General features: G+C 48.0%; 3 protein-coding genes and 1 pseudogene across 9 annotated transcripts; 2 read left to right on the forward strand and 2 right to left on the reverse strand.

The window, feature by feature from the left end:
* The first annotated feature begins 3054 nt into the window (after positions 1-3054).
* On the forward strand, positions 3055-3103 carry LOC135965223 (U7 small nuclear RNA; annotated as a pseudogene).
* A 2991-nt stretch (positions 3104-6094) lies between these two features.
* CYP2E1 (cytochrome P450 family 2 subfamily E member 1) lies at positions 6095-17649 on the forward strand. Of its 2 annotated transcripts, XM_045361800.2 has the most exons (9): positions 6095-6307; positions 7202-7361; positions 10288-10437; positions 10822-10982; positions 11390-11566; positions 12454-12595; positions 15636-15823; positions 16318-16459; positions 17331-17649. In XM_045361800.2, exons 1-9 carry the CDS (start codon positions 6131-6133, stop codon positions 17513-17515), a joined length of 1482 nt encoding a protein of 493 aa, XP_045217735.2. In that variant the 5' UTR covers positions 6095-6130; the 3' UTR covers positions 17516-17649. The 2 variants fall into 2 exon arrangements, with proteins under 2 accessions (XP_045217735.2, XP_073859244.1); XM_074003143.1 differs by lacking the exon at positions 7202-7361.
* Positions 17650-32495: 14846 nt separating this feature from the next.
* On the reverse strand, positions 32496-47287 carry SYCE1 (synaptonemal complex central element protein 1). 6 transcript variants are annotated; one of them, XM_065521684.2, is made up of 13 exons: positions 47135-47287; positions 37763-37825; positions 36972-37031; positions 36544-36618; positions 35832-35879; positions 35529-35583; positions 34724-34813; positions 34414-34477; positions 33644-33710; positions 33443-33566; positions 33260-33370; positions 33018-33105; positions 32496-32796 (listed from the first exon to the last, which is right to left on the reverse strand). In XM_065521684.2, the coding sequence occupies exons 2-13, from the start codon at positions 37788-37790 to the stop codon at positions 32719-32721; spliced, it is 888 nt and encodes a 295-aa protein (XP_065377756.1). In that variant the 5' UTR covers positions 37791-37825; positions 47135-47287; the 3' UTR covers positions 32496-32718. The 6 variants fall into 6 exon arrangements, with proteins under 6 accessions (XP_065377756.1, XP_065377753.1, XP_073859246.1 ...); XM_065521681.2 differs by lacking the exon at positions 47135-47287 and adding an exon at positions 43130-43227; XM_074003145.1 differs by lacking the exon at positions 35832-35879.
* Positions 45765-46320, reverse strand: LOC102134292 (shadow of prion protein). The gene is given in 2 exon segments (XM_045361799.3): positions 45765-46064; positions 46066-46320. Coding segments are annotated over 2 exon segments (420 nt in total). The 3' UTR covers positions 45765-45899.
* Positions 47288-70070: the final 22783 nt, after the last annotated feature.

The raw sequence follows: 70070 nt of genomic DNA on the forward strand, positions 1-70070 counted from the left end.
AAAGTAACATTCTTCTGCCTCTTAGCTCTGTGGTGCAAGGATTTATGGCACTGATTGTCCTCCTAGAGCACTTCTGAGATGTTTGATGCTTCCTACTTGTGAGTGTGAAGGGAGGGGAGGGAAGTTGGCTGTCAGTCTGACAACATAATTTTGCCACGTGATTTGCCACTGAGAAGTTGGCTGTGGAGGGAGGTCAAGTAGTCCAGGGAGGTGGGCATTCCTCCAAGTGTACCCCCTCGTGTAGCCCACCCTCTCCCCACAAAATTGGGTCCTGATTTTATGTGGAAGATATGTGTCTAGGAGCAGGAATCCACGGAAGACAAGATATGATATAGAAGTAACAGGCAAAGGGATTGGTACAGCATATATTCGAGTGCAAATAATCACTGGATAGGTGGCTGAAAATGTGAATGCCCTCCATATAAATTAATTTATAAAATAGAAGAAAGTATATTTGAACAAATTTAAAACTAATATTCTAAAACTAAAATTCCCGAGATTTGGGGCAGAGTGTATATTGCAAGAGAAGTAGAGAAGAAAAGCATGCTAAGTTCCCTTCTTGTTCAGATAAGAAGATATTGACAAATTATTCAAGTTAATAAAAAACTATAAGTCTATATGTACTTTCAGATTCAAGGGTAACCACTGGTAGAATAACAACAGGATTCCAAATCATCAAGCGAAAAGAAGAACAAACAGAAAATGATCAATCCAAACACAGCGAAAGGAAACACACGTACACACATGCACACACACATGCACACACATACACACGCACACACACAAACATACACATCATAACAGCCAAATTTAGTGATCATGATAAATATGACTGTTTAATTCTCCTATAAAAAGGAAAAACTTTGTTTATGTCAAAGCTATAGAATGTTTACAGGACACCTATCAAGAACAAAAATGACATAAAGATACTTTAAATATTGTGATGAGCAAAGATAGACCAGGGAAATACTATGAAAAGCAAACACATGTAGTAACAGTTATCAGAGGGGACAAAAAGATGTTTATACAACGGAAAAGGTACAATTAGAAGATTAATTGCTAATTTTTAATACGTATTGAATAAATCTGAGTAGATTTTAAAAATAAAGAATAATTTAATAAAACATGATTCTAGTCGGAGAAATCAAAGCACCTTACCTAGAAATGACCAGATCACATAGATCTTTTCTAAAGGTGACTTTTTTTTTTTTTGAGATGGAGTCTGGCTCTGTCGCCAGGCTGGAGTGAGTGGTGCGATCTCGGCTACTGCAAGCTCCGCCTCCAGGGTTCATGCCATTCTCCTGCCTCAGCCTCCAGAGTAGCTGGGACTACAGGCGCCGCCACCACGCCCGGTTAATTTTTTGTACTTTTAGTAGAGACGGGTTTCACCGTGTTAGCCAGGATGGTCTCGATCTCCCGACCTCATGATCTGCCCGCCTCGGCCTCCCAAAGTGCTGGGATTACAGGTGTGAGCCTCCCCGCCCGGCCATAAAGGTGACTTTTAAATTAAAAATAATCGATGGGGAAGGTCTTTTAGAAAACATTGTCTAAATTCCAAAGGCCGTAAAGGAAAAGTCTGAACATTTTAACTGTATAAAAATCTAACTTACACATGGAAATCAAACAAGAGACTGGAAGGAACTTCCAAACCATAAAACGTAAAAACAACTACTACTTATTTGATAGACAAAGAGTCCTGAAAATCTGAGAGGAAATATGTAAAACCCCAATATGAAAAGGGAAGGAAGTTTCATTAAAAAAGAAATTCAGATAAAAAATCAATAGATGAAAAGATACTCTATTTCTTTATTGACCAGAGAAATGCAAATTAAAGTAATGACATATTTATTTTCAGTTATCAGTGACTGACAGTATCCAGTGTTGGAGAAGATGTGTAGAAATTGGCACTCCCATACTACTATGGGGGGTTTCAAGTGTTTCAACCTTTGCAGGAAGCAGTTTTATATACCTATTAACATCGTAAGTCCACACATCTAGTGACGTAACCGTCCCAGTCCTACAAAACTGACTTACAGAGATACGTGCATGTCTGAACAAAGATACATCTACAGGTACCATTGTGGCACCTTTTGTAACATAAATAGTTGGGGAAACCATTTGAATTGTTCATCAACTCAAAATAGACAAATTGTGAAATACTCACAAAATGTATATGTGTGTGTATGTTTATATAAATTGTTTTTAAAGTCTGGAAAAATACACAGAATACTTTTAACCATAGTATGGTACACGCTATTGATTAGCAATCAATCCCGTTCCTAATTCCTTTAACATTTTGACGCATTTGCTTAGAAAGTCTTTGCACTTTCCAGCCCCTCTTGCACAGAGGAGTGGTGACATTCTAACCAATAATTTAAAAAATCTCAGATTTTCTGGAAGTTTCTTGGAAAGCTCTTATTTTCCTAATGAATAGGATAGACAAGAGAAGCACTTTCAGAATGGCAGGATAAGAAGCTCTGAAAATCTGTTCCTCCAGAATGGCGATGTGAACACCAGCAAAATTGTTGAAAAATGAATGGAGCCTCAGAGACCTTTGGGGCGTCATCAAGAGGATCTACACAGGCACAGTGGGAATCACAGAAAGAGAAAAATAAGGGGACACAAATACTATTTGAAGAAATAATGGGTGTAAATTCCCCAAATTTGATGAAAAAATCCATCTATATCTCCAAAAGCTTAATAAATGAATATTCGTTTATTGTCATTTATTCATTTATTCTCAAAATAGAATAAATGAAAGGAGAGCCATACCTGCACACACTGTAGTCAAACAATCAAAGGGAAAGTGGGAGTCCTGGAAGCAGCAAGAGCAAAATGAGTCATCAGGTAAATCAGCCCTCGTTAAAATAATAGAACCTGTTCACCTGAAACTGAAATGAGTCATCAGGTAAATCAGCCCTTGATAAAATAACAGCACCTGTTGACCAGAAGCCATGGGGCCAGCGGGCAGTGAGATGACACAGTCAGGGCACTGAAGGAAAACACTGCCAACCAAGATTTCTGTATCCAGAAAACATGCTTCCAAAAAGACAGAAGTATTACAACTCTTTAGAATTTGTCTAGAAGGTTTTCTAATACCCTCCCCTATTAATTAATTAATTAAAATTTAAAATATATCTTAGCCTTTTGGCTAAGAACAAATGTCAAAAAGAAAGAGAAATTAAGACATTCTTGGATAAACAACACCAAGAGAATTCATAAGCCTGTCATAAGAAATACTAAAGGAAGTCTCTCGGGTCAAAGTCAAAGAACACTAGTAACTCAAATCCACATTATACACAGAATTAAAGTAAGTGCAAAAAAGTGTTTTAGTAGGTATAAAATTAAAACTACAAATAATAAAAAGAATTATCAGAATTTTTCCGTCTGAATGGGGCTTAAAATATGGAAGCTGCCTTTGTAGGGTGAATTTGGGACTCTAAGTTTTCACTTCACCCACTTCCATGTTGTCTGCATTTGTTAAAAGTAGATATTTTACTTTCCCAATTAAAATTATCTTTCTAATCTTTATAAACAATTATTTAATTCCAATAAATCTTCTCTATATTGCTTTACTAGTGAGTTCTATTAAAATTTTGAAGCACAGACAATTCCCTTACAATATAAAGTATCTCCAGGCACAGAGAAGACAGGGGTTTTTCAGTGGTTTCTGGAATAGTGCAATTTTTATGCAAGAACCTAATATAACACAAAAACTATAGCCCGATTTTATTTGCGGTTATAAATGCAAAATTGCTAAAAATACTATTAACAAGTTGAATCCTTAGAGTGTTAAAAGAGTATCACTCCATGAAGAAGTTGGTTGTGATGTGGAACTATGAGGTACTTTTTTATGATACAATATAAAAGTTCATGGTACTTTTATGGTGCATTGTGAGACAGTGTTATCATGTGGCATCATACTAGCAGGTCTACAGAGAAAAGTCACAGGATTGTCTCAATCAAAAAGACATTTCATTAACCCAAATCTCATCCCTGAAAAACACTCTTAGTTATCTAGAGAAAGAAGAAAATTGTCCCAATACAGTCACCTCTTTGCCAACAGCAGACGTGACGGAAGCCTGAAGAACTCCCTGCTACAGGCACAGGCACAGGCACACTCACTCTGTCATTCTGATTATTTAACCTTGTCCTAGAGTGTCCTGCCAACGGGATAGATGCAAAACAAATAAAAGCACTGACTTCTGAAAAGAAGTACACAGAAATGTCATTATTTTCAAACAACATGTTCCTGTATTTAAAATTTGATGTTGGTTGGGCATCTAACAGTATTATGGCCAGAGGACTCAGACCACAGCTGCATCCCTGTGAGGCACAGATTCTCCAGGGCACGCGGGTCCCACGTGGGATGTGCACACTCATGTAAGCTGCACAGACGAGGCTGTCCTCAGCCCAGGGGAGCCAGAGGCCTGCTCTGAGTCTCCACCATGATGCTTCCTGTTCTCACCCCACCAAAGCCAAGGCTTCAATTTCAGTCTGCGGGGAGCTGACTCTGCCCCTGTCAAGCACTAGGAGAAGGAACCAGTAAGCAAGGAAACTTGTGGACCCCAATGGCTGTCTGTCTCGGCCAGGCCTGGCTGGGCCCACAACAGGAGAACAGGGTGCAGGGGTCTGGACAGCTCAGTTTCTGCCTAGGAAATTGTCCCTGCCACCTCACTCTGGCCACTGGAAAGGAAAGACAGGAGGAGAGGGTATGCTAATTCACCCATGAGCCAGTCTAGTTCTCCATTGTCCGTTCTTACCTTGAGGGGTGCAAAAAACCAGAGGGAGGGAAAGGCTCCTGAAGCTTCTGCCTGAGGCCAATGCTCCTTCTTAGTTCAGGAGAGGTGCAGCGTTAGGTGCAGCACAACCAATGACTTGCTCATGTGGCTAATAAATTGCCAAGAGAAAAACTGGGTTACAATGCAATATATAGTATGGAGTCTCATTTTTGTATAAATACAAGTATAGAATGGCATAACTCAAAATCCACAAGTCATTTGGTTGGATTGTAAATGACTTTTATTTTCTTCATTTCTCATCATATTTTCTATTATACATATTCATTGCTTATATAAAAGTATAAAATTGCAACCTATGAATTAAGAACTTCTATATATTGCCAGTTAGAAGACAGAATGAAAAACATTCTCTTCATTCTAACCACATACACAAAAAGCTCCACAAATTACCTGCAGACTACATTCATAGAAGGTGGAAGAGGGCCTGTATGAAGAAAATAATTAATACATGAAAGAAGAAACTAGTCAATGTGGAGCTCTACTGTGTCCCAGGATCAACAAAGACAAGATATCTTTAAAATCGTCTTCCAAATTTACCCTAATGTAAAACAAATCCAATAAAACCCTACTGTAATTTTTAAGAACTTAAATGTGGAATAATTCCAAAGAATAATTTTTTCTTAGTTTTCTACAGCCAGAATATAAACCCTTTAAAAAAATAAAAACAGAGATTAACTTTCTCAGAATTGGTCGACTCTTTCTTTCCTTTTATTTTTCTTTCATGGAATTTTCCAGTGAATTTGAGAAAGTGGAATAGAATTCCAATGTTGAATTTTCCTTCTGCCCCCACTCATGTGGCAGGTGGTGATTCAGGTACTATTGGGGGCTACTCAGACAAACCTCCTCATCAGACATCAAGAGGCTGTTGCACCAGGAGGGCCGGTACCCTGTCTAGAGGTGGCTGGCATGTGGCTGATGTTGTATTACATTAAACCCTACTCCAAACAAATTCATGGCAATACGGCTGGAGTTCCCCTTTGTCCAAAGGGCAGGACAGTCCCTCACCCCACGTTCTTAACTATGGGTTGGCAACATGTCCCTGGATGTGTTTACTGGCACACTGTCAGGTGCTAGCAACCAGGGTGTTGACATGGCCCAGCTTCGTCCTCACCAGGTCACTGACTGGAAACCCTGGGGGCCACCACTGCGGGAATCAGCCTTCGAAACGATGGCCAACAGCAGCTAATAATAAACTAATAACTTGGGCTACACGAGAGGGAAGAGGGCGTTGGTTGGTGGGTCACCCTCCTGCTCGAAACACATTATAAAAAGCCCTGCGTTTCCACAGGATTGTCCTCCCAGGCTGGCAGCGGGACCCCAGCGGCACCATGTCTGCCCTCGGAGTCAGCGTGGCCCTGTTGGTGTGGGTGGCCGTCCTCCTGCTGGTGTCCATCTGGAGGCAGGTGCACAGCAGCTGGAATCTGCCCCCAGGCCCTTTCCCACTTCCCATCATCGGGAACCTCTTCCAGTTGGAATTGAAGAATATTCCCAAGTCCTTCACCCGGGTAAGAGAAATAGTGTTGATTTGAGGGAGAATAACTCAGGGATTGGATCTGGTATGTGTGTATTCAACTGCTTTGCAGACAAATTGTGGTTGTTCAATACCAGCCTGTTGTGAGTTAACGGAATTGATAGCATCTTGGAGCGACACTCAAAATGTGTCGCTTGCGGTGCAGCTGGAGCCCGGAGCCCGCGTGCCAGGCCCTGGAGGCCCCCGCCGGTGCCTCGTCCTGGGGCTGATGATGGGGAGGCCGGCGAGGCCGGGCTGCTGCGAGGCCGGGATAACCGCGCTGGCGGCCAGATGCGCACCCGCTGGGCGTCAGCCTGTGTTTGCCAAAGCAGGAGATGAAACGTGAAGTGTTGGGCCAGCCCCTGTGACACCAATACCTGCCGCCTACGACTGTTGTGAACACTGAATGGGCCAACAAATCTAAACGTTAAATGAACTGATAAAGAACGCCCTCAGCATGGAGCAGGCGCGGGTGTTCGCGCTCTTGGGCGTGCGCTCTGCGGGGCGCCGGCTGGCGGCGGGCGGGGGGCGCCGGCTCAAGCTCGGGCTCCCGCGCCGGAACCGGGTCCAGAACCTCGACTCCAGAAGCGGGCAACTGGGCGGTTGGTGGGCGCGCCTTAGGGAAGGGAGTTGAGCCGGAGTCCGCGGAGTTGCCCGAATCCAGGCGGGTGGGGTGCGGGGCAGCTGGAGCCCCCCGCGCGCCCTGCAGAGGCAGCAGCGTCTTGTGGGGAGGGTCTCCCCCACCTCGGGCTGGACAAAGGCAGCCTTTCCCCACGTCCCTCTGGGTTCTCTAGAGCAACAGCAATACCCGCCTGGCAGGGGTGTGGCTTAGAGCCCCGCACCTCCTCGCCGGGCCGCGGGCCTGACTTCCAGCCTTGGGTCTCCGCAGCTGGCCCAGCGCTTCGGGCCGGTGTTCACGCTGTATGTGGGCTCGCGGCGCGTGGTGGTTGTGCACGGCTACAAGGCGGTGAGGGAAGTGCTGCTGGACCACAAGGACGAGTTCTCGGGCAGAGGCGACATCCCCGCGTTCCACGCGCACAGGGACAGGGGTGAGTCCGCGTCCGTGGCACGGGGCGGGGGGCGCATACCACGCCCCGGGACAGTTACGGGCGCCAGCCACTTTGGCGATGACCAAATACTAAACTAACAGTAATGTTACAGTAACAGCATCCGAAGGATGATATCGGGATTCGGGCGATGGCCCCCGCGCGTTTCCTGCGGCTGGAGGCGCACTGAGTCGCCCAGGAGTCCGGCCTCTCAGCGACCGGGCGAGTTCACAGGGATGGGCGGGGCTGCTTCTGAGCAGGAGTCGCCTCCCGCACCCCCACCGCTCCGCCTCTGGGCCCGCAGGCTCCTCCTGGGAGCGCTTTCGCCTCGTGTTCAACCGCCTGGGCACAGGTGGCTTCGTCCACCGAGGTCCCCTCACCCACGCTGAGGCGTCGGAAGCTGCGGACACTGCGCGCCTCGGGGCTTTGCTCAGCTGCAGCTGGTGACCTCCAGAGAGGGAGACTCTGATGTCCCGCTGGGGGGATGTCCTGAGACCGGGAAGGGGGAAGAGACCCACTGAAATTCCATCTCCCAGCCTCACCTCTGCTGTCTCCTCCACATTTCCTGTCTCCAGAGCCCCGAGTTCAGCAAATCCAGAAAGCGGCCTGTTGTCTCTCTAGGGAGAGGAAGGTTGGGGTCTGGAGGTCTGGCTCGTCTTTATCTGAGCATTCTCCCAGCCTCCTGGCTTCAGACCCCAGCGAGGCGGGCTGCCGGCCGGCTCCCCTCTTCCTGCTTGCAGACCCGGCCTGCTGCTGCTTTCTCCTTCCTCCCTCCCTGCCCCTCGGTTTCAAAGTAGATTAGAAATAACACGTGTCCCACATGGAAGCCTCTAGTTCCTCCTGAGTCAACTTTGATGGCGAGGCTCCAGAAAACCTTTGGCATGCTGTGTGGGATTTTTACACGGTGAGCTCACGCTCTTGCCCTATTTAGTTGTCCAGTCTACATTCCTGAAAATTGTGAACATTGAATGGGCCAACAAATCTGAAAATTAAACGAACTGATAAAGAAGGCCGTCAGCACAGAGCAGGCGCTGGTGTTCGCGCTCCTGGCGTGCGCTCTGCGGGGCGCGGGATGGCGGAGGGCGGGGTCCGGCTCCAGCTCAGGCTCCTGGGCCAGAACCGCGTCCAGAACCTTGTCTCCGGAAGCGGGCAACGGGCTGGTTATATCACAATTAGTGGCATTTGGTTTTCCTTCTTTTACATTGTGGGTTTGTTTTGCTTCTCTGGGGTTGCCAAAAACAAAATTAACCATCTCAGACCTTGTCGTTAACACAGGAGGAGCATTACTGGAGGAGGCCCTGGGGTTCTGTGGTTGAGGAGCTCAGTTCTGGTTCCGGGGAGCCCTTATCTGCCACCCACGGGTCCAAGGCACAGTCTTAGGCAGCAGGGCGGGGAGCCGAACTCACATCAACACAGATCGGGCCCAAGGGGACTTTGCTGCCTCTGCCTGGGGGCTCTAAAGCTTCATTTTCACATGACGCACAGGGCTCAGACTGGCGGAAAAGTAGCAGAGCCCTGGGCATGGGCTGCACCTGGCCTTTAAGGGACAATGATGGAAATATTCCTCATTAGCACAAAACTGAGCACAGTCTGTGTGACAACGTGTCAAGGGAACTGCACACATCCTTTCAGAAAAAGTTCATAAAACGGAGAAAGCTTCGTTCCCAATCTAGATTTTTAACCTGTTGAATGCTGTCTAAATGGGTCATCTCGGGGTGCCCTCCACTCAACATGACCACGTCTGCCCCCTGCCCCACCTGTCTCCTCAGTCCTTCCTCCACACCTTTCAGGATGAGATGAAGCCCTCAGTCCAGCTGCACCCCTGCCCCACCCACCTTATCTCATGTGGCCCGGCTCCTCTCAGGCCGGACAGCCTTGCTTCTGGAGCACGTGAGCACAGCTTTGCCAGGCACTTTCTGAGTGCCCTGCAGGCGCCTCCTAGGAGTGGTCAGTGGTCAATCAGCTAATGAAGCTGCGTAGGACATGACCCTTGTTTACCGCAGAATGCCCAGAGCTGGCAGAATGTCTTATATGCGGGAGGTACCCAAAATGTATTTATCCAGGAAGTGATGATGGATAAGAGGAAGACAGAGAGCGAGGGAGAGAGGGGGAAGGGGCCCCTGAGGTGTAAATGAGCTGTGGCTGGGAGTGTGCAGGGAAACAGGGATAATTTCAAGGTTCCTATCTGGGGGAAAATAAAAAGGTTTGTAGTTAGTTGAGATAAGGGTGGGAATAAGTGAACAGTTTCAAATAATAAAAAGTTTAGCTTTAGATACGTTGATTCCAAATGTGTTCATACTCCCAGGAGGATCCAGCAGGCAACTCTTGGGAGGAGAGACAGGGCAGGGCCAGGTCTTGGCAGCTCAGAAGGGCGCAGAAGGGACAGTTCTTGGTTCTCCCAGCTCTGATGCTTTGCACAGTCAGGGACTTGTGTGACCTGTCAGATTTTAGTGAAGAAACTTGCTGTGGAGTCGGAAAGCTGCAAGTTGAGGTGTGTGTGGTATGAGGGTTCAAAATCTGTGAGAACAGAATGGCTTTTCAAGGATGTTGTTGATAGACAGGAAAGAGGTGGGCGTTGTTTTGGAGCGGCCATATGTGGTTTTATGTAGCATGGGGAAGACTCAGCAGAAAGGAAAAAGAAAGAAGGCAAATTGACAGCATGAAGAAGAGCACCCAGGAGAGGCTACATGTGGTGAAGGAACCACAGTGCAGACTGAGGGCCCCAGAAAGGCTCCTCCCCAAAACCTGACCAGTGGCTGGTGCTGGCAGCTCCCAGGCTGGGACGTCCCTCTGTCTCTCTGTCCCTCTGTCCCCTCTGTCACTTGTTTACACCCCTGCAAACCCTGCTGTGCTCTCCCAGGCCCTCTCTAGCCCGCTTCTCCCCAGAATGGGTACTTGGAATAACCCTCTCCTGTCCCCTTTGCCTTAGGAATTATTTTCAATAACGGACCTACCTGGAAGGACATCCGGCGGTTTTCCCTGACCACCCTCCGGAACTATGGGATGGGGAAACAGGGCAATGAGAGCCGGATCCAGAGGGAGGCCCACTTCCTGCTGGAAGCGCTCAGGAAGACCCAAGGTGCGTATCTGCTGCAGGGCCCAGTCCTCATGCAGACCAGGGGAGCAGGGAGCCCTGGCTGGGTCTCCTAGACTGCATCTGAACCACAGGGAACTACGGACAAGGAGAGGGTCACGTGAGTCCACAGATACTGTGTTTTAGAACTCTAGTTTCCAGCTACACAGTTCAGGGAGCAAGGGTGGCCATTAAACATGTGACTTGTATCCTAGATACTGTCGAAAAGCAAAGGAAACTCAAACAGGTTCAGACATTCACTATCTTTTGTAAATCACCAGTTATCAGGGCACCTTCTCACAGGCCTTGGTGAACCTCAGCGGGTGACTGAGCCGGTGGAGGAGTCTCCTTGTGCCCATCTTCTGATTGCTCCGACTGCCTCTTTTCTAGGCCAGCCTTTCGATCCCACCTTCCTCATCGGCTGTGCGCCCTGCAACGTCATAGCCGACATCCTCTTCCGCAAGCATTTTGACTACAATGATGAGAAGTTTCTGAGGCTGATGTATTTGTTTAATGAGAACTTCCAGCTGCTCAGCACTCCCTGGCTCCAGGTGAAGCCACTTTCCTCTTTCATCAATCATCAACTGTATAGTTTACATTAGAAAAAGAAGGAAAATTCAGGTTATATGTGATAGACAGGCCTGCAAAAGCCAAATAACATAGCTTCAAGGGGTGTTTGATTAGACAGCCCAAATATTACTCCCAGAGTCATCTCTGGGGCCCTACGCACCCCCTTTCCTAACGTCAGGATGCGTAATGACCTGTGTGTGCACATTTGCCATGCAGTGTGCACTGCTGAGGAGAATGGTGCCCAAGAAGGACACTGTTGACCCAAAATGTTCCAAATAAACAATGATTACAGCCACAAATTCAGGTTTGGAGAATGTGTTGTTGTTCTAACACACAGAATTATGTTGCATCCAGAAGAAAATAGTAAAATATTTTTTTACCTCTCTAGCTTTACAATAATTTCCCCAGCTTACTACACTACTTGCCTGGAAGCCATAGAAAAGTCATGAAAAATGTGGCTGAAATAAAGGAGTATGTGTCTGAAAGGGTGAAGGAGCACCTTCAATCTCTGGACCCCAACTGCCCCCGGGATCTCACCGACTGCCTGCTTGTGGAAATGGAGAAGGTAGGCTCGGCCCTCCCATGATGTGGGCTCTCCGGGGTGGGCAGAGAGTGCACGATTTCAGATTTACAGTGTGACCTGCACTCGCTGGTGTCCAGGCCTTCCAGCGCAGCACGCTCTTAGTTTCACACACACACTCTTGGCTTCAGCATGACCACTGGACGCAAGTCAGCCTGCCTGGCTGCCAAGCTGGCCTGGGGCTTTGGGGTGGTGTGGGTGGGCCCCTTAGCCCTCTCCAGGCCCTGCTGCTCAACCCTTTCTAGTCCACAGACTTTGAGAATTGCATTTTGTCTGAGGAGAAGCCCTCAGCCTTCCTTGTGGGCATGTACTCCCCAAGTGCACAGGTGCAAGACTTCCAGCCCTCCCCAGCTTCATCCACCTGCAGCCGCTCAGGACCCTGATCCCCTGCCTCCTTCCCAGCTTGGAGAAGCTTCTTGTGTCCTTGTCTTGTCCTTTCCTGTGGCTTGTGGCTCAAGAACAACATGTGGAGCCCACCCTGATTTCCCGGAACTGTCTGAGCATCTCCTCCACCAGTTTGGCCCCTCATGGCAGCAGACACTAGCCCTGTAGCAGGAGGGGTCAGCAGGAGCCGTTTAGCTCCTGCCTGAGCTATGACCAAGGTCAGGGGGATGTCGCCTCTCCCAGGGTGGCCCTCATGCTGTTGAGGGAGACAGAGCCCTGTCCTGCCCTCAGCAGGTTTCCAGGGAGCCTCAGTTTCCATGGCTGTGCGGGGGAAACGACCCTGTCTGTCACAGCTCCAAGTCACAGTTCCGCTGGGAGAGCCTCTTGGACACTGTCTCCTGTGTCCCTGTGGAGCTGGGAGGTGGCTGGTTCTGTGCTGAAAGGAGACAAGCAGCCCCTTCTCCTCCTGTCTGTCTCTGGCATCACAGGAAAAGCACAGTGCAGAGCGCTTGTACACAATGGACGGTATCACCGTGACTGTGGCCGACCTGTTCTTTGCGGGGACAGAGACCACCAGCACCACTCTGAGATATGGGCTCCTGATTCTCATGAAATACCCTGAGATCGAAGGTAGGCAAGTGACTGGAGGGACACTGTGCGTGCGGATGAATCCCCCTGGATGGCCAGCCTTGCGCATTTTAGGCTGCAGCTTTCTGTTTGAAGCTCTTTGTTAACCCTCACGGTGATGTGGTGAGATGGCTGGATGCACTGCTTTGAGGGGAGATGTTACTGTCTGTGCTGGACACCTGGTACTCTTGTACACTAGTTGGTCCATACCCCACGAAGAAGCCCCTGGTTGCAGGAAACATCCCAACACCAGAGTGGAGAGAGGTGGCAGGGTCTGCATTCTGCTCCATAAATAACCTGTTTATGACAGAGAAGATAATGTCCCAGTTCCCCCGAGTAAGACCTGGTCTTCTACGCAGAGCAGGTGGGGAGGTTGGAGCTGGAGGGGAGGGTCCTTGCTGGGGCGTCTTCCTCAAATGCAGATGTGAGGAGGGAAGTCCAGGAAGAAGCAGCTACAGCTGCCCCGGACCCTCGTCATTCCTTCCCCAGGTCTCCTCCCAGCGGTACCTGGGGCAGTTGGAACTCTGTGCCTGGAGGAGGTGTGAGGGGTCTGGGCCTAGGTGGGCAGAGGGTCGTGTCCTGAGAAGCACCCATCTGGGCCAAGTAGAGGTGATGTGAGGGCACCCGCATGCAAACAGGCCAGTCAGGACTGGCTCCAAGTAAAGGGCAGGAAAGGGAGCTGCAGCCTGGCTGGAGACTGCCCGGGGGCCCAGAGCCCCTGCCTCTTGCTGGGCTGGACACAGGGCTGGGCAGCCTCTGCCCGAGGCAGTTCACAGCCGGAGTGGTGTGTGCTGCCCTCCTCAGAAAGCTGCTGCTAATGGTCACTTGTGGTCTTAAGGCTCGTCAGTTCCTGAAAGCAGGAATTACAGGCTATGAAGTTATTTCCCCCAAGAAAGTCGACATGTGACGGACCCAGGGTCAGACCCTGGCTTTTCTTGTTATTTTCCTCTTCCTCCTCTTCTTCTTCTTTTTCCTCTTCTTCGGTTCTCACTCTGTTGCCCAGGCTGTGCAGTGATGCAGTCATGGCTCACTGTAGCTTCTTCCTCTTGGGCTCAATTGATCCTCCCACCTCAGCCTCCCAAGTAACTGGGCCACAGGTGTGCACCACCACACCCAGCTGATTAAAATGTAAAAGAAAAATAATTTTGCCTGGGCAAGGTGGCTCATGCCTGTAATCCTGGCACTTTGGGAGGCAAAGGCAGGTAATCACGAGGTCAGGAGTTCGAGACCAGCCTGGCCAACGTGGTGAAACCCTGTCTCTCCTAAAATACAAAAAAGTAGCCGGGTGTGGTTGCATGCGCCTGTAGTCCCAGCTACTTGGGAGGCTGAGGCAGGAGAATCGCTTGAACCCCAGAGGCACTGGGTGCACTGATCGGAGATCATGCCCCACTGCACTCAAGTCTGGCAACAGAGCAAGAATCTGTCTCAAAAAAAAAAAATTTTGTAGAGACAGGTTGTTACTGTTTCGTCGGCTGGTCTTGAACTCCTGGGCTCAAGTGACCCTCCTGCCTTGGCCTCCCAAAGTGCTGGGATTATAGGTGTGGCCACCATGCCCCATCCCTGGCCTTTGCTTTTTCAATCACATGGAAATGTGAAGGGTCAAGGAGCCAAAACTTTAGGGAAGGAATCATTGCATGGATCTGCAGCAATTATAAGAGAACTTTCAACTACTCTGCACTAGGGGAACCATGGACTCAAAAAATGTTTTAAATTATTATTTATGAGGAGGTTCCAATGTAGACAAAAGGAAAATAAATATGATTGACATGCATATATCCATTGCCAAATTTAACATTTATTAACATTTTGCGATACTTACGTCAGAACTCTTCAAAAGAAAACGTGTTACAGAGCCAGCCAAAGTCCACCTCCTCACATCTCCCCACCTCTCTCCCCAGAGATGGCTCCAGAATTGCTGTGTGGCTTTGCACCTTTAACAGTTATTAGTTATCAGCACAATATTCATATTATTGCTGTATGTGTTTAATATTTCACCTGGGTACTGTACATAACATTTTGCAGCTTGTTTTTTTTTTCACTCAACATATGATGACATTCCATGGGAAACTCCAAATACGGGAAGGCTAGGCAACTTGCCCAAGGCAGCTGTGACCTCTGTCAGAAAGACAGAGACTGTCCAACTTCAGGAAGTAGACCCTGCATGTCTGATTCTGTTCTGTAAATTCCCTTCATACTTAGAAGCATGCAGTAAACAAACCTGGAGTAATTATCAATGCAAAGATTACCCTCCCAGAAGAAATTTCCAAAACACTTTCATTATCTTCTACTCATTACATGAAGAGAACTGAATAAGCCATCATCAACTAAGATAATGGATGCCAAAACATCCTGTAAATAACCTCATAGAGCTTAGCTCTCACTAAGTTTTTGGAGAATTTTCCAGTAATGCAAAGGACCCAGGGAAACTTAAGCACTGCTTAGGATGCTCCATAAACATCTTCTGGCTGGGTAGGGGAGTGGATGGATGTGGGTGGACAGACAGACGGATGGATGGATGGATGGATGGATGGATGGATGGATGGTTGGATGGATAGGTGGGTGGATGGATGGATGGGTCAATGGATGGGTGGATGGGTGGATGGTTGGATGGATAGATGGGTGGATGGGTGGGTGGTTGGATGGATGGATGGGTGGTTGGATAGATGGATGGATGGGTGGGTGGGTGGGTGGATGGATGGATGGGAGGGTGGATAAATGGGTGGATGGGTGGATGGGAGGGTGAATGGGTGGGTGAGTGTATGGGAGGGTGGATGGATGGGTGGTTGGATGGATGGGTGGGTGGGTGAATGGGAGGGTAGATGGCTGGCTGGCTGGGTGGGTGGGTGGATGGTTGGGTGGGTGCATGGTTGGTGGATGGATAGAGGGTGGATGGATGGATGGAGGGGTGGATAGATGGAGGGGTGGATGGATGTGTAGGTGGGCAGATGGTAAAAGGGTGATTGAATAGATGGGTGGATGATGGGTGGATGTCCAACTGGCCATGAACCAATCCCTTAAATTTGTCCCATTCATATCCTGGCAGAGAAGCTCCATGAAGAAATTGACAGGGTGATTGGGCCAAGCCGAATCCCCGCCATCAAGGATAGGCAAGAGATGCCCTATATGGATGCTGTGGTGCATGAGATTCAGCGGTTCATCACCCTCGTGCCCTCCAACCTGCCCCATGAAGCAACCCGAGACACCATTTTCAGAGGATACATCATCCCCAAGGTCCAGCGTGAGCCTGGAGCACACAGCATGAACGCCATCCTATCAGCTAATCGCCTTCATGCCAGGGAGCAGGATGGGGGCCCCAAGACCCCTCCCTTTGGCAGGGGTCACCGAGTGGAGAGGCTGCCCCCCAACTCGCACCCTGTGGGGTGCTGCTTCCCCAGGAGTGCTCAGATTGGCCTGGTGACCAGAGAGGTGGAGGAAATCTGGAAAATGCCTCAGCAGTTAATGTCTGGGACTGTAGTGAATTCTAATGCCAGGAAAAATCACAACCAGTTCTGGGGTTAATCCTGTGAGATTAGGGCTTTCATCTTCATTTAGACCTGACCCCTGACTGCTTTCTATCTAATCCTTCACTAAGCAACTCCCTCAGTTGGAAATATACTATCCTCTATAGCATAATATTCAAAACAGCATTCGCCCCTGGGGGTTTCTAGGTGAAAGCCCACATTTTGTTAACATGACTCACTGAGACAAGTCTTTGTTTCTTACAGGGCACGGTCATAGTGCCAACTCTGGACTCTGTTTTGTATGACAACCAAGAATTTCCTGATCCAGAAAAGTTTAAGCCAGAACACTTCCTGGATGAAAGTGGGAAGTTCAAGTACAGTGACTATTTCAAGCCATTTTCCGCAGGTGAGAACGATCAGAGGCAGCACCTTCCCTAGAGGAGCAGCCCACACTCCTCATGTCCACTCCATGTGTGCTCTGCCCTTGTCCCAGGCACCCACTGACACCCCAAACCTCACTGTGTGTCCTGTTTCTATTGACAACATGACCCACATGTACTCTTCCCTGTTCAGCAGGGAACATCTTTCAGCAGCAATCCTGGGAATGAAGTGTTGTAGGTGGATTTTTTCCCCAAAGACTAGGTATTTTACATCATTCATTGCTAAATTCTGTTTCTATTTTAACAAGACTTAGTGAAAAGCTCTCAAAGCCATATTATCCAATTCTCCCTAATTGTAAACCAGAGCTACTAAACAAAACCTAAGCTTTGGTTACCTAGAATCATCACAGGAAGCATCAAAGCCTTCCTGGGATGTGACTCAGTGACTCTCTTTGAGGCACTTGTCCTCCTTCCCAGGGCCTCATCTTAGGGATTGTTGTGGGAAGATCACACAACCAACTCCATACTTTTCACACCCAATGCTGGAGCCCCAGCTTCTAACAGGGCCCTACTTCCCTCCTGTAGGCATCACTGGTGAGCACTGGGGGTGGCTTCTTTACTGGGCAGACACTGTCTTCCCAACTTAACACCGGTTTTTGTAGTTGAGCTCTGGATAATTGAGGTTGATGAAGGCTGGTCCCTGAATTAGTCAGTGTCGCTGGTATTCTTCCACTCAAGTACATTTTGTGCTGCTTTTAATAGACAGAGAGGGGTGAGTCCTGCCTTGTGATGGCCATTTGCCCACAGCCTCCTCCCCGCTTCCCCTAGTCTCACTGTTGACAGCGTCGTGTCTCTGAAACTCCCTCAGTGTCTCATCAATACCATTGTTACTTCTAGGAAAACGAGTGTGTGCTGGAGAAGGCTTGGCTCGCATGGAGTTGTTTCTATTGTTGTCTGCCATTTTGCAGCATTTTAATTTGAAGCCTCTCGTTGACCCAAAGGATATCGACATCAGTCCTGTAAATATTGGGTTTGGGTGTATCCCACCACGTTTCAAACTCTGTGTCATTCCCCGTTCATGAGTGTGAGGAGGACCCCCAGAATCCCCTGCTTTCAAACAAGTTTTCAAATGGTTTTAGGTCTGGCTTCCTCAAACCGATTCCTTTCTTTGCATATGAATATTTGAAAATAAATATTTTCCCAGAATATAAATAAATCATCACATGATTATTTTAATTACACATGAAGTCATGGAATACCTTAATTGTTGAAGTGATTCTCACAGAGAGAGGTTTTTTTTTCCTTTGAGAGTTTCGCTCTTGTTGACCAGGATGAAGTACAGTGGTGCGATCTTGGCTCACCGTAACCTCTGCATCCTGGGTTCAAGTGATTCTCCTGCCTCAGCCTCCTGAATAGCTGGGATTACAGGCACCTACCACCATGCCAGCTGATTTTTTGTATTTTTAGTAGAGACAGGGTTTCACCATGTTGGTCAGGCTGGTCTTGAACCCCTGACCTCAGGTGATCTACCTACCTCAGTCTCCCGAAGTGCTGGGATTACAGGTGTGAGCCACTGTGCCCAGCCAGAGAAAGGTTTTAAATATATGTTTACTTTAATATTAAGTTGTAACATAACTTTCATATTATTGAAAAGCTCTTCAATCTAGGATCACATCACTTCAGTTTCAGAAACATATTGAGGTGGGGAATTTGTATTAGGTTTCTCTAAAGGGACAGAAACAATAAGATAGATGTATATACGAAGGGGAGTTTATTAGGAGAATTGAATCACACGATCACAAGGTGAAGTCCCACAATAGGCTGTCTGCAAGTTGAGGAGCAGAAAAGCCAGTTCGAGTCCCAAAACCCCAACAGTAATCCTTTCCTAACGTCAGGATGCATATTGACCTGTGTGTGACATTTGCCGCGCAGAGCGTGCACTGCTGAGGAGAATGGTGCCCAAGAAGGACACTGTTGACCCAAAATATTCCAAATAAACCATGATTACAGCCACAAATTCAGGTTTGGAGAAAGTTGTTGGACAATTCACTTTATAGGATAAGTTAATAAATAAGATTTTTCAAACCCAATTGCACTATCATCCTCACGATTCTGGAAAGGTTGAACGGACAAATGGTATCTTGAAGCTAAAATTAGTTAAACTAACAGAGTCAAGTGGTTTATTTTGGTCAAAAGTTTTTACCACTAGCCTTAATGGTAATTAGATTAACCTCTATGGGAAAACACAAACTAACCCCTTATGAAATAATTACTGTAGCATCTATTCCTTTGATAATACAACATTGTGTATCCCCTGTACTTGTTAGCTCTGATGTGACTCAATAATGCAAGGCCTTGATGCATTTTGCAAATGTACACGTCCACCACTTGAAGTAGGCTTTCTATGAACCACCAATTGATAATGTTCAGATCTTCCATCACCTGGAACCTAAAGATTGGGTCTTTTGGAGATGACACTAGAGAAAAACTGCCCTTGAGTCTCACTGAAAAAACCATACCAGGGTCTTCTTACTACTCAACACTGCAGTAAAGCTTCAGTGTCTTGAGCCTTGGGTTCATGTCTCTGGACTAAAGAGAGCTCCCTTGGTTTCTTGGACTTATCAACCTATAGGTGACTTAAAATTGAGAATATCCAAGGGAAATCTTTCTTAGAAACAGATGGCATCACGAAGTAGACAGCTTTCCTAAGATGGTGCACCAAGACTTCATTTGACTCTTTTTCATTGACTAAGATTTGTTTTTGTTTTGCATTAATGTAAAGATGTTCAAGCTTCCTCTTTTGTTAGAAACTTTCACTACTCAAACCAAACATCCTTTAAGGTCTACTGTGCAGAGTATAGCCACTCTCACTAACTGAAACAATTGCTGACTATGTCAACTAGATATATGGGAAGAATCCAAAGTAATATTAGAACCTCATCCCATACACATTTGGGTGAGCAATTCAGGAAGCTGACTTTATCAAAAGGTTTGGTATCCTTCCCTTGGCAGATTGGTTGATTTTTTTTTTCAGTGTATAAATATTATCATTCTATATTTGTTTCTTGATTGTAAAAACATTTGGAGAGCACTGATTATTATAATCAGAGCTAGGAAGATTATCAAATAATGTTCCTGCTGTTATTGTTTTTTATTCTTTATTTTTTAAATTTTTTCTTCTCCATAGGTTCTTGGGGAACAGGTAGTAAGTATCTGGCTACATAAGTAAGTTCTTTAGTGGTGATTAAAAAAAAACTTGCTCATGCATGTTTATAGCAGCACATTCACAACTGCAAAAATGTGGAACCAACCCAAATGCCCATGATTGAACGAGTGGATAAAGAAACTGTAGTATATATATATGATGGACTACTACTCAGCCATAAAAAATAATGAGTTAATGGCATTCACAGCAACCTGGATGGGATTGGAGACTATTATTCTAAATGAAGTAACTCAGGAATGGAAAATCAAACATTGTATGTTCTCACTCATGAGTAGGAGCTAAGCTATGAGAATGCAAAGGCATAAGAATGGACTTTGGGGACATACCATGGACTTTGGGAACTCACAGGAAAGGGTGGGAAGGGGGTGAGGGATAAAAGACTGCAAATTGAGTTCAGCGTATACTGCTCAGGAGATGGGTGTACCAAAAATCTCACAAATCACCACTAAAGATTGGTTGATATTTATGATCAACTAGTTTGACATTGGGAAGAAGCAACAGAACCAAAGGGATAGACTATAATTACTACTGGTTTTCTTTCTCTCTCCTCTCCTCTCCTTTCCTCTTTCTTTGACGGAGTCTTGCTCTGTCACCAAGCTGGAGTGCAGTGGCGAGATCTCGGCTCACTGCAACCTCCACTTCCCAGATTCAAGCGATTCTCCTGCCTCAGCCTCTCGAGCAGCTGGGACTACAGGCAAGTGCCACCATGTCCAGCTAATTTTTGTATTTTTAGTAGAGACAGGGTTTCACCATGTTGGCCAGGATGGTCTTCATCTCTTGACCTCATGATCCGTCCACCTTAGCCTCCCAAAGTGTTGGGATTACAGGTGTGAGCCACCACGCCTGGCCTACTACTGGTTTTCTTAAAGTATTCTTTTGCTCTTAATGAAACTGCAAAAGGTTTTCATTTTTAATTCTGAAATCTGTGTCTTCTTGAAACATCTCAGATTAATATCCCAGGAGTTCAACCTTTGTGGTACCTTACTGAATTCCATTTTGCAGGCCATACTTATTGCCTTCTGTTCTTTATCCCTTTGAAAAGGTATGTTTTTTTCCCTTGACTATGATGATAACTGTCTCCTTCCATCATTTTGTCAACTCCTGTAACTTTTTCTCTGGTTATAATTCTGCTGTTATGACCTGACACTGAAATGTTTATTTTCAAGGTCTAGAAAAAGCATGTTTTCCTACAGTATAACTTGATTTTGTACTCTTGGCTTTTCTTGGTATGTCTGAATTGTTCAATGTAATCAGGAAACTTACCATGCTGTTATTAAGAGCCATGTATTCCCCAATCAAGGAACTAGTTTTCTTGTTTACATTCCTCTACAATATGGTGTACACTCATCACAATGGACACACTCTTCCTGTGTCTGGTTAAAGTACCCTTTTCATCAGGTTTGACTTCCAGTTTATCTAAATGGGCCTTTAACATTTGTATTTCTAGCAGGAACCTTAAAACTTTCAGTCTGTACTTACCTATTACCCAGTTTCAAAGCCATTTCCACATGTTTAGATATTGTCACAGCAGGACCACATTCCTGGTAACACAATTTGTCTTAGTCTACTTGAGACGCTATAACAAACTATCATAGACTGGATGGCTTTAACAACAGAAATGTACTTCTCACAGTTCTGGAATCTGAAAAGTCCAAGATCAGGAGCTGGCTGATTTGGTTCCTAGTGAGGGCTCTCTTCCTCGTTTGCAGATGGTTGCATTCCTATCATGTCCTAAGATTGCACTTCCTTGGTTCATGCATGTGGGTAAGGTCGGGAGAGGTGGGAAAGGGAAGATTTTCCTGCTTTTATAAGGCCACTGATATCATGAGGGTCCCACCCTTGTGACTTAATCTAATCCCAATCACCTTCCAAAGACCATACCTGGAAATATTACCACACTAGGGGTTAGGGCGTCAACATATGCATTTGAGGAGCGACATAAATATTCAGTCCTTAACACAAAGGGGGTGGTTGTGGTGGCCACGGTCAAATACTCAGGACAGGAATTCATGGTGGAAAGCTGCAGTAGGGAAATAGGAGAGGCACTGGGAAGTGGGCTATCCTCTTCTCAAGGACAATTGCCTCCTTGTGAATGCAATAATCTTCATTAAATGTTAAAAAAGGGATGGGTAGTAGTAACCTCTACCAGGTTTCCTTTTAGGTCTGGGAGTGTGGGGTGTAGGTTGTGGCAGAGAGCCAAGCCAGGATCATGACACAGTTGTGTAATTTGAAGGTGTCTTACTTAGTCTGTTTAGTGTTGCTATAAAGGAATACCTGAGGCTGGGCAATTTATAAAAACAAAAAGAAGTTTATTTGGCTCATGGTTCTTTAGGCTACACAAGAAGCATGGCACTAGCATCTGTTTCTCATGAGGGCTTCAGGCTGCTTCCACATATAGTGGAAGATGAAGGGGGATCTGCTGTGTGCAGAGATCACATGGCAAGAGAGGAAGCAACAGAAGGGGAGGGAGGTGCCAGGTTTTGTTTTCTTTTAACAAGAAGTTCTTATGAGAACTAATGAGTGAGAACTCACCCATCCCAAGGGAGGACATTAATCTATTCATGAGGGATCTGTCCCCATGGTCCAAACACCTCTCATTAAGTTCCATCTCCAACACTGGGAATGAAATTTCAACATGAGATTTGAAGAGGTCAAACAAACCAAAGTACAACAGAAGAGAATACTGGGCCTGGGAGTCTGACTGGCAAATATACTTTAAGTCAAGGAGCTATGTGCGTGCACAGGTGGCAAAGGCAATGTTGACATCTGCAATACTGTCATAATGAACCAAGGTGCAGTAACCCAACTGGGAAAGTTAGAGCCCCAATTAAGGGTGGGGCAAGCAAACAGTTTTTTACATTGCAGCATTTTGCCCCCAAATGGGTGATGTTCTATTGCAAATAGGTTTTAAATCATATGGCCTGATTTGGGTGTGTGTTGTTAATAGACTGTGAGGTTGTCTGTCAACTAAAACATTGGCCTGTGGGCAGGTCCTGTGGCTCAGTTGTTGGTTTGTTTGGTCACAGGCAAGCCAGGAAAGTCTTCAGGTTGTAGGCTTGTAGTAGCCAAAATTGATGGCTTGTTGTTCTTTGCATTTACGCTGTTGGTTTAAACAATGGCTTACTTGGAAGGTTTTGGCCTCTGGATTGCAAACCAATGAAAGCACCCAGACCAATATAGTAAGGAGATCAATAGTACACAGAACAGTGTGCAGCTGCATTTGACTGGCTTTTGTTGTTTATTATTGAATTTCCTCCAGAATGTACTACTCCAAATTTTTATTTACTAAGTGGAGCGTTCTACCTCCCTTTTTGGTACTGCATACTGCTTGTGGGAATGACCCTGTAGAACTAATTTTAAACTTCTTGAAGGGAATCAGAGGGAGATCTTGGATTATTTACCTTCTTATAGCTGAAATATTCAGAAAGTGGGGGAGGGGCCAAGATGGCCAATTAGAAGCAGCTCTAGCCTGTGGCTCTGACCTAGAAGAACAAACACTGTGAGTGAATCCTGCACCTTCAGCTGAGGTATCCAGGTTCTCACTGGGACTGACTAGGTGATTGGCGTGATCCATAGAGAGTGAGAAAAAGCAGGGCAGACTGACAGCCCACCCAGAGGCCACACAGGGTAAGGGAAACTCCCACTCACAGCCAAGGGAGGTGGCGAGTGATTGTGCTACTGCATCAGGGAAACCACATTTTTTTCCATGGATCTGTGCAACCCACAGATCAGGAGATCTCCTCATGAGCCCATGTCACCAGGGTGGATCCCAAGCACAGAACTGTGCAGGCTCTTGGTGGCTGCTTGGGTTGCAGCCAGCAGTAGCACACTGCAGACTGCCTAAGGTGACTGAGTTTCCAGGGGGAGGAATGGCTGCCATCATTGTGGCTCCATGTGGCCATTTTACCCTGCTTGTGCCAGGGAGACTGGGTGGTTTGGACCGGGAGGAATTCCCCACAGTGCAGCACAGAGGCTGTGGCAGATTGTGGCCAGACTGCTTCTTTAGGTGGGACCCAGGTCCATCTCTCCTCACTGGGTGGGGCCTCCCTGTGGGAATTTCAGCAACTCCAGCCAGAGGTTTGCAGATGGAACTCTGATCTCCCTGGGATGGAGCCCCTGTGGGGAAGGGCAACTGTGGTCTCCAGTTCAGCAGACTCATCTTTCCTGCCTGCTGTCTCTGAAGAGTCCAGGCAGCATGGACATGGGGGATTCCAACCAGTGCAACGCACCACTCTGTCAAGGGACAGCCAGAGTGCTTCATTAAGCAGGTCCCTGATCCCATGCTGACTGACTGGGTGAGATCTCACAATAAGGTTTGCCAGACATCTCATACAGGAGAGTTCCAGCCGGCATCAGGCTTTTGCCCCTCTGGGAAGGAGCTCTCAGAGGAAGGAGCAGGCAGCCATCTTTCCTGTTCTGCAGCCTCCACTGGTGATAGCTTCAGGTGAAGCAGGGACCCCAGCAGATAGGGTCTGGAGTGGACCCCCAGCAAACTGCAGCAACCCTGTGGAAGAGGGGCCTGACTGTTAAAAGAAAAACAAACAGAAAGCAACAACAACAACAGCAACAAAAAGGACCCCACAAAAACCCAATCCAAAGGTCAATAGCATCAAAAATCGAAGGTAGGTAAACCCAAGAAAATGAGAAAGAAATCAATGCGAAAAAGTTGAAAATTCAAAAAACCAGAGTGTCTCTTCTCCTCCAAATGATCACTGCACCTCTCCAGCAACGGCACAGAACTGGGCTGACGCTGAGATGGATAAACTGACAGAATTAGGCTTCAGAAGGTGGATAATAACCAATTTTGCTGAGCTAAAGAAGTATATTCTAATCCAATGCAAAGTTCTCTCAGTGGAAACCCTACAAGCCAGAAGAGATTGGGGGCCAATATTCAACATTCTTAAGGAATTTCCAACCCAGAATTTCATATCTGGTCAAACTAAGTTTTATAAGTGAAGGAGAAATAAAATCCTTTTTAGACAACAAATGCTGAGGGAATTCATCACCACCAGGCCTGCCTTGCAAGAACTCCTGAAGGAAGCATTGAATATGGAATGGAAAAACTGTTACCAGTCACTACAAAAACACACTTAAGTACACAGACTAATGACACTATGAAGCAACTACATTAACAAGTCTGCAAAATAACCAGCCAGCATCATGACAGGAACAAATTCACACATATCAATATTAACCTTAAATGTAAATGGGCTAAATGCCCCATTTAAAAGACCCAGAATGCTAAGCTGGATAAAGAGTCAAGACCCATTGGTGTGCTGTATTCAAGAGACCCATCTCATGTGCAAAGACACACATAGGCTCAAAATAAAGTAAGAGAGGAAAATTTACCAAGCAAATGGAAAGTGAAAGAAAGCAGGGGTTGCCATCCTAGTTTCTGACAAAACAGACTTTAAATCAACAAATTCAAAAAAGACAAGGAGGGCATTACATAATGATAAAGGAATCAATTCAACAGGAAGAGCTAACTATCCTAAATATATAGGTACCCAATACAGGAGCACCCAGGTTCATAAAGCAAGCTCTTAGAAACCTACAAAGAGACTCAGACTTACACACAATAATAGTGAGAGACTTGAACACTCCACTGTCAACATTAGACAGATAATTGAGGCAGAAAATTAACAAAGATATTCAGGACTTGAACTCAGCTCCGGATCAAGTGGACCTGACAGATATCTGTGGAACTCTCCACCTCCAAACAACAGAATATACATTCTTCTCAGCACCACGTGGCACTTATTCTAAAATTGATCACACAATTGGAAGTAAAACAATCTTCAGCAAATGCAAAACAGCTGAAATCATAACAAACAGTCTCTCAGATCACAGCATAAACTAGAAGTCGAGATTAAGAAACTCACTCAAAACCACACAACTACATGGAAATTGAACAACCTGCCTCACAATGACTCCTGGGTAAATAATGAAATTAAGGGAGAAATCAAGAAGTTCTTTGAAACTAATGAGCACAAAGAGACAATGTACCAGAATCTCTGGGATGCAGCTAAAGCAGTGTTAAGAGGAGAATTTATATCACTAAATGACCACATTGAAAAGCCAGAAAGATCTCAAATTGACATCCTAACATCACAACTGAAAGAACTGGAGAACCAACAGAAAATGGATGAATTCCTGGACACATACACCCTTCCAATACTGAAACAGGAAGAAGCTGAATCCCTGAATATATCAGTAATGAGCTCTGAAATTAAGGCAGTAATAGCATACCAACCTAAAAAAAAAAAAAAAAAAAAGGCCAGGACCACACGAATTTACAGCTGATTTCTAACAGAGGTACAAAGAGGAACTGATACCATTTCTTCTGAAGCTATTCCAAACAATTGAAAAGGAGGGGCTCCTCCCTAACTCATTCTATGAGGCCAGCATCATCCTGATACCAAAACCTGGCAGAGATACAACAAAAAATGAATACTTCAGGCCAATATTCCTGATGAACATTGATGCAAAACTCCTCAATAGAATAATGGCAAACTGAATCCAGCAGCGTGTCATAAAGCTTATCCACCACAATTCAGTTGGCTTCATCCTAGAGATGCAGGGCTGGTTCAATATATGTAAATCAATAAACACAATTCATCATAAAACAGAACTAAAGACAATAACCACATTATTATCTCAATAGATGCAGAAAAGTCCTTCCATAACATTCAACATCCCTTCATGTTAAAAACTCTCAAAAACCTAGGTATTGAAGGGACACACCTCAAAATAATAAGAGCCATTTATAACAAACCCACAGCCAATATCATACTGAATGGGCAAAAGCTGGAAGCATTCCCCTTAAAAACCAGCATAAGACAAGGATGCACTCTCTCACCACTCCTATTCAATATAGTATTGGAATTTATAGCCAGGGCAATCAGGTAAGAGAAAAAAAGTGTATTTAAATAGCAAGAGAGAAAGTAAAATTGTCTTTGTTTTCAGATGACACAATCCTGTATCTGAAAAACCCCATGGTCTCAGCCCAAAATCTTCTTAAGCTGATAAGCAACTTCAGTAAAGTCTCAGGATACAAAAATCAATGTGCAAAAATCGCAAGCATTCCTGTACACCAACAACATACAAGCAGAGAGCCAAATCATGAATGAACTCCCATTCACAACTGCTACAAAGAGAATGAAATACCTAGGAATATAGCTAACAAGGGAAGTGAAGGACCTCTTCGAGGAGAACTACAAACCAGCTCAAGGAAATCAGAGAGGACACAAACAAATGGAAAAACATTCCATGCTCATGGATAGGAAGAATTAATATCACAAAAATGGCCATACTGCCAAAAGTAATTTATAGATGTGATGCTATTCCCATCAAACTACCATTGACATTCTTCATGGAATTAGAAAAAACTACTTTAATTTTCATATGGAACCAAAAAAGAGCCCATATAGCCAAGACGATCCTAAGCAAAAAGAACAAAGCTGGCGGCATCAAGCTACCAGACTTCAAACTATACTACAAGGCCACAGTAACCTAAACAGCATGCTACTGGTACAAAGACAGACACATAGATCAGTGGAACAGAACAGAGAACTCAGCAATAAGGCCACACACCTACAACCATCTGATCTTCAAGAAACCTGGTAAAAAAAAAAAAGTAATGGGGAAAGGACTCCCTATTTAACAAATGGTGCTGGTGGCCGGGCATGGTGGCTTACACCTGTAATCCCAGCACTTTGGGAGGCCAAGGCAGATGTATCACGAGGTCAGGAGATCGAGACCTTCCTGGCCAACATGGTGAAATCCCATCTCTACTAAAATACAAAAAATTAGCCAGGTGTGGTAGCGCACACCTGCAGTCCCAGCTACTCAGGAGGCTGAGGCAGGGGAATCACTTGAAATTGGGAGGTGGAGGTTGCAGTGAGCTGTGATCGCACCACTGCACTCCAGCCTGGTGACAGAGCAAGACTCCATCTTAAATAAATAAATAAATAAATAAATAAATAAAATTGTGCTCAAACAACTGGCTAGCCATATGCAGAAAACTGAAAGTGGAACCCTTCCTTACACCTTATACAAAATTTAACTCAAGATGGATTAAAGACTTGGAAGTAAAACTGAAAACTATAAAAACCCTAGAAGAAATCCTAGGCAGTACCATTCAGGACATAGGCACAGGCAAAGATTTCATGACAAAAATGTCAATAGCAATGACGACAAAAGCAAAAATAGACAAATGGGCTCTAATTAAAGAGTTTCTGCACAGCAAAAGAAACTATCATCAGCACAAACAGACAACCTACAGAATGGGAGAAAATTTTTAACAAATTTACAAGAAAAAACAATCCCATTAAAAAGTGGGCAAAGGACATGAACAGACACTTTTTCAAAAAAGACATTTATGTGGCCAACTAACATATGAAAAAACGATCAACATCAGTGATCATTAGAGAAACGCACATCAAAACCACAATGAGATACCATGTCATGCCAGTCAGAATGGCAATTATTAAAAAGTCAAGAAACCACAGATGCTGGTGAGGCTGCAGAGAGACAGGAAGACTTTTATACTGTTGGTGGGAATGTAAATTAGTTCAACCATTGTGGAAATTCCTCAAAGACCCAGAACCAGAAATACCATTTGACCCAGCAATCCCATTACTGGGTATATACCCAAAGGAATATAGATCATTAAATCATTCTATTATGAAGATACATGCATGTGTGTGTTCACTGCAACACTATTCACAATAGCAAAAACATGGAATCAACCCAGATGACCATCAATGACAGTCTGGATAACACCATGCGGCCATAAAAAGAAATGAGATCATGTCCTTTGCAGGGACATGGATGGAGCTGGAAGCCGTTATCCTCAGCAAACTAATGCAGGAACAGAAAACTGTATATTCTCACTCACAAATGGGAGCTGAATGATGAGAATACATAGATGCATGGAAAGGAACAACACACTGTGGGGCCTATGGTGGGATGACATGGTGGGAGGGAGAGCATCAGAAAAGATAGCTAATGCATGCTGGTCTTAATACTTAGGTGATGGGTTGATAGGTACAGCAAACCACCCTGGCACAGGTTTACCTATGTAACAAACCTGCGTATCCTGCACACGTTCCCTGGAACTTACCAAAAAAAAAAAAAAAAAAAAAAAAAAAGAATATCCTTGATATTTGACCTTAATTGAAAATGCCACATTTCTTTAGTTTAAAAAAAAAAAAAATTAAAAAAGAGAAATATTCAGGAAGGACTTAGGGACAGTGAAAGTTAAGCTTACATGGGTCCTATTGCAGATGGGCAGCTACCTGGTCCATGGGACGTTCTACAGTTAATGGATCTGGCCTCTAGCCCTTATGGGGTGGGGACAGGAAGAAAATGTCATAAAGCTAGGAGACATTATTAAAGGTCCTCATTTATAAGCAGTCTTTGTATACATAGAGATGAAACATATCCCAATTTAAAGATAGGAAAGTGTGATGGGAAGGTTTTTCAAGTTGGTATAAGGTGTGAGTCTACAAAAAACCCTTCAATTAAGAGAGTAAGGTTTGTGGCAAGACAGAGACCTATTTAGAGATCCATTGCTGAACTGGTATTTGAAAAGGGGTTGTTTTAGGAGACCACTATGCCTCTTTGTTAAATCAGCTATCTTGGGTCTAGCAGGGAAATTAAATTTTATTCAATGTCTCTTTTTTTTTTTTTTTTTTTTTTTTTTTTTTTTTTTTTTTTTGAGACGGAGTCTTTGCTCTGTCGCCCAGGCTGGAGTGCAGTGGCCGGATCTCAGCTCACTGCAAGCTCCGCCTCCTGGGTTCACGCCATTCTCCTGCCTCAGCCTCCCGAGTAGCTGGGACTACAGACGCCCGCCACCTCGCCCGGCTAGTTTTTTGTACTTTTAGTAGAGACGGGGTTTCACCGTGTTAGCCAGGATGGTCTCGAACTCCTGACCTTGTGATCCGCCCGTCTCGGCCTCCCAAAGTGCTGGGATTACAGGCGTGAGCCACCGCGCCCGGCCAATGCCTCTTTCAAGAGTCCAGCATTGTGTATCCTGACAAGTGAAATGGTTACTATAGTGCCTTGGTTATTATCAGTAGTGACTCCAACTCCAGAAGGAATAATGAATGATAAGGATGTATCTGTATACACATTTGCTTGCAGACAATGCTTCTGTCATTACTACTACTGGTGGACTTACAGAATGCCATTTCCACAACCACGGTACTACAACACAGCATTGCTGCTGATCAAGGAACTCTCTTCACAGCAAAGGAAGCACTTCAATGGGTCCATGCTCATGGAATTAACTTGTCTTACCATGTTCCCCACCACCCTGAAGCAGCTGGTTTGACAGACTAACGGAGTGGCCTTTTGAAGACCCAAAGTACTAGCTAGGTGGCAATACCTTGCAGGGATGGAACAAGATTCTCTAGAAGACTGTATATGCTCTGAATCAGTGTCCAATATTGAATACTGTTTCTTTTGTAGCCATAATTCACAGGTCCAAAAATCACAGGGTAGAAATGAGAGTGGTATCCCCATTATTACCCCTAGTGACCCACGAGCAAAGGTTTTGTATCCTGTTCCCATGACTGTGCTCTTAGGTCTTAGTTCTGAAGGAAGAAATCCTTCCAATCAGAGACACCCTAGTGATTCCACTGAACTGCAAGGCTGCCACTGGCCACTTTGGGCTACTCATGCCTCTGAATCACCAGCAAAGAGGAAGTTACTGGCTGGGGTGGCTGATCCCGACTACTGAGTGGAATTTGGACTACTCTTTCATAAGGAAGAGTATGTCTGGAATACAGGAGATTTCTGCAAAATTTTATTGAAATTATAATGGACTTATATGTCCTTAGGCAGGAAGGACATCTTTACAGTAATGAGTTTCCATTAATGAACATGACCTTTCTCTCCATTTATTCAGATCTTTTAAATTTTCTCTAAAGTTGTTTTGGGGAAATAACATACATCTGTCGCTACATTAATTCCTTGGTACATGGTATTTTTATAATACTGCATTTATTTTCAAGTGTATTTTTGCTTTTTGTAGCTGGCTATTAGTTCTACCAGGTATGCAATGGGCTGAGCTCTGTTGCTGGAATGAGATGTACCTGCATGGCAGTGACCCCTAACTGAGGTGTCAAATGTACAAATTAATAAGTGAATCCAAGTTGAGTTTGGGTGTGGTTGGTACCATCTCATCACCATTGCCATTGGTAGTAGTAAAACTGATTATTAAATAGGTTTCCATCTGGTCTTGGCGAAAACATAGGAGATCTTCTGTTGGGAGCTGGTTTACAGTAAGAGTATGTCTACATGATCAGCAGGGTATACAAGAATCCCAGTTTACATTATATTCCTACACTACGGCTCCAAATAAGAGTGTAGAGAACCAGAACAGTTCTCCCATTCTGAGCTATTCTACACACACAGCTGATTTCTTACGTGAGAAAGCATATTCTGGCAGAACCCTGCAGAGAGGAAAAAAATAGAGCTCGTGCCAGCCTCTCCTGACCCTTCACTGAGGCAGCCTTTGGCTGAGATGCTTATCCTTATCTGATGCATATCATTATTTTGTTACTGGTTTATTGTATCCTTTTCTATCAACTAACTGTAGATTGCTAAGTGATGTATTTTGTGGGTCCTGTGCCCTAGCATTGAGACACAAAAGTGATTTTGAAATATTGACCTGTATTTAGCAAACTTTTATACTCATTTAGACGTCCTGAAATTTATCTGTAAACTGAAATTCATAAAGCATATAATCATAAATCCATGTCTTAACTATTTCACCGTATAGAACTTCTAGTATGATAAACAGTATTTGAATATTGCAGATATCCTTGAGTTATTTCCAACATGAAATTGTTTAGACATCTCACCAATAAATCTAAGGGAAGTTGTTTGTTTTTTAGTAGTCTTTTTTTTTTTTTCACATGAATAAGTGTTGAACTGTGTCAAAGGCCTTTTATTCATTAACTGAACAATCACTGGTTGATTTCTTTTAAAAATTGTGGTGAACCAATAAAAGCTAAAGTTCTTTCTAATCATGGGCTTAACTGAATTAGTTTTAAAATGTGGTGTCTTCATTGCCATTCAGTTCAATATATTTTCTAACTTCCACTTGATTTAAAATTCATGTTTGATAGTGTATCACCAGTTTGTTTGAAACAGGCATGATTAACTGCATCTTAGAGAACTCGTCTATCCTGGACTGACTGAAGAATTTCTGCACTTTGCCATGTTCCATTTTTCCATGGAAACAGTGCTCTTCAGTGAGCCTCTCTTTTCAACTCCACCATGTCACTGGTCTACCTGGTCTGGGAGCCTGTCAAGAAAAGGGATCTCTTTTGTCATGAATTCAATGTATTCTGACTCAGAAGATGCAGACTTTGACTCCCACCATTGGTCTTGATTGGGTCAATGCATTTCAGTGAATTTGAAGCATGCATCAGATGCACATGACTTACATCCTAGTTGACTGACTCCCTGCACGCTGAGGATTTCTATCCTGTTCCTGTCCAAAAGTGCCTGAGTTATACATTTTGTGTTCTTGAGAGCACAAACTACACAGCTAACACGTGGAGACTATCATATGGAACTGGCTGATTTTGAACCCCAGCTCACTGATCCTCATTTTTTAAAATTTTTTTAATTTCTGGGAGTCTGTATAGTCCAGACCTGTAATGAAGGAATTGAAGAATAAATCACAAGGTGTGTGTACGTGTGTATGGAGGTGGGTTCCAGACCTCCTGGGCCCACTGTGAGAGCGTCTCAGGCCTGCATCCCTCTGCCTGGGGACCCAGAAGAGCCTGGCAGGTCCCAGAGATGAGCAATCCAGAGACCAGGAGGTTAAGGAAGCATTTATTGAAAACCTGTGATGTATCTCTGGCCCAGACCCAGAGGCAGAGTCAAGCCGAGGCTTCAATCAGTCACAGGAGCCTGGGGGTCTTGGGCCCAACCCCTACTCCTCACCAGTAGACTCAGCTGAGATGGGTTGTATCAAAGTAACTCCTTTGTTTCCTGAATGCCCCTTGGGCTAAGGTCAGGGGTGGAGTGTGTCCTCCTGGCCTATGAGGACATCAGGTCCTGCTCGGTGTGCAGCTCCAGGTCTTTCTCCTCGGGGGCTTTTAGGGGCTTGGGACTGGCCTGCAGGTGGTTAGTGTCCAGGGTGGGAATCTATATCTGTCCCCATGGCCACATGGTCCCCTCCTGCCCCATCAGCACCTTGGGTGGACCCACTATGGGAAAGCCCCTCGCCACAGACCATCCTCTGAGGAGTCCCAGGACCCCCTCCCTTGTCCTCCTGTCCCTTCCGCCATCCCTTCAGTAGCTGTCTCTGTTCCCTGACACCCAGTTCTGGGACTTACCACATCTCCTGGGCCAGCCTCTTCCTCTTGTGTGCTCTGGGCTTGGGCAGGGACTTGCATTCCACGCTTTTCCAGCTCTTCCTTCAGCCTGGACAGGAAGAGGTAGGATGGGGGAAGGAAGAAAGGGAAGGGTGGAGGAGGGACAAGAGGTTTTCAACAGTCAGAGAGACAGAAAGTGGAGAGAGGAGATACATCAGTCACCTTCCTGGTGGGGGTTGCGGGGACAGGGCCTCCACACACACCTCTGCCGCTTCTGCTGCAATTGTTGGCACTTCTGCTGCAGCTGCTGGTGGCTCTGGGCAGCAGCTGCTAGGAGCTCCTCAGCCTTCCTGTGCTCTTCCTGAAACAGCTGCCTGGGGGGTCCAGTAGGGGGTGGTCAGCACCGGCCACTCCCTCCTCCCACCCTCTTCACCTCCACATCTTACACTGTGGCTGCAGCCTCCTGGCTGCGGAGAAAGAGTCCCTCATCGAGGGCGGAGGGGCCCTCAGCCCCACACAGGGAGCACAGCTGATGCTTCACATCTTCCAGTGTTGCCTTGACCAGTTTCTCTGCAGCATGAAGGGGCAGGTGAGCACATGAGGGCACGTGAGGTCAGATATGGGCCATCCACCTTCCCTGGCCTCACCTTCCTTGAGCAGCTGCTCCTTGTTGCTGTCTAGAGCACAAATCTCCCTTGCCAGCCGCTCTGGCCTCTGAGGGGGAAGAAAAGAGGCCTGTCAACACCTCTTGGCTTTCCCCCATGCCTCAAAGAAGGCTATCTGGATCTTGTTTCATACTTGCTCACTATGCCTCACTTGGAACAACTCTGCCCCTCTGTGCACACCAGCCACAGTACAGCCTTAGGGCCATGGCACTGGCCATTTCCTCCCTGTGCACTTCTGTCATCCCACATCTCCGCAGTGCTGCAGTGGGGAGGCTCATGGATTGTTACAACAGATAAACCTGCAAACACTATGAGTCTTGGCTCTTTTCTGGAGGATCAGGTACCAGTTTAGCTCTGCAGCTCCCCCCACTCCCCTCTGTCCTGGCGTGACCTCCTCACTGAGCCCTTCCTTCCTAACACTCACTGTCTATTTTCCTGTTCAGTGCCTAGGGTCCTCCTGGCGGGCAAACACTGATTGCTTATCCTCGTTGTCTCCTTTGTGCCCGTGATGGTTCCAGACACATCCACTGACACTGATGGAAAACTTGACCTTGGCTCATCAGAGATGCCCCTGACCACTGAGCAGCAGGGCCACAAGGAGGTGACAAGGGGCTGGATTTGGGCAATGTTGATCTTAGCACCACCAGGGCTTGCTCGAGGACTGGGTGTGGCAGGTGAGAGGAAGTGACCATTTGGGCCTGGTGCTGCTAGGGTAGATGTGGAAAGGGGAGAAATGGCTTTGAGGGACTCACATGGAAGTCCCAGAGGTCCTTGTGCTGGCCCATCAGCTCCTCCAGCTGTTCCTCGAACGCTAACCTGGGGACCAACCACAGGCATGAGGTGATATGGGATGACATCACCACCTTCACAGCCTGTCCAAGTCTGTGGGTCTTCAGGCACAGACCTTGGGCTGCTTTGCTCATGGTCTCTGCTCCACTGGGAGCATCTTCTCCACCTTGAACCTCTAAGGCTCAGCGTAGCCAGCTCTTCTAACCCTCATCTTTGACATTATGCCCCAACTACCAGCCATCCAAACCCCCTGCCTCAGGTGCTAAGGTTTACCTCAGCTGTCTCTGTTTGTTCTTCTCTTCTTCAATCTGCAAGCTTAGAGCAGAAATTCTCTCCTTGCACTCCTGCAGCACGGTGTGCTTCCTGGGAGAGGTGAGGCAGCCCTCAGCCATGTTTTCTTAAGCCCCAGGAGGGCACTGGGTTGGGGCTTCTGCCTCCCTCTATTGAGGCTATTTTTTTCCCCCTCTACATTAAGGTCCTTCTCTGTAACAAGTGATGGGTAGGGAGTGACGTGAGCATTTGCCCCTTGGAAGTAATGTTGTCAGGTTAAGAGAGATGAGTGTGGACATGGTCAAGTAAGCAAATGCACACACATCTTAGTATCATCTGGTTTTCCCAAAGAACTGAAATCTCAGTGTGCTAGGGCCTGGGGCCTCTGGTAACAAAATGAGCTAAATCAGGAAGTGGAGAAATGCATGGACAAATCGATGGATGGATGAAAAGATAATGGATGGAGAGAGAATGGACAAGTGGTTGGCTCAATGCCAACAGACAAGTGAACAGACAGATGAGTGAACAGACATCCAAGGACTATGACAAAGAGTAAAAGGCAAAGAATAAAAACCAGTTGAAGAAATTTAATTGATAATTTAGCAAATGAACATCTATGCCATTGAGAGAGTTGCCCTTAACACTACTGCCTGCTGTTGGAGCCAAAGGGGAAAGACACTCTTTGGACTCTCCATTGTTTAGAGGGAGAGAATGAGAGCTGTGGATCTCAGACTCACCTTCCTGCCTCTTTCTGCTCTACCAGAATAAAGAGGTAGGGGCAGAGTTAGGCTCAGCTGGAAGCTCTTACCTCTGTGCCTCACTTTCCTTTTCCTGGCAATGCAGCCGGAGGATCCTCAGGGTCTCTGTAGGGAGAGCAACAGGGCCCTATGAGAACCTGTCAAGGTATCAGGTTTTGGCAGGGGAACACGGCCAGATCATGTCAGGTCTGTGGACACTTGATTGAGCTTTAACATTTACTACACGTCTAGTGGAAGCCACAGGCGAGAGGCAAGCTGGGATAGGTTTCAAAAGGCTTCAGCTGCCATAGGGGGAGAGTGGGCCTCTGTGGGCCGGCAAAAGGAACAAGCCTGGAGACGGGAGTGGCAGATACCTTGTTTTTTGCTCAAGATCTCCTTCAGGTGTACTTTCTCTCCATGCACTGGAAAACAGTGACACATTTTGGCATCAGGGACTATGCAACGCACCCTCAGGGATGGGGATTGCTCACGGTCACATGGGAAGTTGGGCACAACCTTGCCCCCAACCCAAATGTGAACCCCTCGAGGTGAGCCCCTCCCTACTCTCTGGTGCCCACATTCCCTGTAAGCACCAAAGGGCCTTCACATTTACAGAGGGTGGCTGTGAGGGCCCTGGAGGATGCCCATGCTTTTACATGGGGAGGAGAGAAAAAAATACAAACACCCATGAAGTCGGGTAAGGGCTGTGAAGAAACACATCAAATAGGAAGGGGCATGTGACCAGATGGTGACAGGGTGCCACCTTTAGATGGGATGACTGGGGAATGCCAGTCATCCTGTCTGGGGACATTCTAACTTAGAACTGTTGATGTGAGGAAAGAGGAACCTGTATTATCTGAGGAAGCATAGGCAGCACCTGGCAAAAGCTCTGAGGTGGGAATGAGGTTGGAGGGTATTTCTTGAACACTTCCACAAGCAGAGAGGAGAGGGGGAGACTGGCAGGACATGAGGCTGGAGAGGGTACAGGACCCTCGGTCATGGCAAGGATGCTTATCATCTGGAATACAGGGTTAGGGGTAGCTTGAGACACTGTGGGGACCTCTGGGTGACCCCCGGCTCTCTTACGCAAGTCCAGTTCCTTCTGCAGGGCCTCACAGATGGTCCGGGCCTCTCCTAGGTCTTCATTGGCTTTCTTTTTGGCTTCACCAGAGAGCAGAAAAACATTGTGTGAGTGCAGCCTCTATTCTCTTGCCAACAGTGACATTTCTCATTTGCCTTCAGGAAAATCTGTAGTGGCCTAGATTTTATACAGTAGGAAACGAGGCTTCCAGAGTCCAGGCTCTCCTTGCCAGGCTCTGCTGATAGCAGGGCTAGGATCATGGGTATATTAACTATGGCAGTTGCATGCTGAAATGCCCTGTACTTAAGGCTCTGCTGCTGCTGTTGTGAATAACCAGTAACTTTGGAACAAGGGACCCTGCATTCTCATTTGGCACTGAGTCCCGCAAACCATGTAGCTGGTACTAGCTGGCAGCCAAGGCCCCTGAACTCACCTTGCTGGGCCTCATTAATCCGGTTAATCAGGACCTCAACTCGGGGCTCTAGGCTTCCCACTGCAGGGAGGAAAGGAGGTTGAGTTGACAGGGCAGGCAGAGGTGGGGTGCTTGCAGCCTTGTGTCTCTGCTGCTTTCACGCAACACAGATCTATTCAGTACCTACTGAAAGCAGGTGCTGTGTGGGGCCCTCACAGGGCTCATGTTCTGGGTGGGTGAGACTGGGAACAGACACAATAAGATACTGAGTGGGGCTGTGGTAACTGTGTTCAAGAGAAATAAAGTAGGGCAAGGGGGGTTAAAGCGCAAAGGAGTGGAAAGCGCTCCTCAGATATGGGAAGGTATCATGAGAGCCCCAAATCAGGTGGTGGGGGGCAGGCCCTGCAGCTCTTTGGGTTGGGGTGGGAGGTAGTCAGTGCAAAGACCCCCTCTGAGGTGGGAACATGGCTGGCAGGAGCCTAGTGAGCAAAGAGGGAGTAGGGGTTGAGGGGAAAGGAAGGGAAGTAAAGGTGGCAACTTCTGGATTTAATGGACTGCAGTGGAGCCAAATGGGTGACCAGCAAGAGGTTTGGGACAGGGTTTTGGGAAAACACTTTGCCTTCCTTACCCTTTTTCCTTCTTTAATTTTGAATCATGGGACCCGATTTTTAGTTTAAGTAATTAAGTTTTAAAAGAAAGAGAAGGTGAAGAGGATTATTTCCCAAGTTTATACATTGTGGGGCTGGAAATTGAACCCACATCTGCTTGGCCCCAAATCTCAGGCTGAGCCTCACACAAAGGAGACACATGACCTTTCTGCAGCTTTTTCACCATTTCCATCAAGTCTTCAATTTTCTGTGAGGATGTGTCCTGCCCTGTGGAGACAAAACCAAACATTTCAGAATCAAGCAGGGCGAGAGGCCAGAGGAAGGATCTGACAGCCCCTGGGCTGAGACTGAGGTAGACTGAGGGCAGGTCTCCAGCCAGAGTGGTAGCCCTGCTCCTTCTCCTAAGGTGAACAGTACACTAGATGAATCAGGCTCCTCCATGGTCAGCTTTTCCCTGCAGGGTAAAATTATACCAGGCAGCCCTTTGTAAAACTCTGGGTGAGGGCAGGGGTATACTCTCACTGCTGAGGCTGTTCAAAGTAAGGTCAAAGCTCCTGATATAATAATTTAAGAAAAAAAATGAAGGTATAAAAACCTGGAACAAGGAGTCAAAAATCACTGTAACTAGCAGATGACATAATCTAGGAAGTTCTTAAGAGAGTTTTCTATAAAACCATAAGGATTAGTAGCAAAATGCCTTAGGATGTTAGTTTAAAAACATATATAAATACAAATAGCTTTCCTATATACAACCAATACTAAACCTGAAATCTCCCCATAAAATATTTCATATTAATTTTTTATAATTATTGGAACCTATTTTTAACACTAAAATTAGTAGATCTAAGAAATTATTTATGGCATTAACATTGTGAAAGGAAAATAAATCTTTTTATAAATATTTGAAAATAAATCAATTCAAAGTTACCCTCTGCTGAGATAGATGCGTATCTGATTTTGTAAAATAAAAATCTGAAAATAAATGAATTCAAAGTCATCTCTCTGCTCACTCAGATAAATGCATATCTGATTGCCTCCTTTGGAAAGGCTAACCACAAACTCAAAATAATGCAACCATTTGTTTTTTATCTACCTATGATCTTGAAGTCAACCTCCCTGCTTCAAGTTGTCTCATCAATGCTTTGAGGTGACCCACCTTTCCAGATCGAACCAATGTTCATCTTACATATGTTGATTCATGTCTCATGTCTCCCTAAAAAGCATATAAACCAACCTGTGCTCTGACTACCTTGCCATCCTGGGCACATGTCATCAGGACCTCCTGAGGCTGTGTCGCAGGCATGCATCCCTAACTTTGGTAAAATAAACTTCCTAAATTGACTGAGACCTGTCTCAGATTTTGGGGTTTCACATTTTGGCAACCACAAAGGGATTCTGAGTAGAGGTGCTCCTGACCTTTGACAAACATTCTACCAGTGCCTGCTAGCAGCTTGGCTATCTTTGTGGCTCAAACTAATTTGACAAGTTGCTGAGGTCTGGAAGTCCCCTATCCAGGGAATCCCTCATTTCCCAAAATTCGTTCGAAGGCCAGAGTTTATTTTCTGAACAACTCTTCTCTTTTTCTGGAGTTTTACTTGCTTTCAACAAGGAAGGCAAGTTTTCCTGCTACCATGAAAACTCATTTCTGGAGTTTGAACTCGCTCCCAACAGGAAAGACAAGTTTGAGGGTTTTTTTTTCCTGCTTCTAAGATGATAGAGACAAGTCTTCAGCCTAAGACCCGTCCCTAGGTAAGTAACTGAATTGGGGTTTGTCTTGGCTAAAGGTAAGATTAACAACCAGCTGCTCTTAATTTTTCCTTACCATTACAGTGTTCAGTAATCATACAAGTTGTGTGATCATTTGTTTGTTACACTTAACCGTTATTTTTTTTGTTGTTTCTTTCTGTTTTTGCTGTTTTGGTCCTTTTCCCATTGGGTTTGGCCAATTCTATCTGACTTGATCAAATCCAAAGGAAAGTTCCAAATTATGTGGAACAAGGCCTCTGAAGTGGCTAAATTCCCATCAGAAAAGTGGTGGTGGGGGAAGAAAAAACGGCCAGTAAAAGTAAAAAAGGGGGAGAAGATTTTTGATTTTGACTACTTAAGTGGTTTCATTTACATAACAAGGCCATCTTTTTGCTAGCCAGGCCAAACTGAAAGAGAAATGATTGTCACCCACACTGCAGTTCCATAGCTGAGGTTCTGTCTTCTTTTTTTCCGTAACAGCCTGGGTTTGGTTCCTAAATCAAGACCTTTCTGGTTTGATACTTGGTACTTCTGAAATAGCAGCTATTCGTCCTAGCTGAAATATGTTGAAGAGATTTAGAAAAAAAATTTGAAAGAAACTCAAAAGCTTAAAAGTCAGCTTAATTAAAAGCTAACATCCAAGATATGTGTGTGTCTCTGTGTGTGTGTGTGTTTAAAAGGCTTTCATGATTTTTCTTTTTTCTCTCTCCTAGGTCCTTGTGTTTTTTGAGCAAAATTTTTTTTTTCTTCTCAGTTGACTGAAGGCTATTTTCTTCATTTAGTTCTGCTGTCTCTCCTTTCTCTTGCACCCTCTGCTGCATGAGGGACCTAAAACAGTTTATAATAGCATGAGGTTCCTTAAAGAAAATGGAGAAGGCATCAGACTCCCATTTGCGGAGAAAACTGCTTTTCCTTATGCATTCCCAAGAGTGTAAACAGACAAATTCATCTCAGCTCTTAAACTGCTTGCTTTTGTACTGTGTTACCTGATATATATATATATATTTTTTTTCTTTTTACTAATTATTGCAACAGAAGCTACTCTTGCGTTTTTAAGGAAGAGTATATTTTAGACACTTAGAAATTTTTTAAAAAAAATGTTTCTTAAGTGCACTGTTAAAGCATCCATGTGGTCTAGCCTCATAATAATTCTCCCTTTTTGGACACCCATGATTCAGTGTGGCCTCTTCCCAGAGCTCAGAGATCCAGTTAAAAGATAGGTGGTCACTATCTAAATAAAACTGGTCTCCTGTGATCCGACCACCTCCCACCAGGCCCCACCTTCAACACTGGGGATTACAATTCAACATGAGATTTGGGTGAGGACACAGATTCAAACCATATCACAGGCCAAGGCCGAGGCATGGTTGAGAAGGCTCAGAGGCACCTGACCAAAGTTTGTCACAATTTTGATCGACATTACCAAATTACCCTCCACTGATGTATACAAGATGCCCAGTTTTTCATTTTTACCAACCACCTGTGTTTCCAAATGTGTTCATCTTTGTCAACCAGATATGCAAAATCAAGGTGTCTCCTTACAAACTCTCTGATAGTAAATATCAAAAGTTTGGGTGCATCTTCTTTTCTAAGACTATGTCCTAAGTAATTCTGATATGGATAATGCGCAAGGTGTTCATCACTATATTGTTTATAATAGTAAAAAACTGGAAGAAGCCTAAATATGTCTTAGGGAATTTGTTAAATAAATTATAGCACATACACAGGATAAATCATTTACAGCCATTAAAAATCATGGATACATGCATAAGGCCAGGCTCAGTAGTTCACATCCATAATCCCAGCACTTTTGGGAGGCTGAGGCAGGAGGACTGCTTGAGCATAGGAGTTCAAGAGCAGCCTGAGCAATGCAGCAAAACCCCATTTCTACAAATAACAAATTTAAAAATATTATCTGGGAGTGGTGACATGCACCTGTGATTGCAGCTACTTAAGAGGCTAAGGTGGGAGAATTGCTTGAGGCCAGGAAGTCAAGGCTGCAGTGAGCAGTGATTGTAACACTGCACTCCCGCCTGAGCAACAGAGCACAATCTTGTCTCAAAAAAAAAAAAAAAAAAAAAAAAAAAAAAAAAAAATCAAGCATAGAGTTTTGTGAAATGCTTATTTTTGAGTTTATGGAGTCCCCTCATTTTGGTCCCACCCGAAATCTTACACAAATCACTGCTCATAAATTTATGAATTAAGTTTTACATTATTCAAGTAATTGGCATGTGTGAAAAAGCATGAAGAAAAAATTGAAACACAAACATTCGTTTTCCCCAGTCATTCCCCTTTATAGTAATAACTGCAGCCAGTTAGATGGAGACTAACAGACCTTTTACTAAAATGTATCTAGTGTCACTGATCCTAGATAACATCCCGACTAAAACTGGAATCTTGTCCTTTAACTTTCTTCTGTAGCTGGTCACTATAGACTGAATGTTTGTGCCCCCATCCATAATTCGTATGTTGAAATCCTAATCCCTTAGTGTGACTGCATTAGGAGGTGGGGCCTTTGGGAGGTGATTAGGTCATGAGAGTAGGGCCCTCAGCAATGGGATTAGTGCCCTTATAAAACCAGAGAGGCCGGCAGCAACTTCCCCCATATGAGGACAAAATGAGAAGACAGAAGTCTACAACCAGGAAGCAGGCCCCCACCAGACGCTGCATTGCACCTTGATCTTGAACTTCTAGCCTCGAAAACTGTGAGAAATAATGGCATTTCTGTTGTAGCAGTTTGAACGAAGGCACAAGCAACGTTGGTTAAACCTTATCTAAATATACTAGGTTATGTGAGGAACATGGAGCTGTGATACTGAAAGGCTACCACAGTGGCGGGCCAGTAGGTGCTTAATGAAAGGGATACGTTTGCGTCTGTCCTGTTTACTTGCTTTGTCCTTCACTGGGGCTTTCACTGTGCCACATCTCACTGTAGGGATGCTTTCTGTGCCAAGCTTGTTTCAGTATTCAAACCTTCATTTTGTAAGAACACGACAGAGCACCTGCCATGATATTCACGCAGGTAGGGCTGGAGGCAGCCACCGTGGCGTTTGTTAATTGCAGCGTTTTAACTCAGGGGGGACACATGAGCTCAGGACAGAGTGACAAGTTGAGTGACAGCAGGAGGGACGTCACCGTACAATTCTCTCCACTTTTGTGTAAGTTTGAAAATTCTCCCAAAACACCCAGAGGTACACAGCGTCCTGAAGTGGAAACGGCCAGGACAGTGTTCTTTCTCTTTGTTGGGCTGCAATTTCGGGACTTCTGTACAACTCTGACCAGCTGCCTTGTCCCTCCCTTCCCAGGGTGAGGTAGGAGCCTCTACGGCAGGTCGGGGTCGGGGAGAAACAAACGGGAGATCTGCGGGGAGTCGGCCTCCCCCGGCTCCCCGGGGCGTCGGGATGCTGGGTGGGGGAACCCACTGTCAAGAACCAGGTTAGTGCGACCGGGAAATCTGGACACTTGCTGGTTCTAGAAAGAGGAGTGTGGAATTAGGAATTCCCTTGGGATTGGGAGCGTCAGGAAAATGTCCTTTTTGTTTTAAGAGGTGTGTATGAAAAGTCTGTGGAACGACAGGATGTCTTTTGACTAATTACCTAAACCAAAATTGGAGCAACCACGATAAAGGTTCAATGCTTTAAGACGAAGTGAGGGGTGTGCGGGCCAGCACTCCCTCATCTTGGCGGAAAGTTTTCTGAAGAAACCCGCTAAGTCTCAGTCAGCACCATCAGGACTGACAGGAAGTAGTCGCCACCCGCGCCCCAACCCTGCCCCGCCTCGGCGAGGTCAGACCCTCACGCACAGTTCCCTGCCTCCCTCCACTACCTTCGGCCTTCTCAGCCCCGTCCATGGCTCCGGCGGTGGGCTCGGCCTTCGACGCCAGGGACCTCCCCGCCATTTCCTCTCAGCTCAGCAGCGCGGGTGGCTTGGGAGGAAGCCTCCAGTGGTGATTGGAGCAACCCCTGCAGGGGGCGGGACTCCAGGCAGCGCGCCTGCGCAATGCACCCCCGCGCGCGCTCTGGATATGTGAAGTAATGTTCGGCCGGCCTGCCTGGCAGCTAGTGCGCATGCGTAAAGGCCCGAGGGTTACAAAGCCCGCGAGGGCCACGTCCGGCCGTCCAGGCTCGCGATTGGCCCGGTTCTGGGTGCTCCCGCGCATGTGTGCTGGCCTCCGAGGGGGGCCGGCCCTGGTTCTGGAGGCCCTCACCACGAGCGACCAGTGCGCGTGTGCCACGCAGCAACTGCCTGTGAAATGTGCGTGTCTCACGGACGACTCCACGAGGCGCCATGGCCCCGGCAACCTCACGGGGTCGCGGCTCTGCTTGGCCACGCCACCGCGGGAGTGCACGGACCCCAGCAAGTGACGCGTCTGTGGCAGCCCCCGCGGGGCCCGCTGTTCCCGCTGGCGCAGAGGAGCGCAGCCTGCCCCTAGGCCGCGTTCCCGTGAGCTCCATGCCCACAGCGGCCCATGCCGGCCACAAGCCCACGGTCCCTTCTGCACGGGCCCTGCCACGCTGGGGCCACCGGGGAGGCCTGGAGGGCACTGGGAGGAGGGAGGAGGAGCCGAGGCTTTCGGGAGAACCAGCCCTTCACCGGCCAGGGGAGGCTGCGATGCACCGTGACTGGTTGTGAAGAACCAACAGAAGAACTTCCCGTGCGGGTGAGTGGGAGACACCAGAACACCCGCCCGTCCTAAATACAAAGCCTCGAATCCCAACCTATAAAAGGTTACCTTAGGGTTTTGGGTTAGGGCTACAGGTTAGAGTTAGGGATAAAGGTTAGAGTTGGGGTAGAGTTAGGGTTTGGGTTAGGGTTTAGGGGTTAGAAGTTCGTTTTAGGGTTGGGGTGGGGTTAGGGTTTGGGGTTAGCGTTAGGGATGGGGAAGGATTAGGGGTAGGGTTAGGGTTGGTCGAGGGTTGGGGTAGGGGTAGCATTTAGGGTCAGGGTTTAATCGTTAGGGTCAGGGTTTAATGGTTAGGATCAGGGTTTTAGGGTTGGGGTTAGGATGTTAGGGTTAGGGTTTGGGGTTAGGGTTTCGAGGATAGAAGATTAGGGTCAGGGTTAGGGGTTAGGGTTTGGGTGTTAGGCTAAGGATTGTTAGGGTTAGAGGTTAGTGTTTTAGAGTAGGTGTTAGGGTTAGGTGTTGGTTTTGGGGTTAGGGTTAGGGGTTACGGTTTAGGGTAAGGGGTTAGGTTTAAAGGTTAGGGTTAGTGTTAGGAGTTACAGTTGGGTTAAGGCTTAGTGTAGGGGTAGGGCTAGGTTAGTGCTTAAGTTTAGCGTTGTTATGGTTAGGTTTAGCTTCAGGGGTTAGGGGTTAGGGGTAGCAGTAGGGTTAGGGGTTAGGGTTTGTGGTTTCAGTTTAGCTTAGGGTTTTAGGGGTAGGGGTTGGGTTCAAGTTTGGGTTCGGGGGTTAGGTTTATGGTAGCATTAGGATTCGGGCTCGGGCTGCAGCTAGAGTTTAGGGTTAGGGGTAGGGGTTGAGGTTATGGGTTGAGGTTAGGGTTAGGGTTCAGGTGTTGGGTCATGGGTTAGGGTTGGATTTAAGGGTAAGGGGTCAGGTTAGGCGGGGCGGGCTGGGGGCCAGATGTCGCCCCTGAGCCCAGCCAGGCCTAGGGCCGTAGCAGCCCCAGGGTGCTGAGGGCGCCGCCCAGTACGAGACAGAAGCGGGGGCTGCGCGTGGGTCCAGCGCCCAAAGTCCATGCCCGGTAGGGTTAGAATTAGGGGTTAGGGGTTTGTGTTGGGGTTGGGTTAGGGTTGGGGCTTAGAGGTTAACGTTAGTGTTGGGGCCTGGGCTCAGGTTTGTGGGTTAGGTTTAGGGTTTAGGCTTAAGGTTTCGGATTAGGGGTTTAGTGCTTTTCCTTGGGATTGGAGTATCGGTTAGGGTTAGGGTTTAGGTTTAGGGGTTAGTGTTAGGATTAAGGGTTCATGTTTGACATTAGGTGTTAGGGTGAGGGGTTAGGATTAAGGGTCAGCATTAGGGTCAGGGGTTAGTGGTAGGGGTTGCACTTAGGGTTTTGGTTAGGGTTCCTGGAGAATTGGTTTTCTTGCTTGAGAGTGTTTCTGGGCCGTGAGGTGTACTCTTCTGGGCACCTATCGTTTTCCCCTCACTTCCCTGCAAATCCTTAAGTCCTTTGGTCCATTTCATTGCTTCTTTTGGGGAGGGTCAGATTCCTCAGGATCTCGGGGCAGAACCAGCCTGAGGTCGCCTCCCTGCCCATGGGTCACCACAGCCCCAGGGCAGGTGGGGGAGCCGGGGTGGCTTGTGTTCCTGGTCTTGGCACCTCCCTTTGGGCAGCTCTGGAGCGTGGCTGGGCCGTTGGTACAGGAGCCACAGGCCGCTGCCTTTTTGACTGAGGGTACCCTAACATCCTGGAAGGGGTGGGGCAGGGCCCATGATCCCCTCTAGGTGGGAGGTAGGAGGCTGAGGGGGCGTGGGCAGGATGGTGGATGGCAGGTCCAGAGGGACAGCCTGCAGTTCCTGCACAAACTGGGGCTCCAAGACTGTGGGCAAGGGAGGAAGGGGGAGCCCAGGTCAGAGGAGCCTGGGGATCGGCGCGGGCTGGGGGCCAGATGTCGCCCCTGAGCCCAGCCAGGCCTAGGGCCGTAGCAGCCCCAGGGTGCTGAGGGCGCCGCCCAGTACGAGACAGAAGTGGGGGCCGCGCGTGGGTCCAGCGCCCAAAGTCCACGCCCGGTAGGTGTAGTTGCCCAGGCCGGTCCTTTTGCCTCCAGGAACCCAGACCTCATCGTCCTCCAAGGTCGCCTTCCCCGGGTCCCGCGGCCCTTCTTCAGCCTGAACTTGCTGCCAGGCCCGCTGCCGCCCTCACGGCCGTTCCGGCCGCAGCCACGCGCAGCGAGGAGCCCGCGGCACCATAGCGCCGGGCCGGCCTTACACGCACCCTCAAGGCCCCTATCAAGCCCCCGCGGAGCCCTCCGCGGCTGCCCTTGGCTGCACCGCTGACTCAGAGGAAAGCGGCCGCCGGTAGCAGAGCCAAGCACGTCGCGGGTGCCTAGTTCATCTTCATGGGGCCAAGCCTGCAGGAAGAGCGGGAAAGGGCCCTCGGTTTCCATGGAGATCGGGTGCCCAGGGGCGGAGGCCTCAGGGCTGGAGAGCAGAGGAACCCTCGGCTTTTGTGGGATCAGGGTGCCCTCAGCATCTTGGAGGCCCACGCAGGCCTAGGGGGGTGCGGTTTAACCTCTAGCATCAAGGACTTAGGCCTGGGGGAGGCGCTGGGAAGTGGCAGGTGAGGCAGGAGGGTTCTGCAGCTGAAGGTTGTGTACCTGGATTGGGGGCGTAGAAGCGGGGATGGAGCCCCGCGGTGGGAGTGTCCAGGCCTCGGGGGGCGTCCAGGCCCTGGATGCGGGGAGGTAGGCCTGGGGGAGGACCGCCATGCTCCTGGGCTCTGCACGCGTTGCTAGGATGTCGGGGGGCAGCATGAGGGGAGGGGTGTTGTGTTTGGAGTACCTGTTAGCGGGGACCAAGTGCTGGCTCAGATCAGGGTCTGCAGCGCAGGCCAGCAGTGCCTGGGCCTGGTGCCCACCTTTGGGGCCAGAGCCTGGGTGCGGGCCTTGCGGGTGTTGCGGCAGACAAGCGGCTGCTGACACCATAGGGACCCCGCCCCAGCAGGCCAGTACCCCAGGGACGGTCCCTCCCGGGCAAGCCCCGTGCTCCATGCAGTCCCTGGCCGCCTGGTTCAGCAGCTGGCGGGGGATAGGACAGGGTAGAGTCGCGGGGCCGCCTCTGGACGCGGCCACCTGGGCGACGACTGCATCCCCTCCCTCGCTTCCGGCTCTGTACCCGCCTCTGTACCCGCCTCAGTCTCCCGGCCTTACCCGCCACAGGCCTCAGTTGGAACCGGGCGCCACAGTATCCTCCCCAGGGGCCGCGGCTGAGCGAGAAGGAGCGGGCGGGCGGCGGCGCAGACCCTCAGCCGGAGCGCGGAGCCGAGGCGCCTGGGTTTTGCGCGAGGCCTCCGCCCTGGGATTGGGGCGGGCAGTCGCGGAGGCGCATCCGGGTGAGCCGTGGGAGGTGAAAAGGACGTCCCCATTCCCCATCCTCGCGGCCTCCCGTCCTCCATCACCAGTCCCCTCCGTCTCCTGCATCACAAAGTCCGGGCTCCGCCGTCCCCCGTGACCCCCGCATCTGGCCCCGTTCCACCCGCCCCGCTTCTTTCCCCTTCACACCCTGGTCTCCACCTGGGCCCATCCGCCTGTGAGTCCCGGTGCCCGGGGATGAGGGCCGAGGTCCTGAGAGGAGAGGGTCCCTGTGCCGGCCCCACGGAGGCCCGAGCCCACCCCGCGGTCCCTACCCTGGCAGGTGCGGCTTCTCCCCTTGTTGTCAGCTGCGGGACTGGGCAGGGACCGTCTCAATCTTCGACCTTGTTTCAGGGAGGATGGGGTCGACTCTCACGATCCCCAAAGGCCTGCCCCGGCCCCTCCTGGGCCAGCTGCCTCCCTCCTGTGGGTTCTGATGCCACCTGGGCCCACGGCGTCTTCCCAGCCCAGGGCGGCCGCGCCTCCGGTGAGTTTCAACTGAGCCTGGCTCCGGGTGCAGCGCCCGCGTGGGACCTCTGCTGTCCCGTGTAGGGTTGCCCTGCAAATATGTGATGAATAAGTAAATAAATACTTTCTGTCTTCTAACTTGCCGGATATTAGAAGGAAACCAAGCTGTGCTTCTCATTTATAGCTACCGTTAAGGACTGAACAGAAGCTTAGCTTTCTGGGTGAGAGGGACAACAGTGTTTTTAGAACCTCTGGAAAGAACATGTATTTGAAAGTGACTGACAGGTCTTCTGGCCCTAGGGGGCCGCCTGAGCAGGTCCACCCAGCTTCCCTCCAAGACAGAAAATAAATTAACAAGGAGAACAGGAAGGGCCCCGGGAGACTCCAGACCGGACCGGGGGTGCTGCCCATCAGGCAGGAGGGGATGTGGGATGTGGAGGTGGAAATGGGGGTCATCATAGACCTGTACACTCTGGTCAAGTCCCCCTTTCCGGTCACACAAAGAACAGCCAGCAGTGAGCTGCTTACTCTAAGGAGTCAAGGGGGTTCTTGGGCAACCGCTGGTGCTGGAGCCAGCAGTGGACAGCGCCACAGCCAGACCTTGCTTATTTTTGGCTCATGAGGAAAGTCTGTGACTGTTCCCTCCCCTGGTCCTGGGAGGGGATGTGTGACTTCCACTCAAGACAGTGATGCGGCTGGAGGGTGGGGTCGTCCCGGGCACACAGTGGGGCTGCTCTGCACTACTGGGTGTCTCACCTCTCGCCCCTGTTTTAAGTAGGTACTCCCTAGACTTGCAGCTAGATGTGTACCTTAGACTTAAAGGATGGTAGAATTTCTCTACAAGAACAAAAAGTAGCTTTAGGAAATATAAAAGAAAAAGTCATTCATAGCTTGGCATGATGGCTTATGCCTGTAATCCTAGCACTTTGGGAGGCCAAGTCGGGCAGATCACCTAAGGCCAGGAGTTTGAGACCAGACTGGCCAAAATGGTGAAACCCCGTCTCTACCAAAATTACAAAAATTAGCAAGTCGTGGTGGCACGTGCCTGTACACAGGAGGCTGAGGCACGAGAATCACTCAAACCCTGGAGGTGGAGGTTGCAGTGAGCTGAGATTGCACCACTGCACTCCAGCCTAGGTGGCAGAGCAAGACTTCATCTCCAAAAAAAAAAAAAGCCATTCACCACAGTCAACAATGTAAGAGACCTTTATGGAGAACATCAAAAAGTTATTAAAGAATATAAAAGAAAATCTGCATAAATGGAGCATGAACAGGATATTACAAAGGTGAGAATTCATCACAAATTGAGCCATAAATTTAATGAAATTACAATCAAAATCTTGGCATAATTTTTAAAAGGCTGTTATGAGCTGAACTGTGTTTCCCTCAAATTCATGCATTGAAGTTCCAACCCCTAGTACCTGCATTTGGAAATAGGACCTTAAAGATGTGTCTAAAGTTAAATGAGGTGAGGTGAGCTTGATGTCCTTAACAAGAGGAGCGTAGGACCCAGACACCAATTGAGGCACAGCCCTGTGAAGACAGGGAGAAGACAGTGTCTACAAGCCAAGAAGAGAGGCTGCAGAAGAAACTAACCCTGCCAAACTGTGAGAAAACAAATTTCTGTTGTTTAAGCCACCCTGTCTCTGGCACTTTGTTATGGTAGTAACAAAATAGTGCAGAACCCAAACGTTTGTAAACTCTATATGGAAAAATAAAGGCCTAAAATAACTATTAATAAAATAATTTTGAAAAAGAAGATCAAAGAAGAGCAACTCACCATGTCATATTAAGACATTGTAGAAAGCAATAGTAATAAAACAACCCAGTCTTGGCAAGGATTAGACAGAGACCAACATGAGAACAAGGATACCATTAAGAAACTTCTGTAGGAACCGGTCCATGTCTACAGGAATAAAACAAGATTGAGAATTTTGGTAGAGAATGGGAAACTAAAAGGACTAAAAGGAAAGTCTGGAATCAAAAAATACATTTTAAAACACAGAAGATTAGGCATGGCTAGAGAGAGAATTAGTAACTTGGAAGATCAGAAAATAATTCAGAAAAAAAAAGAGTGTGGAGAATAGGATGTTAGGAGGCAGAGGATACACTATAAAAAAGCCTGACGTGCCATGTAATATTAGAACCAATGGAAGAAGAGGAAGAATGAAGTAGATGTAATATTCAAAGTAGTAATCACCAATAATTTCCAAAAACTGATGAAAGGAATTAAATCATTAATTCTAGAAGCGTTACAAACTCCAAGTGCAATAAATACAAAAAGAAGCATACCTAAGTAAGACAGCTGTAAACCAAACAACTTCCAGAAGCAGGGGAAACTCAAATTACCTACAAAAGAGTAAAAGTAAGACTGGCAGCTGACTTCTCAACAGAAAGCAGAAATGCAGTTTGTCAAGTCCCTTTTCCAGCATCACAGAGATGTGGGCAAAATAACTGGCCTCCATAGCAGCTGTTCATCTGAGAGGGTCAGGGGAGTGGCCATGAGAGGGGGCTTCCTGTGAACTCCAGGCCCAGCTTCTCCTACGGGAGGCTCCCAGCTGCCATGGCTGGGACCCAGCAGTGCTGAGGTCCAGGTCTGGTGTCTCTGCCCCTCCCCTGCTCATGGAGATGCTTGCCTATGGCCACTCTATGCTCTTGGCAACTCTGACTCTGGGTGATATGGGCGAGGGTGGGGCTTGCTGACTGCCCTGGTGGGAGTGGGCTGTGGCTGCCTTGGGAGGTCACCAGTGTCTGTGAGCACAGGGAAGGGAAGAGGGATTGGGCAGCCCTCTCTCCTGCAGCTGGTGTTCTAAACGTGCAGGGCCTGGAGGAGTTTGGCCAGGGCCTCCCTGATGTTGCAGTTCTCCAGGCAGTAGATGATGGGTTTGAGCTGAGGGATCCTAACCAAGTAGACCCCCGACACCAGCTTGATGAGGTCAGAGGAGCCGCCACTCCAGGTGGGAGACATGGGTGGGGAAGGCCTTTGGCTGCTGGACCTTCCTGGAATTCTTAGCAACCTGGCCAGGATAAGGGTGTAGGAGACTGTGGTTGCCTGCAGGAAAGCCACAAGGATCACCTGGGCTGCCTGAGTCCAGCATTTCCATGGCAGTGGTGCGGGAGCAAGAGAGCCACAGTAGTGGGGGTGAGATATCACAGAAGTGGTTGAGGACTTGGGGGCTGCAGAGCCTCAGGCTGGAGTTGAGAGCCATGGACATAAAGGAGGCCGGGAAGCCACAGAGCCAGGTGCTCAGGGCCAGGTGCATGCAGAGCCTGGAGTCCATAATGGACTGGGTAGTGCAGCAGGTGGCAGATGACTGGGGGCAGGTCACAGTCCATGGTGGTCAGGAGGAAGCCCTCAGAGGAGCTAAGTGAGAGGAAGAGGAGCAGCCAGGTGGGGTGCCCCAAGAAGGAGTGAGATGGTCCTCGCTGGTACCAGGAGGCCGGCCAGCAGCTTCGGGATGGTGACCAAGGTGTACAGGGTCTCCAGCACCGAGAGGTTGGCCAGGAAGAGGTACGTGGATGTGTGCAGGTGGTGGCTGGCTCCAATGGTCCCCACATGGATGATGAGGAGTGACCAAATAGCAGCCCTTAAAGATGGCGCCACTCTGGGAAGCCCAGAAAGACCACCTCTGTCACCAGAGTATTGCTGGAATTGTACATGGCCCTCCTGGTGAGGGAGGTCACTGCTGAGCACACTGGAACAGTGGAGAGACTTGGGTGTGGTGTGTGATGGCCTCAGAGCCCTGCTCCACTGGTGAGAGCTAGGTAACAGCACTGTAACCCCTCCTGGGATCTTAGGGCAGGGGCTCAGGCTCACAGGCAGGGAGGGTGATCGTCCCACCATGCACCTTTGGGACCTGCCGCTGTACTTACCTGTCATCCCCACCTCTCAGCACGACATGCACGCTTCCCCAGAGCTAACACCTGGCCAAGGGGCCTTGGGACCTGTGCATACTCATATGATCAGGTATACCCCCCTTACACCTATACGCCCTGAGATGCATAATCTTCCCTGCCCCAACACAGGTACATGGCCAGGTGCACACAATACACACCCAGTGCACGTCCCTCCCCAGACGCACACACACCCTGGTGCACACACATGCACCCAGGTGCACACCCCCAGATGTACACACACAGCGCAAGGGAAGACCCATTCTTCCTGATGTGCTATCTCAGGGGCTATGTGCCCTGCAGCCCTTCCTGGAGCTCAACCCTGCTGGCCCCCAGGGGCCAGGGGCACCCTATAGGGTGAACAAAGCTTCCAGGGGTTTTGCAGAGGTGAGGGAGACTTCTCCCCACGTTTTAGGCCCTGACATCTTTATCTTGTATTTTCTGAGCCAGCAAAGGGGTGGACAAGGGAAGGGTGGGAGCCATCCACTCAGAGCCTCCAATGGGTCTGTGTGGCATGGGGTTTTGTTTCCCGGACCTGCCTGCATTTGGGTGTCTGAGGGCAGGTGGGGGGTGGAGGGTGAGCTGGGACAGTGGTGGGAGAAGGAGCTCCGCAGGCCCGCACAGCAGCTCCTCTGGGAGGTCCCTCCCCTCTCTGGGGAGATGAGCCCCAGACCCCTACCTCGCACTGTGCCTCTGGGTCTGTCTGCGCCCGGACAGTGGCGGGGTCCCCATGGATAAGTGAAATTCCCCAGTGACCCTTGACCCAGCCTTCTACCATCCCCTCCTCACCGGTGCTCTGAGGACTGTCCCCAGCCCGCCAGCGCCCCGGGCGACGTGGAACCACCAGCGAGGCAGCTCGAGGCTCAGTGCCGTGGCCCTGGGTGCAGTCCTCGCAGCCTTCCCCAGGCCTTTGCGTGGAGACCAAGGTCACGACGGGACCTACCTCCCTCGCAGGTGCGTCTCCCCCAGCCCCGTCTCTACCCGCCCCCGCTGGTGTTTCTTATTTGCTCCTTTGTGACCTTGCCCTCCTCACCCTGTATCTGCTCCCCATGCTGGAAGTCTCTCATTGCAAATTGTCGCTCTGGTGGGACTCCCAGAGCGATTTGTAAGGTGCTCTGCAGGCCCATGGAGGGACCCGCCGAGCTGGGAGGCCTCCCCACACTCTGCTCAGTGGCAAATAGGGCTTTCCACGCAACCTTCCGTCCCGGTGACCTGACCCTGGCGACGCCAACCCGGGACAGGTCGCAGACTCAAGGCCCTTCCCTTGAGGTTGGGGGCTGCTGAATGCTACCCAGCAGCTGCCTTCGGAACACCCATTTCATTTTCTTTCTTTTTCGATGCATGGCATTTATTCATCTATTTATAAAATAATACAAAGAGCACATAAACCCCTCAGCACAGGACATAGACAATTACCAAGCGATGAGCTTAGCTCCTCCCCTCTCCCACTCTCAGAGGTACCATTCCTTGGGATTCTCTGGCGGCTTTCTTGAAAGCACGTTGATGACCTGAAATACAGGCGGAGCTTTGCTGGGATTCAAGCTTCATAACCCAGAGCGCTGGGCTGTGCGCTGTCCTCTAGGTCTTGCTCTTTGGTGTCAAGGCTCTCCCTCTTCTCAGCAGCTGCACTCCGCTCACTTGGACACCTGTGTAATATTCCGTGGTGTGACTACACCCCAAGTCATAACACATTCTTTGTTCACCGACACCTGGAACGATCCCCAGTCCTCTGTCATTGCGAATGGCACTGGGTGACGTTCCTGTGCCAGGTTCCTGGTTGTCGTGTGTGAATATTTCTCTTGTAATCCACCCGTAAGAATGGGAGTGCTGAGGTCAAACTTTACTCAAAACTTCCTAAGAAAATACCAAATTCTTTTCCCTATGTGGCTTCACAGCTCCTGTGGATCTCCCACCCTCTCCAGCAGGTGGTGTCGTGGAATTCTCAGTCTTGGCCACTTTAGTGGGTAAGAAGCAGCGTCTCATTGTGTTGGTGACTCGTATGTTCCTGCTTGTCCCACAGGTTTGGTATCAATGCGCGTTTCTGCTTCTGTGTGTCTTTTCCACATTGCTCCCAATGGTGTCATCTTTTAGTAAGTGATTTGTAGGGATTCTTTAGCCCTTTCTAAATTTCTTTGTGGAGGCAAAGTTTACACAGTAATGTGCTTAGTGTTGAGGTGATGGGTTTTGATAAATGTGTGTGTGCCTGGAAACCAGGATATTTGCCTGGAAGAGCGGCTCAGCCTCTCCATGGGCTCCTTGTGCTATGGTCTGGGGGCCAGTTAGGGAGGGATGCAGTGAGGGGCCTAAGGGTGGGGCATCCCTGTGGGGTGTGAATCCCTGTGGGGACCCCCAGTGCCTGGGATGGGGTCCATGAGTGCCTGGGTCAGTGTCCATCAGGGCCTGGGTCAGGGCCCATCAGGGTCTGGGTCAGGGTCCATCAGGGTCTAGGTCAGGGTCCTTTGGGGTCTTGGTTGGCGTCCATCGAGGTCTGGGTCGGGGTCTATAGGTGTCTGTGTCAGCGTCCATCGGGGTCTGGGTCAGCGTCCATCGAGGTCTGGGTCGGGGTCTATAGGTGTCTGCGTCAGCGTCCATCGGGGTCTGGGTCAGCGTCCATCGAGGTCTGGGTCGGTGTCTATAGGTGTCTGCGTCAGCGTCCGTCGGGGTCTGGGTCAGGCTCCATTGGGGCTGTGAGCTCAGATTCCAGCCTCCCTTACCCACTGGCTCCCAACAGAGCCGGGGGCCAGCCGTCCATGGAGACTGGGTCATGGGTGGGCAGTGGGTGACCCAGCAGCTTGGTTTTTGTTTGGCAACATTCTTGGCCACCTGAGTCCTATATCCTGTTTTCCTGTTTCTCCTCTCTCCCCACCCCGTTTTAAAGTGAATCTGTTTGTGTGTAGTGTGGTTGGGCTTTTCCTGCTTATCTGCACCGTATGTGCCTCTGGTAAGCTCTCCATGCATCCTCCACTTAACCTCAAGGTGAAGCTCAGCCAGTTTGATAAACAAGCTGCGTAATTTTGTGAACGCATTTGGGCCAGGAATGGCTGGCGACGAAGCACCACAGAGCTGAGCTTGAGGCATGGCGGGTGGTGTGTGTGGAGGGCTCCTCCAGCCCTGGGCCATGGCAGCCTCTGAGGCTGGCCAGCTAGTAGATGCTATGAGGGGAAGCAGCTCTGCCCACCCTGCCACTCCCCAAGGAGGTCCCTGGACCAAGAACCCTGCAGGATGGACTTGGGAGGGCAGCCCCCAGCCTCGGCCCCCACCCTCACCCTGCACTGCTCGTCCACTGCGTCTCCTGCCTCTGCGCCTGGGCTGCCCAGACCCTCTGTGCCTTTCCCTCCCCAGCCGGCTCAGTGCCTATGTGAGGCCAGCAGAAATGTGCACTTTTGTCCTGAAAAGACTATGGGAGGCAGCAGAGCTCTTCAGAGTGTGGGCTCTGGGACAGGGGCTGGAATTCAAATTCCAGACCCACCCTTGCTTTGTGACCTTGGACCTGTGGATTGGGAGGGGTCAGGAGTCTCTGCGGTGCAGCCCCTGTGCTGGTCCCCCATGGACGAGCTCGCTCCGGGGCTTTGGGTGTCCGTCGGGGGTGGCGTGAAGCTGTGCACCAGGAGGTTTTGGGTCAGATCTTAGCGAGGTCAGACCCAGTGTGGCCAAAGCCCTCACCTTTGCACAGCCGCCATCCTTGATGCTGCCATCTCCCTGGTGATCTAGGCCTCTCACTGCCCACGGCTCCTGTGACTTGTGACCACCAGCTTCCTCTAAAAGCTGCCATTCAGCAGCCGTGGGGCTTGAGGTGCACATCTGTCTCTTCTGGTCTCAGGTTCCCTCTCGAAAGATGCAGCCAGCGTTGCCTTATCTGATAGAATCTGAGGCGGAATCTGCAGCGGAGACCTTGAGTTCTCGTCATTTAGGTATGTGGAGCACCCTGTGCTCTGCTGCCGAGTGTGGAGCCGGAGAGCTTCATGCCCTATACACAGAGGTGCCCACGGACAGCCTGGCATGCAGGCCCTGCAGAGATGCTCTCACACAGCCCATATGCCCCCCACACCTGCCGTAAGTGCAGAATCGCATCCCCTACCCCACACTTGGCTTCACTCACAGGGCACCCAGGTACCTGCATCAGAACTATACCCATCCCCACCCAGACACATGTGTCCCCAGCACAGGCCCCCATGCAGACAGAGGCTCCCAGCAGGCAGACAAAAACACGCACACAGCAGATCCAGACCCGGCACACAGACATCCATGCAGACATGCTGCCCCTGCCCAGGAGACAGGTAGGCATCACTCACCCCAGCCTCTGGGGCACCGTGCTTCCCACAGAAACGAGTGGATAAACAAGGCCATGAAACAGGGACAAATGTGAAACCACAGACATGCTGCCCCTCCTCATGGCCGCCTGCTTCAGGGAAGCTTGTTGACCAGCCCACCCCAGACAGCTCGCTGCCCGATGTAGTTATAGGCACAGGCATGTGCAGATGTGCTGTGGTGCAACTGCCAGGGCCGAGCAGGCCTCCTCCCTGTTCTTCAGAGGGTAGGAGTCAGGGTGTGGGGGAAGCCTACCTGCCTGGGCAGGTCCACGCAGGTCCTGTACCCTTGATGCAGGGAATGTGGCCATGTACTGGGCAGCCTGGGAGCTGAGGCCCGTCTGGACAAAGCCAGAGTCAACTGTCCTCCACCCTCACTGACACTTATCTCAGAAGAACTCACAGAAGAGAGAAGCTGTTCAGATGGGGCTTCTCTCAGAGGGCTGGGGATGGGCGAGGGAGCAGAGGCTCTTCCCACCTGTCCTGGGGGTGGCGCACACATGTCCCTCTCACCTGCCCAAGGGACCTGCCTCCCCTGTGACCAGGCCCATCAGCCAGAGTGGCTGGAATCGGAACTTGAGGCGGAAGGGAAACCTGCCCACTGGCCCCGCCCCAGCTGCCTCTGTGGGACAGGGCAGGTGTGATCTGGCCTGAGCAGGATGTGGGGCACTGACGGACATACCTGCACACCCCAGCAGCAGCCAGAGGAACAGAGGGGGACCAGGAAGAACCCACCTGGGGATCCTTGCATGCCTCCCAACCCCTACATCCCAGAGCAGAGGGCGCCGGTCCCCCAGGGCCTCCCACAGGAGGGCTCCGCCTGCCCACTCAGAGCAGAGGGTGCCAGTCCCCCAGGGCCTCCCACAGGTGGACTCCGCCTGCCTGCTCAGAGCATTTGGGGCTAAGATTGGAGTTTGACTCATTGTCTGTCCCTCACCTCCTGATCTCTGGCCAGGCCAATGTGAGGGGCACAGGGTTAATTGAGGAAACCTTTTCATGGGCTGTTAAGGCAAAGGCACCTGAACCCTCTGCCCTCGTCACCTAGACCCGTGAGGACCATGGCCCTGGGACAGAGCCCTCTCCCTGGACACCAAGGTCCTCTGACTGCTCCCCGCCTGGTTGGCTGAGCCTGGCTGATGCTCCACAGAGGGGCGGTCCAGGCTGGACAGCTCAAGCTGGCAGAGGGCAGTGGGAGGTGAGGAGAAGGTGTCCAGGACCCACTGTGAGGGGTCTTTGGTCCCTGCCTTCTGTGTGTGCTTGGAGAAGGGACTTTGTTGGCCCTGGGGACAGCAGATCAGTCCATACAGCCTGGCCTGGGGTCCTGATCCACGCAGGCCACAGACCTCCAGGGCTGCTGGAGGCAGATGTATTGGTCTGTGTTCTCGTGCCCCAAAGCCACATTCATAAATGTCACATCTATTCACATTCAGTCATGTCTGCGGGTCCTTCCTGGGTCTCTGCACTGGCTCCCGACCCAGCAGTGGACGGATGAGTTTTTGCCTGGGGGATCAGGTGTTGGAGGGGGACAGACAACAGCTAATGGCGGTCAACTCTGCCACACGTGGGGGTGGAGCATGGCATGGAGAGGCAGGCACGAAAAGGAGTGGGATCAGGGCCACTGCTTGGACAGAAGACCCAAGGCCAGGTTCCACCCTGGAGGGGTCAGAGAAAAGAGTGCTGGGAAAGGGGACGGTTCCTGCAGAGGCGAAGGTGGGCATGGGCCCTGTGTGGTGGGGGACCCAGCAGTGGGCAGGAAGGGCTGAGCTCAGCGGTGGGGGGCAGCACACAGGCCTGTGGTGGGTCCTTGACTGTCACCGACTGAGCGGCTGCGGGGTGGTGAGCAGAGTGGGGACTGATATGACTTTGTTTTCATGGATCCCCCTCGACCTGTGGACGCTGGAGGAGCATACGTGGGGCAGGGCCCAGTTGGGGGCAGCCCTTGCGGCTGAAATCATGCAGACCCTGCCGGGGTGCAGTCCGATGGATTTGCTGATGGATCGGATGTGGGTGTGGAACAGAGAAAAGCGGAAGGCTCTGGGGTCAGCGTGGTTTTGGGGGCTGGGGGAAGTCGGAAGTAAGGTTTTGGGGTGCAAGTTCAGAGATGGAGGAACAGTTGGGCAGAGGCGTGGACACAGGCGTGTGGAGCAGGGGCCAGGGCTGGAGGTGGGCATTGGGTGCGTCGGGACGGAGCCGGGGCTCCAAAGGCCGGCGCTGTGGGCTGGGGGAGAGCGGAGGCTGGGTGTCCATCGGTGAAGGTGCCATTCTCATCTCCTCTAGTTTTGTGCCGGGGGCAGCCCGGGAGCTTCACTGGGTCTGTGTCCGCCGCGCAGCCCCGCTCCGCCCTGCGGTGCCCACCAGGAGGCTCTGCCGGGGCGGCCAGGACCCCTGAGGGCACGAACACCGCAGACTCGCGGCTCTGGCCCTGCCCAGTCCCGCCAGCCCTGCCCTGGCGCAGCCGCTTCTCCCGGGGCAGCTTTCGGGGCGACCACCCACCCACAGGCAGAGCCCCCCGCCTGGAGGCCCCGGGCTGAGGCCTGTGCACGCGCCGGAGGCTCTTCCTGGACGCAGCGCACAGCGTGGCGGCGCCGCCCACCCAGCCCTGCAGCCCCACCGCGCCCCCTGCCTCGGGCGGGTGCGGACTCCAGGTCCCGCCCGTTTCTCGGGGTCTCTCCCAGGGCTCCGGGTCCGCCTCACTGAGAGCCCAAGACAGGGGCGTCACCGCCTCAGCGACCCCCACCCCCTCCCCGCCCCGGGGACCCCGCCCCGCGCAGCGCCCGCATCCCCGCTCCCCCCGGGCAGCCTCCTGGCTGTGTCCGTGCTCGTTTGGGGTCCCATCCACGCGGTCCCCTCCCTCCCACGCCGGGCTGGCAGGGAGGAGCCCACGCCCACCGCGGCCCCCGGACGCCCCCACTCCTCAGCACCGCCCAGGGAGAACCCGCGGCCGCCTGGCTGGGAAACCCACGGCCTTCTCCGCCCTGCGCTGTGGGCTGGGTTTCCAGGGAAATCTTAAGTCAGTTCGTCAAGTCCTGTCTCCCTCCCAGAGTTTACTCTGGGGGAAATTTCACATCTTTGCAACAGGAAAGCTTCCAACCCAGAAACGTGGTGCGTTTCCGCGTTTACTTAGATCTTCCTGTGAGGCCTCTCAGCTTTCTGCATTAACGCCTTCCACGTCTTTCACTAGATTAATTCCTAGATCGTTGGTAGTTTTGTTGCCTTTATACGTGGTAGCTATTTTTAAAAAGTCATTTTCTGTTCATTGCTTATATGTAGAAAAACAAGTGACTTTTGTCTATGTTCAGTGAACTCGCTACTGTCCCGTGTGGCTAAGTGATCTGCGGTTCCCGTGGGTCTTGGCATTCCCAGCGGCGTGTCTGTGAGTCCTGCTGGTCTTCACTTTCATTCTCCAAGCATCGTGCCTTTTCCTTTTCATCTTTCTGCACTGGGTTTGGCCCCCAGGGCAAAGTGGGCCGCTGGTGGGGCGGTGAGAGCTGGGACGGGGACGCTGCTGTGAGCTGCGTTTCTATGCTGTTGTTATCAGATTAAGGAAGTTCCTTCCTATTTCTAGTTTGCAAACACTTTATTATCAGAAATGGATCCTGAATTGTATATTAAAAATTTTACGTCTCTTCAGATGACAATATGATTGTTCTCCCTTAGCGTTTCAGTGTGGCAAATTACAGTGACTGATTTTCTAGTGTTAACTTTTTTTCTAAATGCAACTTTGCAGTCCTGGAAAAAACCAGCTTTGGCGTCAGTGGTGTGCTTTGCACGCATTGCTGATTCTGTGGGTCCTGTGTCTGGAGTTTTCTCTGTGGGAACCTTTTCTTTCTCTAGAAACAGCTTTATTGAAAGAAAATAAAAAGTAATAAAAAGAGCTTTATTGAGGTATGATCAATGTACAATAAACTGGTGTATTTAAAGTGGACCATCTGATAAGTTCTGACATGCACACGCCAGTGAAGCCATCACACAATCCAGGCAGTGAATGTCTCATCACAGCTTCCACTTCCTGCCCCACTTTTACCCTCCTTCCTGCCCCTCCCCACACCCCATCTCCCGCAACCGCTGATGTGCCTCTGTCACCACAGGTCAGTCTGCGCTGTCTGGAATTTATAGTCACAGAATTGTGGCCTGCACCCTCTTTCTTCTGGTTTCACGACACAGTGTTTTGAGACTCATCCATGTTCCTGTTGTATTGCTTGCTCATTCCTTGCCGTTCCTGAGGTGCGTTCCATCATATGGATGCCCCACAGTGTGTATAATCCATTTGCCTGCTGGTGGGCTTGTGGGTTGTTTCAGTTGGGAGCTGTTGTCAATAATGCCGTTGTGAATCTTCATGTACAAGTGTTTTTACATGCAGTTGTCTTAATTTCCTTGGGTGAATTCCTAGGAGTACAATGGCTAGATCATATGGTAGGTGCATGTGTAGCTACTTAGGAAACCTCCAAACCATTTTCCAAAGTGGATTTATGATTTTGAGTTCGAGATTCTCCACATCCTCTCCAACAACTGGTGTGGTCCATGTTTTAATTTAACCACTGTACTAGAAGTGCAGTGGTTTTAATTTGCATTTCCCTAAAGCCTAATGATCCTTGCCTAGTTGCCATTCATGTATCATCTTTGTTGAAGCTCAAATATTTTGCCTGTTATTTTATTGGGTTATTTGTTTCCTTATTCTTGAGCATGAGCTTTCATTTTATTTTCTGAATATAAGTCCTTTATTAGATACATAATGTGCATTTTTTTCCCAGTCTATGGCTTATCTTTTTGTTTTCTTAATGTATTTTAGGAGGAGGTTTTCATTTTGATGAAGTACAATCCATCTATAGTTTGTATTTTATATTCAAGTTATATTCAAAAAATCTTTGCATAATCCAAGATTTTTTTCCCATATTTTCTTCTAGAAGTTGTATAATTTTAAGAGTTTTTATTTAGGTCCATGATGTATTTTGAGTTCATTTTTGCTTATGGTATGAGGTACGGCTCACAAGTTCTTTTTTCTCTATTGAATTGTCTTTGTCCCTTTCACAAAAATCAGTTGTCCGTATTTTTCTGAGTCAATTTCTGGTCTCTCTATTTAGTTCCATTATTCTATTTGTTTATCTTGATACCAGTGCCACATTTTCTTTATAACTGTGGCTTTATAAGTCTTTAAATCTTGTGGTATCAATCCTCCAAATTTGCTATTCTTTTTCAAAGTTGCTTTGGCTATTTTAGATCTTTTGAATTTCCACATGAATTTTAGAGTAAGTTTGTCAACTTCCACAAAAAACTTGTGGGGTTTTGATTGTCACTGAATTTAATCTGTAGATCAGTCTTACGAGAACTGACCCATTAACAATACCAGTTCTTCTGGTCCGTGAACATGGTGCATCTTAGTCTCAGCAGGTATCTGTAGCTTTTGGTGTATAGATAGATCTTTCGTATGTTTTGTTCATGTATCTCTAAGTATTTCGTATTTTTGGTGGTATTGATGCAGGACAGGCAAGCCCCAAAACTGGGGCTTAGCCCAGGAGGGTTCTTGGCTTTGCCCAGGAAAGAATTCAAGATCATCACAATCGATGCAGGAAATCCATGTGACAAAATTCAATACTTATTCATGTTGAATCTAAGATTTACGTGGACATACAAGGAACCTAGAATGGCCACAGAAAAATCTTGAAAAAGAACAAAATGTCAAGACTTAGAATATTTAATTTTAACATTTATCATACAGCTACACAAGCAATGACAATGTGTATGTGTAAAGATGGACAAGTGCACGAATGGAGCAAACAGAGGTCCGTCGATAAACGCGTGCAGGACACCCAGCTGATCTTCAGCCAGAGAGCAAAGGCGTCTTAGCAGGGGAAAGGAAAGACCCAGCTGGACTTCAGCTAGAGAGCAGGGGAAAGGAAACACTCAGGCACACTGTGTTAGATATCCACTTGCGAAAAGCAAAAACCCTGGCATCCACCTCACACCGTGCACAAAAATGATTTGAGATGGATCCTGGACCTTAATGGACAGGCTGAAACGAGAGAGTATCTAGCAGAAAATGTGGGAGAATACCCTCACAACCTCAGGAAGGCCAAGTTTGCTTAAAGAAAAGATGAAAGCAATTGACAAATTGTATACTTATTGTGCATTGGGTTTAAGATAAATTATACCTCAATTTAAGAAACGCTTTGTAAGGTATTTATGTTTCTGTATTTCCAGGCACATGGGAGTTTTCTTGTTATCTGTTGTTGATTTCTCACTTAATTGCATTGTAGTCAGAGCCTATATTCTGTATGATTTCAAAGCCTGACAGTTTGAGACTCTGGCGTGATGACGCATTGCTGTGGTGCTTTATTAACGTCTGCATGAATTTGAAATGAATGTGTATCTGCAGGTGCTGGATCCAGTGTCCACAAACATTACTTGTTCGTAATTGCTTTGTTCAAATCTTTTGAGTAGCTGCTGATTTTTCTGTGCTTGCTGTGTAACTTGCTGATAGATGTGTTAAAATCTCCCACTATTAACACCTCGTGTTTCTGTCAGTTTTTAACACACACACAAACACACACACATACACATGAACACACAAACATACCCAAACATAAACACACCCACAAACACACACAAGCACACACACAAGCACACAAACATGTTTTTAGGTCATTCTCTTATGTGCTTGTAACAATATAATTATCTCTTGGAGAATTGAACCATTTTATTATTATAAAATAATTCTTTTATCCCTAGTAATGCTTTTAAATTACTTTGCGTATTAGTGTTGATACAAATTACCAGCTACCCAAGCTGTATCTAATTGGAGCATCTAGCTAGTCTGATGTTAATGAAGTTGCTGCTGTGCTGGGTGAGGGTCCGTCTTCATCGCCTTCTCCATGGCCGCCTCTCTGCTCTCCTGGGACACATTCCCTCCATTACTCGGCCCTGACTTACATTCCACTGTTACCACAGTTAAAAATTTTAAATGTGTTTATATTTATTGATATATCACAGTTGTATACACTTGGAGGCCACATGTGATATTTTGGTCCATGTATCCAGTGTGCCGTTATCAAATCAGGGCAATGGGGTATCCATCCCCTCAACCGTTCATCTTTTTTTTGTGTTGGGAACATTACGGTTCTTCTTTTCTAGCTATTTTATCACATATTTTTAAATCACACATTTTCATGCTCTAGGTATTTGAAACCCCGCAATACATAAGTATTATTGTTTTAGACGGCCCTTGTTCACTGTGATTTGCTTACTCATCTACTGCAGGAAAAGGGAACGCTGTTCTAAAATGCAGCACCCTGAAACCCTGAGGGTGAGACAGACTGGAGAATGTTCACAGTAGGTACTGGGCAAGGACCCTGCCTCCTGGACACCCAAAGGGCCCATATCTTCCCTGAGCCTGCTGGGGGGCCTGCTCTCACTTTCACAGGCAAGAAGCAGCCCCAGGGAGAGATCCCTCTGAGCCTCCTGCTTCCAGCCCCAAGGCCTGGCCCTCTCCTGGGCAGGGCCTCAGTGGTTGCCCCTGGGGTGGACGGCGCCCCACATGCTCCCGGTGGCTGCCCTGCCTGGTGGGTTGCACTGGGGCTGCCCAGAGGGCACCAGGGCTGTCCTTGGACACTGTAGGTTTATTCCAGTCTCACCCAGCCCTGCTGTGTGACAGCTGCACCTCTGCAGTGCGTGGAAGCTGCTGGGCAAGCGTGTCTGTGGCATCCTGGAGCTGGGGCCATGTGGGCCCTGGTCTGGCCTGGCTCTGATGGAAGTGTCCAGAGGCCCAGGAACTAGTTTCCTCCAGGTTTGGAGCCTCTTCCCTACTGCATGGGACTAGACAGACAAGGGCCCTTCCTGCATCCTCTGCTCCACGTAGCTGGACGCTGCTGCCTTGGAGGGGTCAAGGGGCTCACACCCTGGCTGCAGGAGGACACCCCCACCTAGCCATTGTGTTATGTACGGTGAAAGGGGATGCTTGGGTGACTCCTGGCCACCTGCCTTCCCGTTCATCTCTATTCACCCTGACAGAAAGAAAGCTCACCTTTGTATGCTGCAAGAGTCAGTGCTCACTTAAAACCTTCTTGGCCACGGGAGGAACAGCGTCTGTGAGATGCAAGGGGAACGGGCTTGCTGAGTCGGGACCGTCAATGACAGAGGTGGCCCAAAGGCCACCTGCCCACAAGGTGCAGGGACAGTCGGGGTAAGGCAGTGGCTTGGCCACCTCAGAGGCCCTGGAGGCTTAGGCAGCACTTGTTTTCCGGGAGTGTCCTGTGTGTCTCTCAGCAACACAAGACAGCACATTGTTGGGGCCAGCGTGGAGTCACTTTGAAACTGGCCTCATTGTCCCATAGAATTGACGTTTACGGTTTCTTTTGAATACACATAGAAACTGACCCTCCTAGTCTTAAACTTGAGAAACTTACATTTGTCTCATCTGAGTTCCTTTCTCAGGAAACCGACCGTCAGGCCCCTAGATAGCATCAAGGAGCTGAAGTTCCCCAGATCACTGCACTTGGACAGTGAGACTCTGGGCCCCTCGCCCCTCATGATTGCCTAACTGACCACTGGCTGCCTGCTGACCGACTCCTCTTCCTCACCCCTCCCTTCATTCCTGTTTTCTTACACATCGTTACATCTCTTCCCTGCTAGAGAAGTTCCTCATTTTGGTTGGTTGAGGAGATGGATTTGACACTGACCTCCCATCCCCTCGGCTGCAGCCCCTGATTAAAGCCCGTTGTCTCACTGACTGGCTTTCTGTGCAGCAAGCAACAGGTCCTAGACCAAACCCTTGGCATTTTGGTAACATCTTTCTGCAGCACCCCCACAGCTCCAGGGAAAGTGGGTCTAGGGGTTCTCCCGATGAGTACGGACCCAGCGATGCAGACCTCAGCGAAGGGAACAGTGGCTCTGAGAGGGCTCTGGTCTCAGGGGCTCAAGGGAAACCATCCTGGAGTGGTGGTGACTCCAGGCATGATACATACCTGCCTGCCGTGTGTGTGTGTGTCTGTGTGTGTGTGTGTGCAAGACATCAGTCCAGAACTAGCTGGACCCAGAATTCGCAAAGGCACCTTTCCTGCCTGGCTGCAGTTATCTGCCACTCAGTTCTGCATTAAATGCTGGAGTTGTGCTGTCACACTGGGCTGAGTGAGCCAGCGAGTTTCTTGGTGGCCTGCTCCATGTGTCTGGCACAGTGTTAGCCCTGAGCACAGAGACCAGAAATGTGCACAGTTATTTCTGCCATGACAACATGAGCCCAAGACAGAGAGGCATGGAGGTTGATAAACACTGTTGTTAGTGGGTTTACATTTGGAAGAATCTACTCTGATCCTATACCTTACTGCAGAAAAGTGCCTAGTGAATCAAATGTCTGGATACGAAAAGAAAATATTAGAAAAGTCAGTAGAAAATATAAAACTTATGTAGAGGAATGATGATTTTCTTAATTTCAAAATTATGAAAGCCACAAAAATGTCAACACCTTTGACTAGAGAAAAACTTCAAAAATGTTCAGTGATGAAAAAAGTACACAACTAAAGCCAAAATAGAAAGACGATGCTAGTAAAAACTTGGTTATAGGTGGTCCAGGTGCCAGAGGCAGGGGATGTGTGCTCATGACATCTGAGCAGAGGGAGAGAAGGACCCAGCTGCTCGCCCCCACAGAAATACTCGTCCGTGATCAGAAAAGAGAGCCAAGAACCATGCAAAGCCGTGCCACTCATCTAAAGTGAAGATAAAAACCAGTGTTGACAAAGTTGTGTTAATAACTTTTTTGGGTGTTTAAAAATATTTTTAAAACTTAGAGTCAGTAAAATTCACTCTTTTTGGTGTCCAGTTGTAGGACTTTTGACAAAGGCAGAGTTGTGTAATCTTCTCCCAATCAAGATGCAGACCAACCTCACCGCCTGCTCCCTGCCGCCACACTGGCAGCCTCAGCTCTGTTCTCCATCCTGGCGGTTTGCCTTTGCCAGAAGTCGCATACATGGACTAGTTCTGCACATAGCCTTTTGAGACTGGCTCCTTTTATGTCTAATGGAAAAATTGCCATTAAATGCATGCCCTTTGTTTACTGACTCACCAGTGAAGGACATTTGGAGTGTTTTGTTTCAGTTTTTGGTGATTATGGATAAAGCTGTTATAAACATTTGCGTACAAGTTTCTGTGTGAATGTAAGTTTTCATTTGTCTTGAAGTATGGGATTCCTGGGACATATGGTGGTGGACTTTCAATGTTCTGAGACACTGCCAAGCTGTTTTCCACAGTGGCTGGACAAGTTTTTCATTTCCACTGTTAATATATGAGTGTTCCAGTTGTTCTGTGTGCATGTTACCACTTGGTATCATCAGGTTTTTTTGTTTTGCATTTGAATAGATGTGTAGTTGTTTTAATTGGCATTTCCCCAAAGGCTAACAATGTTGGACATCTTTTCATGTGTTTATTTGCTGTCTGTGTGTCTTCTTCAGTCAAGTGTCTGTTTAAATTTTTTGCCCATTTTTCTTTTGGGTTTGTTTTCTCATTGAGTGTTGAGGGTTCTTTAGGCAGTATTTTGTCAGATGTGTAATTTCCAGATGTTTTCTCTCTGTGGTTTGCCTTTTTTTTTGAGATGGAGTCTCGTTCTGTTGCCCAGGGTGGAGTACAGTGGCGTGACCTCGGCTCACTGCAACCTCTGCCTCCAGAGTTCAGGCGATTCTCCTGTCTCAGCCTCTTGAGTAGCTGGGATTATAGGCGTGTGCCACCGCACCCGGCTAATTTTTTTGTATTTTTAGTAGAGATGGGGTTTCACTGTGTTGATGAGGCTAGTCTTGAACTCTTGACTTCGTTATCTGCCCACCTTGGCCTCCCAAAGAGCTGAGATTACAGGCGTGAGCCACTGCGCCTGGCCGGTTTGTCTTTTCATTCACATTGAGAGCTTCCTTTGTAGAACAAAAGTTTTAGATTTTGATACAGTTAATTTGGATTTGGATTCATTTTCTTTTCTTTCCTTTTTTTTTTTTTTTTTTTTTGGGACAGAGTCTCACTTGGTCACCCAGGCTGGAGTGCAGTGTTGTGATCTCCACTTACTGCAACCTCTGCCTCCCTGGTTCAAATGATCTCCTGCCTCGGCCTCCCGAGTAGCTGGGATTACAGGTGTATGCCACCACACCCAGCTAATTTTGTATTTTTAGTGGAGATGGGATTTTGCCATGTTGGCCAAGCTGGTCTCGAACTCCTGGCCTAAGTGATCTGCCCGCCCCAGCCTCCCAAAGTGCTGGGATTACAAGTGTGAGCCACTGCGCCTGGCTGATTTTTTTGACTCATTTTTAATTGTTGTACAGACTTTTATTCTTGGGATAAATCCCACTTGGTCATAATGTATTATTTATTTATTTATTTATTTATTTATTTTAAAATAGATTTATTGCAGTATAAATTACATACCATAATTTGTCAGTTTTTTCTTATAGATTATGCTTTGGTGTCTTACCTAACAAGTGTTTGCCTAATGCATGGTCACAGATATTTCTCTAGTATTTTCTTCTAAAAGTTCAATCATTTTTTGTGTTAATTTTTGTGTAAAATGTGATTTATGAATCAAGTTTTATTTGCATACAGACATACAGTTTTTCCAACACCATTTGTTGAAAAGACTATCATTTTTCCAGTGAACCAGTTTTGCATCTTAAAAAAAAAATCAATATACTATAGTTGTGTGGGTCTATTTCTGGACTTTGCATGTTTCATTCACTTACATGTTCATTCATTTGCCAGTAGACAGGCCTCAGTGCTGCAGCTTTATGGTAAGTCTCGAAATCAGGCAGTGCAAGCTCTTTAACTTTGCTATTCTTATTCAAATTTATTTAGGATATCCTAGTTCCTTTGCCATTCCATAGAAATTTTAGAATCAGTCATTGGTATCTGTGAAAAATCCTACTAGAATTTTGGTTGGGATTGCATTATGTCTGCAGAGAAGTTTGGGGACAATAAGCATCTGAACTATCTGTGTCTTCTATAGTTGTCCAATCAATGAACCTGGTGTATCTTATTTATTTGGATTTTTAAAATTTATTTTATCAGGGCTTTATAGATTTCCACATACAGATCTTGCACATATGTTGTTAGAGTTATCCCTCAGTAGTTCGTGTTTAAGTGCTATTGTAAATGGCACTTAAAGCAATTGTTCATTGCTGGTATATAGAAATAAAATGGCTTTTTGTGTTTTGGTCTTGTATTCTGTGAGCTTACTAAACTCACTTATTCTGGGAGTTTTTCTGTAGATTCCTTGAGATTTCCTACTTAATTATTTGGTCTGGGAATAAAATGTTTTATTCCTTCCTTTCCAATCTGTTAAGTTTTAATTTTTTTCTCCCTCTTTGGTACTGTTTAGGACTTCCATTACAATTTTGAAAATGAGAGATGAGAGTGGCTCTCCTTGCCTTGTTCCTTATTTTAGGTAGGAAACATTTAATCTTCCACCATCAGGTGGGATGTTGGCTGCAGATTTTTGTAGTTGCTGTTTGTCAGATTAAGTTAGTTCCCTTCTGTTCCTAGGTTGCTGACGGTTTTTTTTATCGTAAGTCAATTGGTGAACTTTGTCAAATGCTTTCCCCACATCTCTTGAGATGGTCACATGGCTTTTCTTTTTTACTGTGCTAGTGTGTAGTGAATTATATTTATTCATTTTCAATTGTCGCATGGCCTTTCTTTCCTGGGATAAGTCCCACTTGGTAGTATTGTATCATCTTGTTTATTTATTTGAAAGCAGACTTACTGCAGTATAAGTTACATGCAATAAAACTCATCCATTTTTAGTGTCCAGTTCAATGATTTTTAAAGTAAATTTATTGAGTTATGTGTCTATTACCTCAATCCAGTTTTAGAACGTTGCCATCATTCCTGTGTTATTTCTTAAGATACTACTGGACTTCATTTGCTAATATTTTGTCAGATTCTTACATCTTTGTTCATCAGGGATAATATTTGTAATTTTTTTCTTGTAATATTTTTGTCTGGTTTTAGTATTAATGATGGCTCATAAAATGAGGTAAGAATTATTGTATCTTTTCATATTTCCTGGAAGAGATTGTATGAAATTGGTGTTTCTTTCTTTCTTTTTTTTTTTTTTTTTTTTGAGACGGAGTCTGGCTCTGTCACCCAGGCTGGAGTGCAGTGGCGCGATCTCGGCTCACTGCAAGCTCCGCCTCCCGGGTTTACGCCATTCTCCTGCCTCAGCCTCCCGAGTAGCTGGGACTACAGGCGCCCGCCACCTCGCCCGGCTAGTTTTTTTTGTATTTTTTAGTAGAGACGGGGTTTCACCGTGTTAGCCAGGATGGTCTCGATCTCCTGACCTCGTGATCCGCCCGTCTCGGCCTCCCAAAGTGCTGGGATTACAGGCTTGAGCCACCGCACCCGGCCGGGTGTTTCTTTCTTAAATATGTGATTAGAATTAACCAGTGAAACAATATGGGCTGGGAGTTTTTATTTTTGGAAGGATTTTAGCTAAGAATTCAAATTTTGTAATAGCTATAGGACTATTCAGGAAATATGGTTTTTCTTTGTGCCTTTTGGTAGTTTGTGTCTTTTTTTTTTTTTTGAGACGGAGTCTCGCTCTGTTGCCCAGGCTGGAGTGCAGTGGCCGGATCTCAGCTCACTGCAAGCTCCGCCTCCCGGGTTTATGCCATTCTCCGGCCTCAGCCTCCCGAGTAGCTGGGACTACAGGCGCCCGCCACATCGCCCGGCTAGTTTTTTGTATTTTTTAGTAGAGAGGGGGTTTCACTGTGTTAGCCAGGACGGTCTCGATCTCCTGACCTCGTGATCCGCCCGTCTCGGCCTCCCAGAGTGCTGGGATTACAGGCTTGAGCCACCGCACCTGACCGGTAGTTTGTGTCTTTTAAGAAATTGGTCTATTTCTTCCAAGTTGTCAAATTTATGGGCATAGAGTTGTTCCTAGTATTTCCTTATTATCTTTAAGTGTCTATAGACTTTAAAATGATTTCATCTCCTTAATTCCTGATGTTGGTAACTTGTATCTTCTCTCTTTTTTTTTCCTCTGTTCAACATTCTTGCTAAAGGTATATCCACTTTGTTGATCTTCCTTAAGAACTGATTATCAGTTT

Source organism: Macaca fascicularis, chromosome 9, assembly GCF_037993035.2.
Source record: "Macaca fascicularis isolate 582-1 chromosome 9, T2T-MFA8v1.1".
In the NCBI taxonomy this organism is placed as follows: domain Eukaryota; kingdom Metazoa; phylum Chordata; class Mammalia; order Primates; family Cercopithecidae; genus Macaca; species Macaca fascicularis.

Bases quoted from the DNA above. Each gene is read 5' to 3' on its own strand.
- CYP2E1 (XM_045361800.2), top strand. From the start codon at position 6,131: ATGTCTGCCCTCGGAGTCAGCGTGGCCCTGTTGGTGTGGGTGGCCGTC. The intron at 10,438-10,821 runs GTGCGTATCTGC...CCTCTTTTCTAG, and splicing joins AGCGCTCAGGAAGACCCAAG to GCCAGCCTTTCGATCCCACC. The intron at 10,983-11,389 runs GTGAAGCCACTT...TTACCTCTCTAG, and splicing joins TCAGCACTCCCTGGCTCCAG to CTTTACAATAATTTCCCCAG.
- SYCE1 (XM_065521681.2), bottom strand. From the start codon at position 43,202: ATGGCGGGGAGGTCCCTGGCGTCGAAGGCCGAGCCCACCGCCGGAGCC. The intron at 35,880-36,543 runs GTAAGAGAGCCG...ACTGTTTTCCAG, and splicing joins GCAGAAGGAACTGGACTTGC to TGCATGGAGAGAAAGTACAC. The intron at 33,711-34,413 runs GTGAGTCCCTCA...CTTCCCCCTCAG, and splicing joins AGGACCTCTGGGACTTCCAT to AGGCCAGAGCGGCTGGCAAG.